The following is a 72,089-nucleotide window of genomic DNA, read 5'->3' as shown; positions in this document are numbered from 1 at the left end:
CTGGTTATACCAGATCGCTCCATTTGACATGCTTACCTTGTTGAAATCATTAATATTCTCCTATCTGCTTTCTCATCTTATTCCTGCAATCTATAAAGTTACCAACTAATGATTTAAAGTCCTTATCATTACTCAGTTTTATCCATCTTATTTTAATTTTGCTTTCTCATTTGCTACATTCATATTGTCTCTAGCAGATGTGCTATTGTTTATCATTCCTAAATCCACATTCTTTGTAGATCTAACCTTGTTTTGCCCTGAAACCTATGGGAGTTTGGTCTACTGAAGGAGGTGCAGCAAGTGTAACCATGTAACTATGCAGCACCATATGTAATCTTTATTCCAAACTGTGGGAATGTACTCATTGTATGGCCAGTGTGCATCAGCTGGCCAATGTTAAAGTGGCATCCAACCATGCAGACGTTGGAGCTCTAGCCTTCACTTCTAAGCTTTTGTATCCTTTCATCTCCAACTCTTGACTGTTATGTTCTTCTCTTCGATGTAAACCTACCAATCAAATGACAAAGATTAGTGAAACAATAATGTGGGTTTTTCATACGAAGATGAGACTATATACAGATAATGTTAAGTAGGAGGCTAACTATAATACATTTGGCTCCTACTCCTGTTATAGTAGAGTGAATACAAACCATGGTACTAACATATCACATCCTGTGGAAGAGTTAGTGAGTGATAGCTGTTCAAGTTATTATTCCTTAAAGGTACATATACATCATACTACAACATCCCCCTTTTTTTTTAAACCAAAGGTTTACATTTTAAAAATAAAATCTTTGACATGACAGCAAAAGAAAATAACATTGGGCAGGATTTTTGTGTCGTCAGGCTAGTGGGCCTGGGAGTGGCTGGGAAACGGCCCGCCACCCGCAATAAGCCCCAACCGTGATTTCAGGCTGGCTGGCCAATTAACGGCCAGCCAGCATGAAAGGCATGCTGAGAAGCTCGGCACTGCTGGGGTTGGGGTGGGAGGAGAGTGAGTGCTGAAGTCAGCGTCAGTGTTGGGGAGCACACAATGAAAGCTCCCTGAAGGCAGAGAGCTGCCTTAGGCAGCTGAAGTATTTCAAACCAATGAATAAAGTTTTTAAAATTCTGGAAAAAAATATCCACAATCTGGATTCACTCACCTTAACTTGTAGATGAGAAAAATTCTGCCCCCAATTTTTAAAAAATTTAATTATGGAAACCTCAATCTGCCCGTGGATGACGTTTCCTGAAAAATCCGAAGGCTGCCTGGCTGATTCGCCCGCCCACCAACCGTAACGTTGGACAGGCAGCAAAAAATACGAGTTAATTAATTGATTAGTGGCCTCAATAGGCCTCTTAATTGTCAGCGGGCGTGCTGCCGACTCTCACACTTACCTGCCAACCGAAATATCGTGCAAGCGTGCAATGACGTTGAGTTGCTTGTCTGACATCATCATGCACTATTTCACACTTGGGTGTGTTGGGCGCATGCCTGCATGCCAAGCAGAAAATCCTGCCCATTGTATATGAATAAACCATTATACCAAGCAATAAATGTACAAATCCCTGAAACATGTCAGCAGTTTGCTTATGCATTCAAACTGGGTTACAGTGATCTTTGTTGGAAGCTGCTGCACATTTTCAGAATGCTGGCTAGAGTGCTTTGTTCGTGTTGAGTCTTAGACCATGTTGTTTTCACAATAGGAGAACTTGGTGTTTCTGGTTGTGGTATTGTTCTGATTTGGTATCTATTTCATAGCCCTGCTATGCCATTTGGTTTTCCTGCTTGATACAATCTAGATTCTGGGCATATGCTGATGACTTCTGCTGGATTCCAGGTGTCATCAGTTGGGTGTTGTACTCAAAATTTCCGTCTGATGTTCAGGTTGGGTAACTTGTTACCTGCTTACCAGTCGCGGGCATTATTCATCTTCCCCTGTTTTTTAAGCAATGTATCTTGTACTCTTGAGACTATCGATGGGTACTGACTGGGGAGGGTTGCCTGAACTTATCTGCTGAATAGTAATGTGCACTGGTTCCTTAGTACAATGAAATGTGTACATTTGGAATAGGTATACATATTCAGCTCCTACTGTGTCGTGCAGACTGTCAGATGATGACCTGTGTTGCAGATTTAGATTATCTTCTCCCAGTGTAAACATGGGGTTTACAGTGGTGCTTTTTGCTGTCTCTGGTCTTCATCACTGTCTTAATGATACTAAGCACAGGTTCCTGCATGCCAGTAGGCCTGTGATCACTGGGCCCATGGTGTCCTGGTGTGCCCAGGGTGAATTTTTGCAGTGGCACCTGGGATTGTATCCCAGGGGTGGAATCTCTGAGTCATTGCATGTGGTGGGTTTGACAGTGGTTGCTTGAATCATCGCTTGCCAATTTTATAGGTATATGCATTTCAGTGTATGTAACGGATGGATGTTTTCGCCTGCACCTATATCCAGTTTTGCATATTGGTTATGTTGGCCCTGCATATAATCTGGATGGTGACAAAGGCTTCTGTTGGTACCACTGTGTCAATACATTCTTTGATGTTCATCATTCTGAATGTCAGCTGATTTTGTATATCGATGATCTGCTCATCCTCATCATCAGACCATATTTTGGCTACACATTTTGTGGATCTTGTCCTGACGCTGTTTGGTACATGCTGTTGGTTGATTGGAATCTGTACTTGTCTGGCTTTTGTTGTGGCTTCTTATGATGTCAAACCACTTGTTTTGACCTTTGCTTTCTACATTGGCACTTCCAGTGCCCTCTGGTGCTTTATGCCTTGCATACAGCATTAAAATCTGGGCATTTTCTGAGTGTGCATATGAGGCAACACCACCCGAATCACTTACAAGGCTTTCCTGCATTGCCTATTGTGCCAATGGCAGATGAATTACTCATAACCTGTAAACTCTGTCTACCCATTCATACTCATGACTGCTTTGTAGTGGTGCTTCCAAGGTGTAAGCTTTGAGTTGGTCCAAGAGATCCTTTTGGAACACTTCTGCCAGGATAGATGCTATCACAAGCTTGATTATTCTGTCAGCTAGCTTTGCTGTTGTGCAATCATGCCCCTTGCTCCTGCATCGACTTATGAATTGGTCAATGGTCTCTGTTGGTTGTTGCCTAAAAGATATTGGGCAGAATTTTGCTCTTGATGGGCGGGTGGGCCCGACCGACTCGGTGGCGGGCGGGCAGCCGATCGCCGCCGCTGAAACGGGCCCCGCCGCCATTTTAAGTGGGTGGGCCAATTAAGGCCTGCCCAGCACGTCGCCCGACGGGAAGCGCTAAGCGGGGGTGGGGTGGGGTGGGGTGCGGCGGGGATTCCCCAGCTGCCAGAGTGCGCTCTTTCAGGCCGGACATGTTCAATCTGTGAAGGCCTTCACTGTCTATTGCAGTTTTAATTTTATGGCTTGTTTCTCTGGTTTGAAAATATTGAGATCCAGAAAACATAGCTGTTTGTGTTGTCGGAACAAGATAAACTCAGATAGAGGTCCACTGCCTTCCACTTGAGTGTTGGAAATCTTTTTGCAGGATTCTTAATGTTAAATGGTACTGTTGACAGCTATTCATGCTGTTTTGATAGCTCTTCTAAAGTTAGTTTTGCTCTGAGATGCAGTACCTTAGTGGCCACTGCTTTAGCTGGTCACAGGTTACTGCTTGACTGCATCAGGGCATTGTTGAGCTCTTTCTGGTTCTTATTGGCTTAACACTAAGCTTCTCCCACAAAATAGTGATTTGGGCAGGAGCTTGTACTGTTGACTGCAAAAATAAAATAAAACAGTGAATAAAGCTTTTTTTTTTTACACACTTCTTTTAGCCTTTAGGAGCTGTTACTGGATGGACTTTTTCTTCCCAGCTCAGCCTGCACTGTTTACAGTCCCCAGACTTCTTGTAGGAACAGTCAGCAGTAGTAATAGAGTCTTTCCTGTCTCAAAGTCCTGCTTAAAGTTATATTTTCCAGAGTTAGCTAGTTAATTTCTGTTCCTGCTTAAACGTCACATCAGGTAAACTTGTACTGATTAAGCTCAACTAAATTTGAACACTGGGACCCAGTGCCTGCTGGCTGGAGTGAGGTGTGATCCAGGAATGAAGAGACAGTATGTAGGATTCACACAGAGCTGAGGAATCACTTACACACATTGGACAGAATTATACGACAGCGGGATTTTACGCTCCTGCTGAAGTCAACAGCGTTTATAATGGCTCGCCGTATTTTACAGCCCAGTCCCCACCAAAACTGGGCCACAAAATTCTGCCCATTGAGTATTGATAGCTGTTTCACTTTCACACCAGTTATTTTCTTCTGCTGCATGTGAGCGGTTGAGGCTTGTATAGTTCTCGGTCAAATCTTCAAAAACCATGCTGCCACCTTGTTACACACTTCTCTTTGATGTAAATGTGCTAATCACATGACAATGATTGGTGAAACAATAACGTGGGTTCCTTATTTGAAGATAAGACTATATATAATGTTAACAGAAGGCTACATCTGACTCCTATTCCTGCTGCTGTAGACAGAATAAAATTAATGGGATTAATACAACACAGCATGTCAAGGTGATAGTGAGTGACAACACTTCAAGATATGCTCCCTGAAAGTTACACATACATCATATGACAACAACTGGCCATTTTCTGCAGTCAGCAGGTTTTCAGCTAATTTAAAGAATCAAAGATAAAGGCTCAAAGGACAGAATTTTAACTGCCAAATGGGGGTGGGTTTGGATGCAGGAAGGAGAGTTAAAGCCCTGAAAACAGGCATTGGGTCAGAAACAGACATGATCCTGCCACTTCCAGATTTAACCAAGGTGCATTTAGAGGCAAGTGGAAAACCCTAGGGGAGCTGTCATGTAAGAAATTTTAACAGTATTCGCCAACAACATCAGCAGCTGCACCATCTCACTGTTCCTCAGCCACATAGCGCTGTATAGGGCAGAGGGACAAGTACAGAGATTCAGATCCATGAAGGGGAACCCTCAACACAGGGTCTACAGGCAAAGGATCAGCCCTCTCAACTTTTGTGAGCACCAGTGCCTCAGGAAGATCAGAATTTGATCTGCAGCTTCCAGGAGTAAAGCTTTATTCACTGTGCACCTGGTATGCATGCATTGTTAGTGGATGTAAACATAGCTGTCCCTGGAAGGCCATCCTTGGTTCAATGCCTCTCCCTAAAATTATGTTCTCTCTTCTGCATGAGTGTGAGAAATGAGTAATGTGGAGAGGAGGAAACGCCAACTGTGGAGGGTAACTGTGAAGCATGAGAGTGACATGTCAATAAGATGAGGGTGAGTGTGAGTGTTGGCTGTTCAGATGGGGATGTGAGGAGATACCTGGACAGAGAGTGGAATACGTGAAGCTGCAAGATGTGCTATCTGAGGAATGCTGTGCAGGAAAATGCTGGGGAAGACAAAATCTGGTGGTTCAGAATCTAAATGTGTTATGTCACTCACCTTTCTTGCTCTCCTGAGATGCTTTAACCTCTTGGTACACTGTCTCCAGGTTGGAACAACCAACTTCTGCTGCCCACTTCCTTGGCCACTTCCATGGCTGTTTGGTTTGAGCAACTGGCTTGTTCCGTGGGAAACAACACTTCACTTCAGTCACTCAGATCCCACAGCAAATCTTCCAGGGAAGAGGCCAAGGCCCAGGCAGCAGAGAAGCCTCCCCAGGTGTCCTGTATATTCCTTTGGTTTCTAAAGCCTCAGGAGGCAGTGTAGAGTTCAGCAACCCTGATTCCTGCCAGGATCCCTTTAGCTAGAAATCCTTTCTTTGACAGATACAGAATGTCATCATGCTTGCCCTCTGTGTTTGGTCAGGAACCCTCAAAGAAAGAGATAATGCTGTGGCCAAATCAAAGAGCTATGACAAAGCCTGTTTTTCTATAAACTGTTTCCTGACCCACTGTCTGTCGTCCCTGTGTGCTAACGGATATTATCCAGCAGATGTAGGTAGTGTACAATCCAGTCAATAAAAATGACTGTTTATTCCAGTCAGCAACAATAACTTGCATTGATGTATTGCCTTTACTGTGGTAAAACATCCACGTTCTCTCAATTCTTCTTGCTAAACTCTTGAAAGAGAGCACAATATATCAATTGATGATCCATGCGGTTAGCACAGATTCGCTGCATGCCTTCAAAAGAGAGTGGAACTAGTTCCTGACCTGGGCAGAGGCTATGGCATTCAAAAGGTAGATGGAATACAAACTAATGTCAATTATAGTCAAATTAGTCTCCTGGATTGCCTTTTGTCACCTAAAGGAGCTGGAGAGGAATTTTCCAGAACCTTTTCCACTTGGTACTTTAAAAAAAAATCTTAATTGCCTCTCCCAGGGGATTACAATAACAATAACAACTGGTATTTATTTAGCTCCTTTAACATAATCAAACATCCCATGGTGCTCCACAACAGCTTTATTAAACACACTTTACCATATGAGGAGATATCAGAGCTAATGAAGTAAAGCTTGCTCAAAGAAGAAGGTTGTACAGAGCATCTTAAAGGAGGAAAGAGCAGAGGGAAGGAATTCCTGAGTGCAGATTTTTGGCACCTGAAAGCATACCACCAATGGTTGAAGCAATTAAAATCAGGGATGCTCAGAAAAGCTTGGCTGCAGGTAGGTGAGGGGTGTGGGGAATTATGGCAGGGGGAGTTTTAACGTGGGTCATGTGGGTGTGTGCGGGGGACATATTAGGTCATGTGCGTGTGAAATTCACTTGGGGGAGGCTGGTTTTCAATTTCCACATGTTGTGTTAAGCTATTTAACATTGGATCCACAGGTATCCTGGGCCCCCTGGACTCTCCAGTGAGAACAAAGTGAGAAGACAATGGCATTGGGCTGAAGACATAACAGGGGAATCTGTCAATAAGTACTCTATACTCACAGCTGCTTTCTTACTAGTTTGTGTGAAAGGGTTTGTTCACAGTCCTTGTGCTGAGAGGCTTTACACATTTGGGAAACATCATTTGAAACATAGAAACATGCGTCATCTGCACTTTGGAGATTCAAAGATCTGACCCAGCAGATCAGCATGTGCACTGCTTATGCTGTATTAATTTGGACCTCAGAAGATGACTGAGATAAGCACCAGCAGCAGCACCAAGAGCAAGGCCTGCATCAGCGGAAGTACAGAAGCAGGACTGTACCAGCAAGAGGAACTGCACCAGGAGCAGGAACTGCAGCAGGAAGAGTGTACCAGCAACAGGAACTAATTGCAGCAGGAAGAGTGTACCAGCATCAGGAAATGCACTAGGAGCAGCAACTGCAGCACCTATTGCTGGTGGTGCTGGTCTTGGTCTTATCTAAGATCCAAACCAACACAGTGTCAGCAGCACGAGGAGCAGCAGGAAATGCAACAACAGCTTGCGGCTCACAGATCTGCAGTCCTGCAGGAGAGAGGGGAACAGCAGAAAGATTGGCTCACCGGAGATCATACCAGCACAAAGGGCCGACAGATAGAAGATAATCTTGCTTGACATGTCAGAGGAGGCTCAGATGAAATGTCAGCTGGTGGCAGATATTTGGAATCTGCTGGAACAGGACCTGCTGCCACTTGGCCTGATGGCCGTGCTTTACCAGTGGCTCTCAAAGTCAGTAATGCCCTCAATGTTTTTGTCTCTGGATCCTCTCTGGATCCCTCCAAGTCTCTGCTGGAGACATTTGCCGGATCTAACATGATTGTCTAAGTCAGGCGACTGATTGCTCCTTTGCCTATGATGACACCAGTCAGAATGAGTAGATGCTTGAATTTGTGGCTCTGCTGGCTTCCTACAGGTGCAGGGTGTAATTGACTACATGCATGTTGCAATTAAGGCACTTATAGTTCACCCAGGAGCATTTGTCAACCACAAAGGCTTCCACCCGAACAAGATGCAGCTGATTTGCACCCGCAAACAGATCTTTATGCAGGTGCACAGATGTTACTCGGGCAGCTGTACTGATGCTTTGGTCTTGAGGTAGTCCACCCTCCTGATTTATTTACACCTCAATGCAGAGTGAGCACGTGACTGCTCAGGGAGAAGGGATACTTACTGAAAACATGGGAGTCTACTGCATTCGTTGCTCCCAATGTGGTCTCCTCTACATTGGAGAGACCAAACGTAAACTGGGCGACCGCTTTGCAGAACACCTGGGGTCTGTCCGCAAGAATGGCCCAAACCTCCCTGTCGCTTGCCATTTTAACACTCCACCCTGCTCTCTTGCCCACATGTCTGTCCTTGGCTTGCTGCATTGTTCCAGTGAAGCCCAAAGCAAACTGGAGGAACAACACCTCATCTTCCGACTAGGCACTTTACAGCCTTCCGGACTGAATATTGAATTCAACAACTTTAGGTCTTGAGCTCCCTCCCCCATCCCCACCCCCTTTCTGTTTCCCCCTTCCTTTTGTTTTTTTCCAATAAATTATATAGATTTTTCTTTTCCCACCCATTTCCATTATTTTTAAATATTTTAAAATCTTTTATGCTCTCCCCACTCCCACTAGAGCTATACCTTGAGTGCCCTACCATCCATTCTTAATTAGCACATTCGTTTAGATAATATCACCAACTTTAACACCTATGTGTTCTTTTGTTCTATTGTTGTTGACATCTTTTGATGATCTGCTTCTATCACTGCTTGTTTGTCCCTACAACCACACCAACCCCCTCCACTTCTCTCTCTCTCTCTCTCTCTCTCTCTCTCCGCGCCCCCCCCGCCCCCCACACACCTTAAACCAGCTTATATTTCAACTCTTTCTTGGACTCGAACTCAAGTTCTGTTGAAGGGTCATGAGGACTCGAAACGTCAACTCTTTTCTTCTCTGCCGATGCTGCCAGACCTTCTGAGTTTTTCCAGGTAATTCTGTTCTTGTTTTGGATCTCCAGCATCCGCAGTTTTTTTGTTTTTATCATTGTATAGCAGCAAGCTTTGGATCTGTGGGAGGAACAAGGCAAGGAGAACAAAGGTTTTCAGATGATTCCAAAGAGGAAGAGGAAGATGAGGAGAAGGGGAAAGGAGAGTAGGGAATAGGAGGAAGAGGAAGAGGTGAAAGCTGCTCAGGGCAATGCACTACCACTGACACCCATTGCTGCCTGGATGCCCAGGATACTTTCAGTCTAGTAAGTTTCACTTAGATTCCACATGTGCACAAATCCAATAACCAAATGCAAAAGCTATTTTTGCTCCGCTCACGACCCAATGCCTGTAACACAAGCAGTCCTGTAAACAAAAAGCATCCCTTTCACAAGCCCAACATTGCTAGGCCTCAACTTATGGGTGAAATATAATGCCCTCCCTGTGGAGAGTTTGGAGGTGGTGGGTGGTGGGGGCATTCAATCAGGCGGGAGAGTGCTGGGTGGGGTCCCAGCTGTCTTTCACCCCAATTAAATCTGTGGCAGGAAGGTCCAATGATGGACTTCCCATCCTGCTGGCAATCAATGCCCTCATGTTGTTAAGTAATGCCCACTTAAGGACCTTAACCGTTGTACGAGCAAACCCGTGCATGGTTGCCTGTGGGCTCCCGAGAGGAGGTGGTGGGGTGAGACCTCATTCAAAGATACTCAGAGCATGATCAAGGGACCTGGCATTAGGAAGGGGGTGTCCATTAAGAGCCAGCCCTGCCCTTGCTGCAGACCCCTGCTCCCTACTTCCTGGTGACCCCTATCCCACAAAACCCCTCCCACCATCACTCACCTGTGGCCTGGGATCCAGCAACCATCCTGGACCCCGACAGCAGACACTGCCTCCCTAGTGGCTCTGCTGTTCAACTTAGCTAACAGCCACTGATTGGCCAGCAGCTCTTGGCAGGCGAGATTTCCATCCCCAGTGTCCTTAATCCCAGGGAAGGCCTGCCACTGTCCAGTTGTGAGCCTAAATGACACTTATAATTTGGCGGGCCTTCCCTAAAAAAGGCAACATGGGCTTCCCGGCGGCTCTCAGCCAGTGGACGAGATCCCCGTAGCCTCCATTAAATCCAGCCTCATGTCTTTGGATCCATCATCTTCCAACTGCAAAGGACACTTGCCAGCCAGAAACTATGAATAGGCAAGGCAGGAAATAGGAGCAAAATAATATATTTATATGGGTCACACAGACCAAAAACTTAACATTCTAAAGATATATTTATATCCCAAAGGGACAAGAGTTCTATTTGGCAAAAAGAAAAGCAGTCAAGAGGAATAAAAAAAACTAAGAGATTACATAAAAAATAAAAGCTTATAAAACGCAAAAAAAATGCACAGACCCTGGTGAATGAGAGAAGTACAACAAATAGCAAACGGTGATAAAATTAACAGGATGAGCTGCACAAAAGGAATATGAAAATAAACTTGCAATGAATATTCAAAATGAACACAAACAGCTTTTACAATTATATTAAGAAAAGGAGGGTGGCCTGAAGTAACATGGGCCTCTTGAAATTTGGTGACAGTGATACTGTCAATGAAAACAAGCAATTGCAGACATATTGAATAATTACTTCATGCCCATATTTACAGTAGAAGAGGAGGATAGCATGCCTGACATCCCAAGGAAACTAAAATTGAATCAGGGATTGAGTCTCATCAAATTTAACAAAAGCAAAATAACAGTATTGAAGAAAATAATGACACTAAAGACTGACAAATCTCCAGGACCAATAGTTTCCATCCCAGGTTTTCAAACAAGTAGGTGAGAAAATTGTTTACTTCCTGACCAGGATTTCCTGGTCGGCGAGCTGGGGGCGAGGCCCGCTCGCCGACCTGTAAGACGATGCGGGATGATGTCCGGCAGAACTCCCGACATCACCCCGTCTCATTTCAATTTTCAGGTGGGCGGGGGCTCAGCCGAATCAGCTGTGTGCCTGCCGACCTGTCAATGGCCTACTCAGGCCATTGACAAAGTAATTAATGTGATTAGTGGACCTGCCCATCCAACCTTAAGATTGGTGGGCAGGCCAGGAGCCCTGCTGGGCTTCAGGGAGAGTATGAAACTTCATCCACGGGTGGGATGAGGTTTCATGTACGTTTTTAAAATTTTCATAAAAGTGTATTTAAAAGTGATGGACATGTCCCAACTCATGTGATAGTATCACATGAGGGGTCATGTCAGGGAAATTTTTTTTTCTCTGTTTTTAAGATTTTTTATTGTGGAGCCGAACTTCCTGAGGCAGCACTTAGCCTCAGGGAGATAAGTACGCTCTTTTGTGCGCATGCGTGAAAGAGAGCACTCTCAGCTCAGGGAATCCCCCCTCGCCCGCACAGGGAGCGCAAAGCCTTAATTGGCCCACCCACGTAAAATGGCGGTGCACCCCCGATCGGAGGCGTGCCTCCACGCACCCGGTCCTGAACTTCCCCCTAATGGTGGGAAAATTCTGCCCCTAAGTATAATGTTCCAAAGTTCTATTGTTTTATCTAGTAGACTTCACAACATTTTATTTTTAAAACATTCTCCTCTTGTTTAAGCTAAAATGGAATAGTTTGGAGAGGCAGATGGGGCCTCCTAGGGGATCTGCCTGGAGACAAACCCCATGTGACCTGATTATTATGGAGGCAGAAACTTCAGTTGAAATTTGTTCCAAGTAAAGCACAAGCTTTAAGAGCTGCACACAAAGGAAGAAGCAGTGGGCCTTGCTGTTATCAAACACTTAGAGGCAGGCAGACTGAGATTTTTGGGGGAGAAGACCCAGAAGAGGTGATGCTATGCCAGGCAGAAGAAAAGGACTGCTTTTGGGTTGATCACCAATTGGAGGGCTGGTGAGGACGGAATCTATGTTCAAGAAAACAATAAATGTGAAGAGTTAAGACCACAAAATCATCGGAGGGTGCCTTGAAATCGGGAATCCATTTGTTTGTGCTCAAAGAGTTGAGTGAAGAATGCTTGGTTTAAAAGAACAATTGAAGATTCACCCGGCTGAAGCAAAGATCCTGATGGAGCTTTGGACTTTAAACTCAGGACCACGTGTCTATGGAGAGTGCAGTATAATGTTTAAACACAATGTGGGGCTTTTGGTTATTTTAAGAAGTTACTAGGGAGTGCCTTTTCTGCGGTTTTGTGTGTTAGTTGCCTAATAAATAGTGTTTTGTCTATGTTGAATTTAGTGTGTTTGTTACAATTAAAGTCTTAAAACATGAAATCTTGTGAAGTAACCCTTTGAGTTGGTTGTTGGGAAATTCATATATAATTTTTAAATTATCTGTCTCTACGGGGATCATTATAATATCAACATGGGAACCATTCCTTTAGATTGGAAAATTGCACATGTCAATAAGCTAGTTAAGAAAGATGCAAGAGGGAAGCCAGAGAACTATAGACCAGTTAGAAAATTACTGGAATCTATAATTCAGGATAAGATAAATGAACACTTTGAAAATATTCAGCTGATCAGAGAGAGCCAGAATGGATTTGTAGAGGGCAGGTCATTCCTAATGGATCTGACTGAAGTTTTTGTAGAGGTGACAAAAGTAATGGATAGAGGAATGCCTGTGGACATTATTCCTATGGATTTCCAGAAGGCATTTGATAAGATTCCTCAGAAGAGACTGTTAGCTGAAGTTGAAGCCCTTTGAACTGAAAGCAAATTGCTGAACTGGTTAGGCCACTGACTAAGTGTCAGATGACAGAAAGTAGGGATAATGGGCAGGTATTCTAATTGGCAGGATGTGATAAAAGATGCAAAAAAAGCAAAAGTGCCATGAGAAAAACTTTTTCATGCAGCAAGTGGTTAAGATCTAGAAGGCACTGCCTGTGAGTATGGTATGGGCAGGTTCAATCAAATCATTGAAAAAAGTAGACTATTATCTGAAAAGGAAGAATGTGCAGGGTTACGGGGAGAAGGCAGAAGAATGGCACAAAGGGAATTGCTCATTCGGAGAGCTGGTGCAGATGATGGGCCAAATGGCCTGCTTCTGCACCGTAACGATTCTGTGATTGCTCTGATTAAAAACTTAATTGCAATCTGGCCTTACGACTGAGAGTATAATCAAAATTGTGCCAATGTTATTTGGAAAGAGTTCCCATTATGTGACACAGAGAATGCTTGACGGAATTGGTTTAATTGAAAAATTTATGGAACACTTGCAGTAATAGGTTGCTTTGTTACTGTCTTATATGCAATGTGACTCAAAAGTGTTTATTTTTTTCAACTTTTATGGGGAGGTGCCTGGCCACCACCCTGCACTTTTTCTATTTGTAAGGCAGCAATCTGGGTCAGTTTGTAGGGCATTGCATCCCAAGACTCCAGTCTTGCTACTTTGTTAGATAGATTATCAGATAACCATTAGTCTCTGCCTTCATAATTTTCAAGTGTTCTTAATTAGGTCTAGAAATTTGTTATTGTTCAGAAATTTGGCATTATTAGGTGTTGGGTATCTTTTATCCATAAATCTGAAAACATCCAAAAACCACACTTTTTTTGAACCTCATTGACTTTTAGCACAGGAAGTGTAGTTCTGAGTTCTGGAGTCCGAGCTCCGGACGCTGCGGCACATCCGGGAGGGGGAGAGTTACCTGGACGTTTTGTTTCAGGAGGCGCTCACACCTGGTAGATTAAGTACCTCAAATTCGGTCAAAGGTCAGGGTCAGCTGGGTGTGACTGCAAGTGAGGCAAGTAGAGGGATCCTGTGTTCAGAAACAGAGGCGCCTCAGCTCTTGATCTTGTCCAACAGTACTTGCTCCCTGTGTGGATGAGGAACAGGGCTGTAGGGAGGATGAGCCAGCTGACCATGGCACCGTGGCACAGGAGGCCATTCAAGAGGGGGGAGCAAAAAGAAAAGTGGTAGTTGTAGGAAATTCTATAATTAGGGGAATTGATAGCATCCTTTGTAAGCAGGATCGAGAGTCCTGCATGGTATGTTGCCTGCCCGGTGCCAGGGTGAGGGACATCTCTGACCGGCTTGAAAGGATATTGAAGAGGAAGGGGGAGGATCCAGTTGTAGTTGTCCATGTTGGGACAAATAACATAGGTAAGACTAGGAAAGAGGACCTGTGTGGGGATTATCAGGAACTAGGAAATAAATTAAAGAACAGGTCCTCAACGATTAAAATCTCCAGATTACTACCCGAGCCACGTGCAAATTGGCATAGGGATGCGAAAATAAGGGAAGTAAACACGTGGCTAAAGGAGTGGTGCGGGACAGAGAGGGGTTCCATTTCTTGGGGCACTGGCATCAGTATTGGTACAGAAGGGATCTGTACCGTTGGGACAGTCTCCACCTGAACCGATCTGAGACCAAAGTTCTAGCGAAAAGGGTGGTCAACAGGACTTTAAACTAGAAAGTGGGGGGGAAAGGAAGGGTAAAACTCCAAGAAGTAGGACTAATGGGAAACAAAGCAGCAGGTTAGCATGTAGGGGGTGGATTCAACTTCATGGAAAATTATGAAAAAACTGAAAAGAAAGGAGAGCCCAGGAGAGGCTATTAAAGTCTCTAGAACACAAAATAGGACAGAGAGTTTGGAAAGGGCTAGGAATCTAACTTCAAGCACATCAGATAAAAGAACGACAATGAGAAAGGGGACAGGAAACACAGAACTGAAGGTGTTGTATCTGAATGCATGCAGTATACGAAATAAGGTAAATGAGCTTGTGGCGCAGATTGAAATTGGCAGATATTATATGGTGGGCATCACGGAGAGATAGCTGCAAGGGGATCAGGACTGTGAGCCAAATATCCAAGGATATACATCCTATTGAAAAGATAGGCAAGTTGGCAGAGGGGATGGGATTGCTTTGTTAGTAAGAAATGAAATTAAATCGATAGCAAGAATCGACATGGGGTCAGATGATGTTGAATCTGTGTGGGTAGAGTTGAGGAATCGCAAAGGTAAAAAAAACCATAATGGGAGTTATGTACAGGCCTCCAAACAGTAGTCAGGATGTGGGGCACAAGATACACCAGGAGATAGAAAAGGCGTGTAAGAAAGGCAAGGTTACAGTGTTCATCAGGGATTTCAATATGCAGGTAAACTGGGAAAATCAGGTTGGTAGTGGATCCCAAGAAAAGGAATTTGTGGAACGTCTACGAGATGGTTTTTTGGAGCAGCTTGTGGTGGAGCCCACTAGGGAACAGGTAATTCTAGATTTAGTGATGTGTAATGAGGCAGATTTGATAAGGGAGCTTAAGGTGAAGGAACCCTTAGGAGGAAGTGACCATAATATGATAGAATTTACCCTGCAATTTGAGAGGAAAAAGCTGGAATCAGATGTAATGATATTACAGTTGAATAAAGGCAACTACAGAGGCATGAGGGAGGAGCTGGCCAGAATTGACTGGGAGATGAGCCTAACAGGAAAGACAGTGGAACAGCAATGGCAGGAGTTTCTGGGAGTAATTTGGGAGACACAGCAAAAATTCATCCCTAGGAAGAAGAAGCATACTAAAAGGAAGATGAGGCAACCATGGCTGACAAGTGAAGTCAGGGACATCATAAAAGCTAAAGAGAAAGCATACAATGCGGCAAAGAGCAGTGGGAAACCAGGGGTTTGGGAAGACTACAAAGACCAACAGAGGACAACTAAAAAAGAAATAAGGGGGGAGAAGATTAAATATGAAGGTAAACTAGCCAGTAATACAAAAGAAGATTGCAAGAGTTTTTTTTAGATATATAAAGGGTAAGAGAGAGGCAAAAGTGGACATTGGGCTGCTGGAAAATGATGCTGGAGAAGTAATAGTGGGGAACAAAGAAACGGCGGAGGAACTGAATAGGTACTTTGCATCAGTCTTCACAGTGGAAGACACGAGTAACATCCCCAAAGTTTAAGAGAGTCATTTGTCATACCTGACAAATCTGTTAGAATTCTTTGAGGAGGTAATGAGCAGGTTAGACAAAGGAGAGCCAATGGATGTTATCTATTTGGACTTCCTGAAGGCCTTTGACAAGGTGCCGCACAGGAGGCTGCTCAGTAAGATAAGAGCCCATATTATTAGAGGCAAGGTACTAGCATGAACAGAAGATTGGCTGTCTGGCAGGAGGCAGAGAGTGGGGATAAGGAGGTCCTTCTCAGGAAGGCGGCCGGTGACTAGTGGAGTTCTGCAGGGGTCAGTGTTGGACAACAAGTTTTCACTTTATACGTTATTGATCTAGTTGAAGGAGCTGAGAACATTCTGGCTAAGTATGCAGATGATACAAAGGTAGGTGATGGGACAGGTAGTATTGAGGAGATGGGGAAGCTGCAGAAGGATTTGGACAGGTTAGGAGAATGGGCTAAGAAGTGGCAGATGGAATAAAACGTGGGGAAATGTGAGGTCATGTACATTGGTAGGAAGAATAGAGGCATAGATTGTTTTCTAAATGGGGAGAGAATTCAGAAATCTGGAGTGCAAAGAGACCTGGGAGTCCTAGTACAGGATTCTCTTAAGGTTAACTTGCAGGTTGAGTCAGTAATCAGGAAGGCAAATGCAATGTTGGCATTTATTTCGAGAGGACTAGAATATAAAAGCAGGGATGTGCTGCTGAGGCTTTATAAGGCTCTGGTAAGACCTCATTTAGAATATTGCGAATAATTTTGGGTCCCGTATCTCAGGAAAGATGTGCTGGCCCTGGGGAGGATCCAAAGGAGGTTCACGAGAATGATCCCTGGAATTAAAGGCTTAACATGTGAGGAACGTTTGAGGACTCTGGGTCTATACTCGATGGAGTTCAGAAGGATGAGGGGTGATCTGATTGAAACTTACAGAATACTGAAAGACCTGGATAGAATGGACGTGGGGAAGATGTTTCCATTAGTAGGAGATTCTAGGACCCGAGGACACAGCCTCAGAGTAAAGGGAAGACCTTTTCGAACAGAGATTTGGAGAAACTTCTTTAGCCAGAGAGTGGTGAATCTATGGAATTCATTGCCACAGAAGACTGTGGAGGCCAGGTCATTGAGTGTATTTAAGACTGAAATAGATAGGTTCTTGATTGGTAAGAGGATCAAAGGTTACGGGGAGAAAGCGGGAGAATGGGGTTGAGAAACTTATCAGCCATGATTGAATGGTGGAGCAGACTCGATGGGCCGAATGGCCTAATTTCTGCTCCTGTGTCTTATGGTCTTATGGTCTTATGGTCTTATGTGCCACAAGGGTCTGTTCACGATACTTATTAACAAAGTTGATCATGAAATCAAAAGCTACATATCCAAGTTTTCCAATGACACAAAGAAAGGTGACATTGTAAGTACTGTAAATGGAAGCATCAAATTACAAAGAGATATTAATAGATAAGTAAAACTGGCAAATTGATTTCAGTGTAGGAAAATGTGAGGTTATCCACATTGAACCTAAAAAGGATAGAAAAAGGTACTGTCTAAATGGTGAAAAGCTAAGAATCTTAGAGACTTAGGGGCCCATAAACATAGATCATTAAAATGTCATGAACAGTTGCAGAAAACTCTATATGTAGAGGACTAGGATAAAAGGAGAGCTATACAAACCCCAGGTTAGACCACACCTGGAGTACTGTGAGCAATTCTGGGTACCACACCTTAATATGGATATATTGGCCTTGGAAAGAGTACAACACAGGTTTACCAGAATGAATACCTGAATTACAAGGGTTAATTTATGAGGTGAAACTATACAAACTAGGGTTGTATTCTTTGTAGTTTAGAGGGTTAATGGATAATTTGATCGGAGTTGTCAAGATATTAAGAGGAACACATTGGTCAGATAAAGAAAAATTACTTCTGGTGGTTGGAAAATCTAGGATTATGGGCATAGTCTAAAAAAAAAGGGCAAGACCTTTCAGGAATGAAATTAGAAAACATTTCTAAACACACTGGATGTTAAAGTTTGGAAAACACTTCCATAAATGGCAAGTAATGCTAGATCAATTATTAATTTTAAAGCAGAAATTTATAGGTTTTTGTTATCTACAAGTATCAAGGAATAAAGGGCCAAGGTGGGTATATAGAGTTAAGTCACTGATCAGTGTCATGAATATGGATCATAACCCCAAATTACCTATGGACATATTGAACTCTTAAGTAAGAAGAGTTTTGTTTAAAGAAAAGGACATACAAGCAAAAGCTGGCTGAGACTATAAAGTAACAATTTGCTGGAAAATTCCTATGTGGATTATACTTGACCAGAGAATAGAATCCCACACCTAAAAGGTGTCAAGGCCTACTTCAGACAGAGACACTTCAAAGGAAGAAATGCAATGCAAAAACTGAACTGTAATCTCCTGTGTTTACTAAGATAATGGATGCTGATTAGCCTCTCAGCAGAAACAATCCCCTGTTGAGTTATATCCCAGACTGTGGACATGATCTAAGTTGAAAGAAAACAGTTTCTGGGCAAAAATACATGTTTGTATTTTTCTCTTCTAGAATTACACAAGAAAAAAGGTTAAAAAGCCAACTGAACTCTGGTCTCTGTGTGTTAATTTTGGTATTCCAGGCCTAGGTGTGCTAGTATGTGTTGTGAAGGTCATAGCTAAAAATCCTCAACTAGACATCCCTGCGCTTGCATTAAAAAAAGTCTCTCTCTCTGATTGCTGGAAGCAAGCCACAAGTCAGCAAAGCTACTGTCAGAAAGAAAACAGGACAACCCCTTTCAGCTAACCTGCAGAACCAAGAGTCTCCAAACCAACTGCTCAACTGCCCAAAGTCAGCTCTACTGAAATCATCCAACTTAACAACCATGACATTTCATCATCTACTTCTCACAGGCATGCCAAAGACTGATTCGTATATCTTTTATAACTTCTATTTCTGGACTCACTTCCCACTTCCAATGTTTGTGTATGTGTGCTGTGTTTTTATTATTTTTTTCTTGTATTTTAGAAACTAGTAAACTCACTCTTTCTTTGAGTTAAGAAATCTTGGTTAAATTTGCGCCTATTAAAACATAGGTACATTTGGACTGGGAAAATGTATCCACAAGGGAAGAAATCCTTTTTAAATTAACCTTATTGTGACCAGCCAAGGGGGTTGAATAAAGAAGGGGAGTCAATTCATCCCTCCTTACCTGGAAGCATAACAATTTGGGGTACCTCATCTAGGGTTATAGCAAACTGGGGGACCTCACCCAGGGACCAGTCATAACATCAGCCTTGATCACACTGAATGGCACAACTGGCTAATGGCCAACTCCTGCATTGATGTACCACATTCATGTGTAACTACAAATCTCTTCCTGGCACTTCAATGGAATGCAATCATTGTCACTTCAGCAGAGATAGAGGAGGACTGTTCAGATTCCTGCTCTGACTCTGAGATGCTTTTAACCTATGTTCTTTCGGTTTTGGAGTCCATGAGGACCTCACCAAAGATTGTTCCACCTGTACTTATGAAGCAGCAAGCTTGACCATTGGGAGGCAGCCTGTGCTGTAATGACTGAGGTGGGTGGAAGAGGTGAGAAGTTGAAGCACTTTGAGCTGATTCCCACTTCCATGTCCTCTTTCACTATCGTCCCTCTCATGGCTCGACTGCACTTTCCCTGAGCAATATACTGGTGAACAGTTTACAATAGTTCAGTGGGGAAATGAATTGCCAAGCCAGGGTATCGTTTGTTTTGGTTAATATGCCATTTATAGTATACAAGTCATTGGTAAAGGCCTGTGTGCATTCAATGAATTACTACGTAAAATGCTCCCTGCAGGTGGTCACTCATTCCTTGGGCCTAGGGGGGCCTGTAAAGGAGGAACCTCACTCCCTTGCCCACCACCAGCCTGAGCAGTGAAAGCTGCCGGGCATCACATTTGGCACTTCCGCAAGTTAAATCCTTAATTGGCCCATGGGTGGGTAAGCCTCCTACCACCTCCCCCGCTGCAGGTAAAATTTGTGGTGGAGGTGGGCTGGTAGGTGCCTGGAATAATGCCCATGACATGGAGCCCAATTTTATACTCCCATGCCACCTATCAACCTGCCTCTGGTGGGGGGCATAAGATTGAGCCCGTGATGTGTGGATCAACAGGAGGAAGTTAAATTAGGCCTGAATTTTCACTCCCAATTTCTTCCAGAGACTGGAAGGAGGTGAGTGTGGTGGCATTTGGGGTGGGGGGGAGTTTGAAGACTGGAGGGAGGTGGTGGGGGGAGAGTTTGAAAACTGGGAGCGGTGGGGTGAAGAGTTTGAAGACTGGAGTGGGGAGGGAGTTTGGTGGCTGGAGGGAGGGGGAGAGTTTGGAGGCTGGAGGGAGGGGGAAAGTTTGGAAACTGGAGGGAGGGAAGGGGGTGTTTGGAGACTGGGGAATGGGGATAGAGAGACTTTAGACTTTGAGACTGGAAGATGGGGGTTGGGGAGGTGGGAGAGAGAACTTTTCGACTCTGAAACTTGGGGGGGGGGGGGCGCGGTTGGAGGTTGGAAAGTATACACCTTGAGACAAAAATGAATTAAGGACTGACGGGGACCTAGTGGTGCTCTCAAGCATGTGTTGTACAGTGGAACGATTTCTTGGACTAAATGAAGAAAACAGAAGAAATTCAGATTGCATTTAAGTAATTAATTTCTTTATATTATTCAATGCGGGCTACTGAGTACATTTGCTGCCTTTGAGTGCATTTGATAGCTTTGAGCATATTTGATAGCTTTGATTGTTTTTACGTGGCAGATGATGTATGCCAGGCAGACCAAATCCACAAGGGAAACTTGGCCATGCTATCACATCAGCTTTGCAATTTGTATTTAATATGAGGTGTGTGCGCTGAATTCAGAAGCAATTAGTCCAATAAGACCTTTAGAGATTTTAAAAATTAAATTAAAATATTTAACAAAATAAAAGATTTTAAGCACATACTTAAAACAATTACTTAATACTATAACAAATCCTAAAATTCCTAATTAACCTGACTCCCAGTTACACACCCTCTTTAAGGCAGCAGTCCAAAATAGATTTTAGATTTTTAAAAAACCAGCAAGTTAACACAGTACCCACTTGACAGTGGAATTCCAAATGGCTTTCTCCAACTTTAGTTACTAGACACAACAGACTTATGCACAAATGGCTGGAGGCTTCTTGAAGGCTGTTTCACATACTCTTGTTAGATCTTACTTGGCCCTCACCACATAGCCATTCATTCTCCTTTAGATATGTTTCTCTCTCTTTAACGTGTAAATTCCATTGTTCTATATGTATTTGAAACTACCTTTCTCATAATATAAAAACTGTCATGTTACCAATATTGTCAGTAGTGGTAACTAACAATGGGAAAAATAAACATGCTCCTTAGCCTTGCTTATTTGGTTAGTTGTAAACAATCTAACAACCCTTTGAAATCCAAACAATCCCTTCACTTATATAAAAATGCAAATTCCCTTCACCCCTTACATGCTAAGAGAGCATCCATGTTTACTTGTTAGCGTTTCAAGTATATTTCTACACCTAGCTTATTTTGATAATTTGAAGCTTGCAGTCTACCTGACTCCAAATGTAATTAAATCACACAGACAGAACCATCTACACTCACATACCCAACATTACAACAAACCAGAAAAATATTATGAAAATTATTATACTTTCATAACATGATGCACTTGATGCCTTTTGTCATTTGGTTGCATTTGATGCCAAAGATGGCAAAACACTGCTGACTGCATAAAAAAACTCCTTCCAAATTAGAAGATTTGATGTCAAATGATCACTGATCATTTTTGAATGCATCTGAATACAAAAATGATGTAAAAAATTTTAGTAGGGAGTACACTGCTATGATTAACCCAGGAGAAAAATCAATGAGACTTCAAAGAGTTCTGTGGTTTATTTCAATAGTTATAAAATGTTGGTGGTGTGGAGGGGTTGGGGGTTGTGGGGAGGGGAGGGAAGTGGAAGGAAGCTTTTCTGTGTAGGGCAGCTGAAGTTGGAAGGCCATGTGATGAAATCTCCAGGAATACATCCATCCGGAGTTGGTAAACCTAGCAATGCGTCCAGGTCCAGGGTCATGGTACCATGTTCCTGGTACTGACCATGTATGCCATCTTAAACCATTCCTTCTTGGTTTTCCCAGCCAGGGTTTTCCTCCTCTTCCAAGGTAACACTAGGTTCTTTTGGTTCCTTACAGCTGCCAGCAGCACAACCTGGAACGCATCACTGAAGTTGTGCATAACTTCTGTCCTTCTAACTTCCATTGCAATACTGCTTTCCCCTTCCTCCTTCCAAGTGCTTCAAGTTGCATGTTGCTTTTGATAATAAAGCACTAAAGATATAGATGTTCAAATGATTTATGCTCAATAGGTCACAAATACAGCTGCAGAGATATTTGTTAACTGCCAACTTTGACAAATTTACAGATCATGTACAATTAACAATGTTTTAGTCAATGACTTGACACATGAATGCAACAATTTCAGAAAATCATAGCACAATGAACATGTTTTAGGAGGCCAGACCGACATGTGACATCAGTTGTAAAATACATCCTCTCCAACGAGCCATTAGTGGAAGTGCACATTATAATGCTAATTACTTCCCATTAAAGAAAACGTTTATCGTAACTAATTTTTAATCATGTATCCTGGGACACTAAGGGAGACAGAATGCTGCCATGCAGCCATATTCATTTTCAACAAAAGGCCTGCTGGATTTCAGGATAACCATGTCTACATGCGGCCTAATCAATAGTCTTTAAAGGGACTATCACAGAATGGTATGTTTTTAAACAAAATTACCTGAAGATGGAGCTGGGAATGAATAGCTTTCTCTGCTCCATGCCGAGTGCCCATCTACCCCTTCCTCCTGATTGACTCCTTCTTCTAATCACCCCACTCCTGATTTCCCCCGTCCTCCCTCCTTCATCATCAATTGATGGCTGCAGCTCACTGGCAACATGCGATGAGGCCTGTCGCCTAATTTAGGATGTGTCTTGGGTCTCCAACTTCTCCTAGCATGTCAAGCCTGAAAATGGGCCCTGGTAAATTTCCATCCCCTCAACTCCAACTTGATCCATAGGCTATACTGCTTTTGAACACGTTTAAGTATGTATCCTATGGGATGTTTGTTTTAGGGGAACAACTTCAAAATGTTATTAAAACAAGGATAACAACAGAATATTAGGGACACATTTATTGAAGGTGAAGGGGGTCTCGCCCACTAGCTGGAGAGACGCGAAAGCCCCCCATTGCCTCTTTTAGAGAAGGCCCACCAAATTAAGTGCCCCTCAGGCACTTGACAGGCCAGTGGCAGGCCTTCCCTGGGATCAAAGACCCCAGGGGTAGAAGTACTGCCCGCTAAGAGCTGCTGGCCAATCAAAGGCCAGCAGCTCTATTGAATGGCAGCACCAACAGGGAGGCAATGGCTGCTGCTGGTTCAGCACCCATCTGAAGCCTAGAATTGTGGATGGACCCAGGCACACAGGTGATGGTGGGAGTGGGCTCATCGGTTTGCAGGGGGGGTTGCTGAGAAGTGAAATGAGAGAATGGGGAAGGGAGGTATTGGGGGGCTCAGCAGCAAGGGCAGGGTGTGGATCTCAGCGTGCACCCCCACCACTTCCTGATGCCAGATCCCTCCCTAAGGCACTGAGCGCCTTTGAACAAGGGACTCCCCCAATGACCCTGCACCCCACCACCAAACCACCGCCCCTCCCCCCCCCCCCAACCCCAAGCAATCCTGGAATGGTTTGCCTTCCCTCCACAGACTTAATCGAGGTGGAGGCAGGAAGGCAGTAGGGACCCCACCCTCTAGGGACGCTCCAGCCTGATTAAACTCATCACAGGGGAGGGCATTAAGTTCTGTGCAATATTTCTAACTATTATAACAATGTATTACGAGTATTAATAAAGATGGAGGCTGACTGAAAATTTGTGTTTGTATGAGAGTGTTCTGGTGAGATGTAACATAAAATGTGAGGTTTATGGCATAAAATAGATTCATTTAAAAAATACAATCATGTTTGGAAAAGTTTCACTTATAGCCTTGAAGTATCGCAAACTGGGGCTTACAATGAAGAAAATAAATCTTGAAGATACAAAGTTCTATAGCAAAAGCAAAGATGAAGCTGAAGCTGTGTTCATCATGGGATTTATTACATCAGTGTCTATTTTAGCACTCAGCTCAGTCTTCCACTGACACAATGTCACATGAACCACAGGCTTCTTGCTCATTATTGCTTCGATATGGCTCATTAACTATATTTTTTCAAGTAAGAAATAGCCTCATGTCCCAATAGTTTCTTCCCCTGAAGTTTCTGCTTGACATTAAATTCTCTCAACTTTCCTCTACCCTTTTTTGCCTGTGGTCCTCTCCCCAGATCAAATACCAACTCTCTCAATGGTCCGCTAGACTCATCACCCGAAAATATGGCAAATGTCACCTCTGGATGATTGTCCTTTTGTTTGTCCTTCCTTACTTCAGGGGAACTGCCTGTGTCCTCACATGGGACTACAACTCAAATTAGGAACTTAGATTTGGGGAGAGAAAACTGAGCTTGAGTCCCAATTGCAGTACAAAATAACAGAGCCCCAGCTCACCATATGGCTAGATTTGGGAGATTTCTAGCATAAAAGAGATGTCTCTATTTTGTCAATAAAATTAAGTCTGGCTAAAACATGTTACTAACTGACGCTCAATCAACAGGCTAATCATTACATTGCCTAGGGGGATGATTTCTTGTGTTCATTCTTGTGGTAAAAATTGTACATGTGGGTATAATGATCACGTTTCTGATTTCCCTACACATACTTTCCCTCCCCCTTCACGGTCAAACCTTATCTGGCTCAAGTTTATAATTTAACGTTTAACATAATACTAATGAACATCTGGGCGGCCTGAATTATCACTTAACTACATATCAAATAACCTTGTAATTGCACCAATGCAAATGTATGCAGACCAGGTTCACAGCAATTCTGCAGCAGTGCTTACCAAATACCGAAATTATACAAGAACAGTCCAATTGAATATGCATATCAGTCATTGAAATTCTAGTCAAAGCAGTGACATACAAAGTTATTTCAGATTAATTACAGACAGCACCTGCGTCCTATATCCTGGCTAATTTCATACTGTGCTACATGCATAGCACAGTTTTTGTAAGTTTAATTAGGAACAGGGCAGCTCACTGACAACATTAATTCTGTGTTAGCCAAAGATACAATTTGTTTTACATTTGTAAATTTTTATTTACTGTCTGTTCCCCTTTATCATTCCACCTTCATTCATCCCTTATGTCACAAATAAATAATGTTTAATCCACAGTAATTGGTTCAATTAGTGATAACGACTGGTCTTCATGTATGTGAATTTGCTCCATTCAGTATAGAACATCTCTACTATGAAGGTTAGGTATGCATTCAGCAGACGGCAGATAATCCTTCTTGGTCTCACATTTCGGATGTGTATTCCACAGCATTGGAATTTTGTTTTTCATTCCAATTTTTTCTGCCAACCTTTCTCTCCTCCTTTCCAGCCTTGAAAGGACTGAGTGCCCTGAAATAATGTGACTTTATGGATCAGAGTTGTTCTCTGGTATCTCGTCGAATCATCATAATAGTACTGGAAAGTTATTAAGGGCAGTTAGAGAGCAATCCCAGTTGGGAACTAGGGCTAACCTTTCCCCTTGTTAACCCAAGGGATATTGAGGCAAATTTATTTTACTGCCCTATAGTGAGATCACCTAACACACTGCTATAAATTAGAAATTGAAACTGGAAATTTCCTAATCTGTATTCTCAGCTGCTGATGAATAAAGTTGCTTAGGCAACACTGGAGCCTTAGCTTCAGAGTTCAAAGCTAAGCCTAGCTCTAGAATATATGAAAAGAACTAAGCTTAAGGGGTTTTGTCAAAATGCTAATTAAAAACTTTCTTTTCCAAGGTGGGACGTTAAGTGTCCTTTAAGCTCTGCTGAGATCTTTTTTTTTATAATGAGAACTACTCTCAGCCAGAAGGTATTAAATTACCTGTCGATGGATGCTTAGAGTTTTCATTCAAAGTTGAAGCATAGAAGGCACTTTCATTCGGCATTTGTACTAGATGCAAATATGCTATATTGTATCACAATATGAATCTAAAAGGAAGAAATGGGATTGTTACAACATTCAGTTGGAACGAATAGCTCTTTGTCAGTTATATTGAGCCATTTGCTATGATTAGATTGCAAATTTACAATTGGAAACCTGCAGAATAAGTGCAAAGAATAAGTGGAAAACAGCTTTTTTGCTAAGTGTGGACAGGCATCCAGAGATTTGCCAACAACCTAAACTATTTATGTTATCAGTCAGATGCCATTTTTTGTATTCAATGTTTCCCATCATATTTTCTGTTAAAGTGCTTTTGTTCATCCACAATTTGACAGAGGTATAAAACATTTTCAGCATTGATCTTGTCTGTCCTAAATGTATTGTAAAACAAAAATAAAAATACCTGGAAAAACTCAGCAGGTCTGGCAGCATCTGCGGAGAGGAGCACAGTTAACGTTTCGAGTCTGTATGACTCTTCAACAGAACTAATTAAAAATAGAAAAGAGGTGAAATATTATATATTATATTATATTATATATATATAATATTATATATAATATTTCACCTCTTTTCTATTTTTACTTAGTTCTGTTGAAGATTCATACGGACTCGAAACGTTAACTGTGATTTTCTCCACAGATGCTGCCAGATCTGCTGAGTTTTTCCTGGTATTTTTATTTTTGTTTTGGATTTCCAGCATCCACAGTGTTTTGCTTTTATCTAAAAGTATTGTAATTGTTTTTGTTCCATTTTGCTTCTAGTTGAAATGGACTAACAAAGTGCACTAGACATCTGTGGAAACAGGGCTGTTTCTTTGTAACTGATCAGTTCAGACAGACTATAATAAAGGTCTCTCAACCTTTTCGTATCTTGAGTATATATTTTTATGTATTCCATCTGTTCTCTCAGGTGGATGTATAAGATCCCATGGTACATATTTCAGATTGTAGCAGGGGAGTTTTCCCTGGCGTTCTAGTGAATATTTATCCCTCAATTAGCAACAGTAAAAACAGATTACTTGGTTATTATTGCATTTTGTTTTAGTGCACAAATTGGCTGCTGTGTTTCCTACATTACTGCAGTGACTGCAATTCCAAAGTACCGTAAATTTTGGTATGGGAGTCAACCTTTTAAGCTTCAAAAAATCCCCGCAAGAAGGGGGGTTGACTTCTATGTGAATTATAAAATGTGAACTGCTGGTGTTGGTTCAGGAGGGCCCATTTCTGTTTGTCAGTCGGCATGTGTGATCTGATTTGTGTGGGCCTGTCTTAAACATCCACACATCTTCTTAGTAACATGGCCTGTATTGTCCCAACTCATAAGACAAGTGCAGTGCTTGTTGGGTCCCACATGACATGAAAATAAAGCCAGAACTTTATTATTTTGCCATTTTGAAAAAGTTAATTTTCTGCTGAACCAAGAAGATGGCTGCTACAAGTCAAATGACCACAGGGTTGGCTCTTTGTTCTGAGAGCTACCACCAAAGACTGCAAGGACAAAATAATTCCTTACAAAAACAGAAACAGAAATACCTGGAAAAGCTCAGCAGGTCTGGCAGCATCGGCGGAGAAGAGCACAGTTGATGTTTCTAGTCCTCATGACCCTTCAACAGAACTAAGTAAAAATAGGCGAGGGGTGAAATATAAGCTGATTTAAGGGGGGGGGGAGTGGGGGAGGGGTGGTTGTGGGACTAGCAAGCAGTGATAGGAGGAGATAGTCAAAAGATGTCACAGACAAAAGAACAAAGAGGTGTTGAAGGTGGTGATATTATCTAAAAGAATGTGCTAATTAAGAGTGGATAGCAGGACAAGCAAGGTACAGATAGCGCTAGTGGGGGTGGGGTGAAATAAGACTAAAAGGGCATAAAAGCTATAGATAAATGATGGGTGGAATACATTTAAAACTAATGGAAATAGGTGTGAAAGGAAAAATCTATATAAATTATTGGAAAAAACAAAAAGGAGGGGGAAGAAACAGAAAGGGGCTGGGGATGGAGGAGGGAGATCAAGATCTAAAATTGTTGAACTCAATATTCCGTCTGGAAGGCTGTAAAGTGCCTAGTCGAAAGATGAGGTGCTGTTCCTCCAGTTTGCGTTGAACTTCACTGGAACAATGCAGCAAGCCAAGGACAGACATGTGGGCAAGAGAGCAGGGCGGCGTGTTAAAATGGCAAGCGACACAGAGGTCTGGGTGATGCTTGCAGACAGACTGAAGGTGTTCTGCAAAGCGGTCACACAGTCTGCGTTTGGTCTCTCCAATGTAGAGGAAACCGCATTGGGAGCAACAAATGCAGTAGACTAAGTTGAGGGAAGTGCAAGTGAAATGCTGCTTCACTTGAAAGGAGTGTTTGGGCCCTTGGATAGTGAGGAGAGAGGAAGTGAAGGGGCAGGTGTTGCATATCTTGCGTTCGCATGGGGAAGTGCTGTAGGAGGGGGTTGAGGAGTAGGGGGTGATGGAGGAGTGGACCAGGGTGTCACGGAAGGAATGATCTCTATGGAATGCCGTCAGAGGGGGTGAAGGGAAGACGTGTTTGGTGGTGGCATCATGCTGCAGTTGGCAGAAATGGCGGAGGATGATCCTTTGAATGCGGAGGCTGGTGGGGTGATAAGTGAGGACAAGGGGGACCCTATCATGTTTCTGGGAGGGAGGAGAAGGCGTGAGGGCGGATGTGTGGGAGATCGGCCGGATACGGTTGAGGACCCTGTCAACGACCGTGGGTGGAAATCCTCGGTTCAGGAAGAAGGAGGACATGTCATGTTTTTGAAGGTAGCATCATCACAACAGATGCAATGGAGGCGAAGAAACTGAGAGAATGGGATGGAGTCCTTACAGGAAGTGGGGTGTGAGGAGCTGTAGTCGAGGTAGCTGTGGGAGTCGGTAGGCTTGTAATGGATATTGGTGGACAGTCTATCACCAGAAATTGAGACAGAGAGGTCAAGGAAGGGAAGGGAAGTGTCAGAGATGGACCATGTGAAAATGATGGAGGGGTGGAGATTGGAAGCAAAATTAATAAATTTTTCCAGGTCCTGACGAGAGCATGAAGCAGCACCGAAGTAATCATCGATGTACCAGAGAAAGAGTTGTAGGAGTGGGCTGGAGTAGGACTGGAACAAGGAATGTTCCACGCAGCCCATAAAGAGACAGGCATAGCTGGGGCCCATGTGGGTAAACATAGCCACACCTTTCATTTGGAGGAAGTGAGAGGAGTTAAAGGAGAAATTGTTCAGTTTGAGAACAAGTTCAGCCAGACGGAGGAGAGTAGTGGTGGATGGGGATTGTTCGGGCCTCTGTTCGAGGAAGATGCAGAGAGCCTTCAGACCATCCCGGTGGGGGGTGGAGGTGTAGAGGGATTGGAAGTGCATGGCGGTTGGGGCCAGGGAACTGGTAATTGTTGATGTGACGTAAGGTGTCAGAGGAATCATGGATGTAGGTGGGAAGGGACTGGACAAGGGGAGAGAGAAGGGAGTCAAGATAATGAGAAATGAGTTCCATGGGGCAGGAAGAGGCTGATATGATCAGTCTGCCGGGACAGTTCTGTTTGTGGATTTTGGGTAGGAGGTAGAAGTGGGCCGTCCGAGGTCGGGCGACTATCAGGTTGGAAGCTGTGGGAGGAAGATCCCCAGAGGAGATGGGGTCAGTGACAGTCCTGGAAACAATGGCTTGATGTTCAGTGGTGGGGTCATGGTCCAGGGAGAGGTAGGAGCAAGTGTCTGCGAGTTGACTCTCAGCCTCCGCGAGGTAGAGGTCAGAGTGCCAGACATCAACAGCACCACCCTTGTCAGCAGGTTTGATGACAATGTCAGGGTTGGACCTGAGAGAACGGAATGCAGTAAGTTCAGAGAGAGACAGGTTAGAATGGGTGAGAGGAGCAGAGAAATTGAGACGACTAATGTCACGCCAACAGTTCTCAATGAAAAGATCAAAAGAAGGTAAGAATCCAGAGGGAGAGGTCCAGGTGGAGGGAGAATATTGGAGGGGGGTAAAAGGATCCGTTGAAAGGGGAGAGGACTCCTGCCCAAAGAAGTGTGCACGGAGACGAAGGTGGCAGAAGACGAGTTCAACATTGTGCCGAGCCCGAAATTCATTGAGATGAAGGCGTAAGGGTATGAAATTAAGTCCTTTGCTGAGCACTGAACGTTCAGCGTCGGAGAGGGGAAGGTCAGGGGGTATAGTGAATACACGGCTGGGGTTGGGATTGGAAGCTGGGGTAGGGACAGAGGGACAGGCAGGTGTGGAGAGTCCTGGATGGGTGTTGGTGTCGATGAGTTGTTGGAGCTTGCATTCCTTAGCACTTGAGAGAAAGAGAAAAAGTTTCTTGTTGAGGTGTCAGATGAGACGAAGAATAAAATGAAACTGGGGGCACGCACAGCTGGAGGGAGAGGTCGAGTGTGTTCATATGGCGGTGCATGGCACTGAGTGTGCATCTCAGAATGTGATGGGAACAGCAATCCGAGGAACGTTGTATGTTCCGGAGATACCTGTAATCTTGGGTGTGTTCGAAACATGAGGGATGGAATTTCAATTGAAATCCACGTGGGGTAAGTCAGAGACGGAGACAGTCACTGAGAAAGGAGATATGGCTGTGAAAGCGGGTTTTAGTAAACACCTTTTCAAACACCAGGAGAGAAATGGAAAGCAATGAAGGTGAATAAGGCAAAAGAGAGATTAGAAAATCCTGATGGAGAGCAGGACAGAACTTCTTTAAGGTAGCATTTCTTGAAGAGAAGTGGCAGTCAATTAAACACAGAGATAAAAACAAAAAACTGTGGATGCTGGAAATCCAAACCAACAACAGAAATAGAAATACCTGGAAAAACTCAGCAGATTATATTTCTTATTCAATCTGTGGAATCTCACACCTCATTGTACAGACCCCTTGTAATCAATGAAAGCAGAGGAAGTGCAGACAAACTGGCTTCCCAATCTGAACTATCACAAAAGAGAGAGATCAAAACTCAATATATCAGAAGAGATGCTAATAACCACCTCACCTCTATCTTAAGGAGGAACAATGGAATTTTGGACGGAAGCAGAAAAATTGATTGTTAAGCTGCGATGAATCATGAATAGACCATGTCACATGACACAAGCCTCTGGCCTTTTTTGGCCTTTTTGACATTACATCTTTAGCCTCACAAACAGTCTGCCATTTAACATCCAACTGGTGAACCACCAAGAAGCAGACCTCCAGACACGATAACAGCCTGCTCCTCGAAGTCTGTCTCTGCTGAAAGATTTCCTACCATCACCTGCAGAACTGATCCTGTCTTTGTGTACCTATTTCACCTTGTGGGTGTCAGCAACAACTGTAAAGCAAACTCTACAGTGCTAGTCTTCAGCCAGCTGAACTCCTACATGAAAGAATTCCTCATTGGACTCTGACTCTGGACTTTGGAAATCATGTGAACTAATATTCATTTCTGTGGTTCTTGTATTGTTACTGTCCATAGTTGTAAAACTCATTTTTCTATGTTCCCCTCCCCACACTTTACTCTGTGTGTATGTGTGTGTGTGTGTGTGTGTGTGAATGGGAAGTTGCAGACGCTCCTCCCCGGGTTTTGAATATGAAATAAAGTAATCTTCTGAGTTGATCATAACAGAAGTTTGCTGCAGGTTATTAGTAAATTGGATCACACAAACCGAAGGTTTGGGAAAACATGCCCCTGAAAATTTAAAGGTAATTCAAAATACCTTCTTCTTATGGACATGTGGTGAGAGGAAATAAGTACAGCTTGCCAATCTCTCTCCTGTCCGTAACACCCTAAGCATGTATCCCTGTGCTGAAAAATTGAGGCCAACTCTTAATGTGAGTACAGCCTTAAACATAACTTATTAGCTGAAAAATGGTATGTTGTGGGTGGCGGGGGTTGACTGTATCAGCGTAAGTGTGCATCATGGTGACGTGAAAATGGGGTTGTCTCATATGCCATGACCTATGGCATTTCGCTGCTTGTGTAATGTCCTGAGGTCGTGAAGCACTATATAATTGCAAGCCTTTATTTTAGGAAGCCATTTGGATCATACCAATGAAAGAACTGTTTGCTCAACAATTGGAATTTGGAATAGCTTACAGTCCTGCTAACAGAGGAATCCTGATATAAGTACCATTCAACTGGTAGTATAGGCCATTGGATATATTTTTGATTCTCATGAGAAGGATTTAATCAAGTGTGTTGGCTGGAATCCATTTTCTTATTCTCATCCAGTTCCCATGGCTAACAGAACTAACGCTCCAAAATCAGTAAATTTAAATACTTCTTCATAGCACTCATCTGAATTTCAAACCACAAAGCTCACTGATGCTATAAAAGTAAACGGTTTGTAGCCTATAGTTCTGGAAAGAATTGAAGGGAGGATTTATCTTCCCTTACTGGAAATTAATACTGCTTGTGTAAAGAAAAAAATAAAACTTCAGTAACATTTCAGCTGCTATGGACACAAGAAATACAAAGAATTTCCAAGATTATACTTCAAAATAAAGAAAATCAATTTTTTTGGTACTTTGGCAGTGCCAGTAATAAAAGGGAAAAGAATGGTAGATAAAGAGCTTGAAAATCTACATACACCTGTCACAACTCACATATGTACATTGATTAAGAGACATGCTTTCTCCAAAATTTTCCCCTCCAGGTCTGAGCCAGTGTTCTCACTGTCTTCCACCATTTCTCATCTGTTCATGGATGTTGTGTATAGACCCTCCCATTGCACTCTTAAAGCTTCTGATCATAAAGAAGAGTTGTTTGCCCATGGGCGGAAATGTTCCAGATTTGCACTAAGCATGGTAGCGGGTAGGTAAAATAACGTTTTACCCACCAGCAGTGATGGTGCATTATTTATGTACTCCAGGGAATACATACAGTCCCCATGGCGGGCGGGCTCTCATTCATCCGCCTGTCATCACCCCACTGTTGCATCACGCTGGCCACCATGTTTAAAGTGCAGCTGCAAGCACACATCTCAGTGATTCTGGATCACCACTGCTGCACGGAAGACATGGCCCTGAAACTGAAGAAGACTGCAGCACCCAGATTCAGCGATGCAGCATTTGAGTGACTTTTGGATGGCGTAGAGTCCCACTGGGATATCCTCTATCCCTGCTCTGGCCGCTGGATGGGCAGCAACAGCAGTAACCTGGCTTGGGAGGCAGTGGCAGTGGTGATAAGCGCCAATGCCCTTCAAAAGAGGACAACTACCCAAGAGGATGAATGATCTCCTCGCTCTGCAAGGCTAAATCACTCTTCTCATCACTCTCAACTCACACTCACAAACCCATCATACATCCACAGCACCCTCACTCACTGCCGGTTCAAGGGACATTACCATTCAATCTCTCACACTCACCGTCATTGTCCTCATCCCATCCATAGGCCCCTCAACACCCACACATGCCAGCCATACTTATCATCTATCCATACAGGACAAGCTGGCACACAGCAAGAGGGAGAGGCCGCAGACCGGTTGTGGAATGCCTGAAATCAAGGCCCTCACAGACTTTGAAAACAGAGCCATCCAGCTGGTCAATGACTATCTGGACTAGTCCTGTGCTAACGATGAAATTGGTGGTGCTCTCCAAGTGAGGGTCCAGCAGTGCAACATCTACCAGTCTACAAAAACAGAAAATGCTGAAAAAACTCAACTGGTCTAATAACATTTGTGGAGATGGAAAAAAGAGTTAATGTTTTGAGTCTGTATGACTCATCTTCAGAGCTTTCCACTGATGTTGTTAGACCAGATGCTGAGTTTTTCCAGCATTTTCTGTTTTTGTTTTAGATTTCCAGCATCTGCAGTATTTTGCTTTTATCCATCAGACCACCATGCTGTGAGTGATGTGCCCTGCTTCACAGGCCACTGCCATGCACTAATGATCTCTCCTTGCTTTTGCTGGCATATCTGCCAACCAGCCGATGGAGTCCATGAACCAGGGCCTCCAGTCAAGCTCCCAAGAAACACCTGAAGAGGAATCTGGGGGAACCCCACCCCGCCCCCCCCACCCCACTGAAGTCCCATCACAGCGCTCAGCTACACCCTCCACCAGCGCAGAGACACACACCTCGATGGGACCTAGCTTTAGAATAGCCTCAGGATCACAATCAAGTGAGCACATTGCACCATCCAATCCACAGCAGGTAGAGGAAGGGACTTCCCAAGTTTCTGGCACTCGGAGGACTGCTGAAGGCCAGAACTTTGCTGAGTCTGAGTCAGATGATGAGCCTCTGGATTTGGACATGTCACTGTTGCTGGAGCTGCAAAAGCAAGCGAGGGAACATCAGGAAGGGATGTTCACTGCACTCCTCAGGCTGCAAAGCACAATGGAGGAGTCCGTCTGCCTTTACTCTGAAGTGATGACAGCAGCATGCCAATGCACCGAGGTCAACACTGGTAGGATGGTGCCCGCCACGGAGACCTTGGTCCAGGATGTCACTCCTGCACTGCTGCATGGGCTCAACTCCATCGCCGATGCTATAGTTGGCCTCCAATAGCGTGTATGCGAAAGGGGTTTGGGCAGCTCGATCTCACACCAGCTATCGATTCTCCTCAAGAAGTCAGCTTGAGGCCCCCTGGCATCCATAGGATCAGCAGGGTGTACACTCTGGGCCCATCCATCAGGTGACTCAGAGAGTGTCCGGCCCATCCTACTCACCTCTTCCTGTGATCTCAGCAGATCCAGCTCCACAGGCTGAGGAGGATGCCACTGCCACACAGCAGGACCCCCAAAGCATGCTGGGGCCCTCCAGGTTTTGGCCTTCCAGAGGACACCTGCCAAAGTCACCACAAACAGGACATTGCAGTCAGCAGTCTGCTTCCATCTCCGCTGTGGATGTTCAGGGAGCAACAAGACATAGTGGCAGGATTAGGGCAGTGAATGAGAATTAATTGCACAGCCTGGCACGGGTGTTAATCACTTGAACATACTGTTCACTATTGTCAATAAACTACCAAAAGTGTCTCCCTGCTTATGGCTCCTTGTTCTGATGAACGGTGTTCTTGTCATTCAGATGTGAAACCTTTCTGTGCAAAATAAAAGGCAGGTGTATTAGCCCAGGGCCTCTCCCCTGTGCTCTGTGCAGCCTTCAGACCACAGTGATGGTCCAGCCTCACACTCCCTGGAAACATTATTGATGCTTGCACCTCAGCAGTGCTTTTTATTACTGCCAGGATGTATTGGCAGGCACCACAGAGCTCTTTCATACTCTGTGTGCTCTCAGCACCTTTAAGGTGGGGCTGGCCCCCATCTCTTCAGCATCTGTGACCACTGATGCTGTGCACTGGCTCCTGAAAGGGTCAAGTGCTGAAGGTGGACAAAGGATGAGATGCTTTTAAAGCTTCTTAACTGCATCTCTATCAAATGACCTGGATCACAGAGTGCAAGTGATCTGCCCTTGGCCAGAGAGGAGTCAGACATTCACAGAGGCTATGTGAAGATTTATGGAATGCCCTCTCTGCATGTCATCATCATCATCCTCCTGGAATCGAGCGACTATTAGGACTTCCACTGTGCCTCCATGACAGGAGCATTCTCAAACAGTGTATTTGCGCTACCATAAGCCAGACTGGAGTCAAACGTTCACAGTTGCGATGTAAGGAACTATGGGGTCACCTCACTGCATGTCGTCATCATCCTCCCCAAATCTGGCAGCTATGAGGGCCTCCCGAGTGTGCCTGCCTCGTCTAGCCAGTGCAAGAGTGCGAGAGCCTCATCCCCATCGTCATCACCACCAATGATCGCCTCACCCTCATCCCTGTCAGCATCCTCCTCATCGGAGGGGACATGCAGCTCCTCCATCTCCTCCTCAGCCAGTTCCTCATCACGTTGCAGTGCCAGGTTGTAAAGTGTTCAGCAGACGATGCAGATGTGTAACATTCTCTGTGGATTGTATTGTACGGCTCCACCAGACCGGTCCAAGCACGGGAACTGCATCTTCACCATCCCCATGGTCTGCTCCACCAAGTTGCGAGCTGCAGCATGAGCCTCATTATAGCTAAAAGTAAAAAAACTGTGGATGCTGGAAATCCTAAACAAAAACAAAAATACCTGGAAAAACTCAGCAGGTTTGGTAGCATCTGCGGAGAGGAGCACAGTTAACGTTTCGAGTCCGACTGACCCTTCAAAAGAACTATGTAAGAATAGAAGAGAGGTGAAATATGAGCTGGTTTAAGTTGGGGGGGGGTGTGGGACTAGAAGAGCTCGATAGAGGGCCAGTGATAGGTGGTGATATTATCTAAAGGAATATGCTAAATAAGGGTAGAAAGCAGGACGAGCAAGGAAAAGATAACACAAGTGCGGGTGGGGTGGGGGGAAGGGATTGAAATAGGCTAAAAGGTAGAGATAAAACAATGGATGGAAATACACTTAAAAATAATGGAAGTAGGTAGGAAAAAAACATGTATAAATTATTGAAAAAAAAACAAAATGGAGGGGGAAAATTGAAAAGAGGGTGGGAAAGGAGGAGAGAGTTCATGATCTAAAATTTTTGAACTCAATATTTAGTCCGGAAGGCTGTAAAGTACCTAGTTGGAAGATGAGGTGCTGTTCACCAAGTTTGCGTTGAGCTTCACTGGAACAATGCAGCAGGCCAAGGACGGACATGTGGGCATGAGAGCAGGGTGGAGTGTTGAAATGGCAAGCGACAGGGAGGTCTGGGTAATGCTTGAGGAGATGTTCTGCAAAGCGGTCACCCAGTCGGCGTTTGGTCTCTCCAGTGTAGAGGAAACCACATTGGGAGCAACGAATGCAGTAGACTAAGTTGAGGGAAGTGCAAGTGAAATGCTGCTTCACTTAAAAGGAGTGTTTGGGCCCTTGGATGGTGAGGAGAGGGGAAGTAAAGGGGCAGGTGTTGCACCTTCTGTGGTTGCATGGGAAGGTGCCGTGGGAGGGGTTTGAGGTGTAGGGGGTGATGGAGGAGTGGACCAGGGTGTCCCGGAGGGAACAATCCTCATTATAGTGTTGCTCTGCTGTAGTCTGAGGCCCCACACGGGTGTCATCAGCCACCGCCTCTGCGGGTAGCCCTTGCCCCCAAGGAGACAACCCTGCAGCCTCTGTGGACCCTGGAAGATTCCAGGGATCTGTGACTGACTGAGGATGTAGGAGTTGTGCACACTCCCTGGAAACCGTGCACACACCTGCAGGATGCATTTCTTATGGTCACACACCAGCTACACATTCAGCAAATGGAACCCCTTGTGGTTGATGTAGTCCACCTTGTGTTGCAACAGAGATCTGAGCACCACATAATTGTAGTTAATCACACCCTGCACCTGTGGGAAATACGAGATCTGGGCGAATCCAATCATTCTTGCATCCTGGCTGACCTGGTCGCAGGCGAAATGCACAAAGTTGTGTTTCCTTGTGAAGATGGGATCCATGACCTCATGGATGCCTTTGTGGGTGGAGGCTAGAGAGATCCCACAGAGGTCACCTGTGGAACCCTGGAAGGAGCCACTGGCATAGAAATTGAGCACTGCTGTCACTTGCATGGTCACCGGCAGTGGATGCCCTCCTTGTCCCCATGGCGCCAAATCCTGCAGCAGGTGGCAGATGTGACTGACCAGTTCCCTAGACATGCACAGTCTTCATCGACACTGGCTCTTGGTCATCTGCAGGAATGACGGGCAGCATCTATAGACCCTGGGTGTCGCTAGGCACCGTCCTGTGATGGCTCGCTGTGGACTTTGAGCTCTATGTGTGGGAGCCCCAACCGCCCTTCTTCCTGTGGTTGCTGCTCCTGCCTCTGTGCAGCCAGGAGTCTCAGTCGCTCTCTCCTCCATCACCTTCACACTCTGTAGGCCATCAGGCATACAGCTAGTACAACAGGCTCCATGATCCTGATGTACTCCTCCTGCAGGATGAAAGAGAGAGACACATGGTTAGCATGGGTGCACTAAGAACCTGTCCTGGTTAAGTGCGACGGCTCCTTAACACTTCCCGGAAAGTGCTGGCCACCACTTGAATGGCCAGAGATTAGTGTGCTGCATGGCTGCCCTGTTAGTTTGAACCATGAGGGAGACTGGCCCAAACTGGGATGCTGACATTGCAAGGGGCTGTGAGCACCTGCAGCAGTGACTGCTACATGGCCAGCTTTAGTGGAGAGATTGTACAACATACTCAGTCATCCAACTGTTTTGCCGTCCACTAAAGTGCTCATGAATTTGCATTCTGTGCCAGGGAGGGAGGGGGTCAGGGGAGGGGTGTGCGGCATGGTGGGGAAACTCTGGAGCACTTGGTGAGACTTTGTCGCTTCTGCATTGCTTGAGTGGGCAGATAAGCTAGAAGCCCAACTCCAATCATATCAATGTGGCTGTACCTGAACTGTCTCAGCTGCAGAGGAATGATCACTTTATATAAGTTTCCCCGAATGCATGGTCACTTCCCTACCCCCCACTCCGAATGCTTATGCGCTATATTCAACGACAGGGCTACCCTTAACCAACACACCCACCACCCTCCCCGCTACGAGTCTCCTCAATGCCAGGGCTGCCCTTAAACCTGAACTTGATGCCCCTGAAGCTTGAAGTCCAACAGGCAACCCTGGCAAGCGCTGCACATCGTTGCTGTGTACTCACTTCTGAGTTCCCCTGAAAGTGCAGCCTGCCAAGTGCACGCTTTTTAAGTGCTATTCTGAAACATGTCGGCATGCTTTCCCGCTAACGCGAACTGATGATCCAGCAATGGGGGAATGGTTCCTGCAGGCTGTCCTGACAATGATATGCTGATGTGTTACAATGAGGTTCCTGACATCCGATCAATGGAAACGCAGCCACCATTGGTGAGCTGAGTAGATGATCGTGAACTGTTTCCTCACCGTCGTAAAACTAATCGCGCCATATCGTTCGCGCATGCCAGCAATCATGCCACACGCCAGTGGGCCGCTCATGCCAGCAATCACGCCTAATGCCAGTGGGCCGCTCATGCTAGCAATCACGCCCAGTGCCAGTGGGCATGGAAAATTCTGGCCCATGTATCCTTCACACTAGTGGCTTAAGCTGCATTAGAACTTTCCTGTAATGGAAGATGGGGAAGATTACATGCTCTTTGCCACTTCTCACAGTGGACCTAAAAGATTAGCCTCACTTGACATCTGTCAGGTCTAACAAATACAAACACAACTTAACAATTGGCACAGATCTCGATGTGGAAAAAGAATGAGAGTATTAATGATCAAGAAACATCTACAAAAATTGAATACACAATCACTCTACTAGCAGTTCTATTCTCTGCATGCAAAGTGGGTTTAACAGCTAACTTTTAGGAAGGTATAACAATCATTAACAAGTCATTACCCGATGTATAAGAAGGGAATAATTCACCTTCCTTGTCCAATTACGCTCTGAAGAAGACAAAAGTATTTGTGATGCATCAGAGTGATTTTTGAGCTATTTTGCACAGTTATGAAAAGTCATTCATGTTTGTTTCACATTCCAATTTGTTCCCTCGCTAAAAGACAAGAAATAATATCTAAGAAATAGCATGATTATGAGAAGTGGCAGATTTGGTGACACATCACACACCTACTTACATGCTCACAAATTTAATGGTATGGATTCAAATGGGAATGAGAAAAGGCCATCCAGTTTACTGAAAGCGTCAGGTTTATTTTGGGACCTACACTGATTGCATTTCTTACCTTAATACTGTATCCTTCTAACACTAGTAATCTGTCCCAATGTCTTTTGAATACTTCAACCGATCTGGCATTTGCTGTGCTCCTCTATCATATAACTAGCAACAGTGATAGTATACGTTGTGATATCACTTAGTAATAGAACTACTTCTATCTTCCATAGAATTACTGCAAATGCTTAAAATTTACTGTTATCTAGTCAGTTAATTAACGAATCTATGATGAACATCTTTATGCGGCAAGCTTTCATTTTATCCTTTTGCCAGTCATTTTATTAAATTGTTACTGAAAATAAAGGTAACTTCAAGCATTTATTTGCTACTCATTAACCTATTACTGGCTTAAATTATTGAGCGTGAATTTCCACATGGTTCTCCTGCTTGTCTGCTGTAAGTTCAGTCGGTGAGTGGGTGAGTCCACTTGGACATTCATCCATTCGGTTCCACTGAAGCCATTGGATTTGTTTCTCCTACAACAGAATCCAATCATTCCTCTCACAGTAAACTTAACATGTCTCTAAGTCACAGGATTATGATTCTAATTTTTTTTTTAAATTGCAGTAACGTTGGCAATTTTGCAACCTTCTGCTGCCATTTCTGTGCCCAAAGAGTTGCCAAGGCCCTTTTTACCTTCCAAATTTCTCCTTTCCTCAAACTAATGATTCATGCAATTGTGCAATCATAGAAATACAGGATGATGCAACACAGAAGGAGACTATTCAGCCTATTGTGCCAACCTTCAGAAAATGGTGACTTTCCACTAACTAGTGATCATTCATCATATGTCAACCTAAATGGACGGCTATGGCACAAACAGTAGATTTGTCTTAGTATAGCCAGCATCCTCAGTAATGGCTGCCATGAGGGGTCTAAATCAGCCCCAGACCCACTTTCGCTTAAGCTCCCATTGGCTCTAATTAGACAAGAAATCTGTCTCCATATCAATTAAAAGCTGACCCTGAGAAAATTGGGACTTCACTCTGATTCCCACCTGAGGCAGGTTTCTGACCTGAAAACAACCCTTGATGGAAATTCAGTCCAACGAGTTGATTTACCAGTGGTGTTTTGTACACATGTACACACATAGAGATATATGTATATCCGTGTCAGCGATCTTCAACAATAAATAGGACAGGAAACTCATTTAGTCATATGTCTAAGGACAACCATGGATGTTTTTTTTTACTTTGGGTTTCCTGTTCATTAGTAATCTCATTTAAATGAGAACAAACATTCTTCCCCATATTAATGGCAAAAATCCTGATTTAATGGTGATGAACCGACATTTCTCAGATTGCATTACTGACCATAGTGCCAGGATGAGAATATTACAAATACTGTAGTCCACACGTAATATTAAATCATTAACTGGCTCATATACTGAACGTAGAATGCAGAGCTACGTTTGGAATAGGGTCCAGATATACTACAACATAGCACTTTCCAATGTCCATTTGGGGTATCTCCTCCACAAAAATATTACTCATGACTACAAAGTCAATTTAATTCACCACATAATTTAATGATAAAACTAACTATTTACCCATAAATTGGAATGGTTTGTGACACTATTGACTCATGACTTTCTACTCGATTGTGTTTTGATTTTTCCTTCCATTGATGTGATGATCTATCAAGTGCAGCTAAAACTGATGAAGATTTTAGCCACATGGTAAAATGGTATTTGGATTAAAATAATAAAGGATTGCAACCTGGAACTGTGCTTTGCAGCAGCAGCGCTGATAGAAGGGGTTAAACAGGGCAGTAGAGTGAAATAATAGGCAGAACAACATCAGCTAGGGCAGAAGAGTCACATTACTGGTTTTCTTCCTTACGGGTATTGACTTTAATAGCAGTAACATTTTGCCATTAGTTTATCACCCTGTTCTAATTAATTCCAATTAAAGGTTTTTACAACACCACCATTGCCAAGTGAGTGAAAGAAATTTCCCAATGGTCTCCCTTGTCTTATAGCTGATTTAATATTATTTCATCTCCAGCAAAGTTAAAGCTATTCTGTTGTTTGAATGCTGAGTTTGCTGCTCCCTCTATCTTTACAGTAAGGAGCAAATATCCTAAAAAGCATACGCAGCCTGATATTTCAATTAGCAGTAGCAGTATCTTTTGTGTATTAATATCTTACTGTACAGGACCCTGATGCTTCCATGCCTTGGGAATAGCTGATTTAAAAGGTATAATAAGATTTTTATGGGTAATTATATAAACAACGGCAATCTGGCGAAAGGACAAAAGTAATTCATCAGATTTTTGTTAGGTCAAGATGTCAAGGGATATGGAACAATGGTGGGTATGTCCACTTGAAGTACAGATCAATCATGATCTAATTAAAAAGTGGATCAAGATCGAGGGGTTGACTGGACTGATCTTACTTCATTGTTCCTATGAAATGGACATATCATATATATGAGTCAGTACATTCTTTTCAAAGTGTTTGCTAAGAAATATTTCATCCGGCATGTTAGAAGAGACTTCTAAGCAGCTAGTCTACTGCTCAGTATTTCTGGTGATCTTGAAAGAATCCAGCCATGACAACTTCTCAGCAATAGTTTTCTTCAAGTGAACCTTTTTTCTACATTTCTAACCTACAAAGTGGGAGATGTGTTGGTGACATGCGGGAAGTAGAAAGCTCATTATGCTCATCTTCTTGCTCTCAATCTCTTTATCAAGCTCCTACACCCACCATAAATCAGGAGAGCACATGGGAAGATGTGAGTATTAAAGAGTACTTTACTCTTAATGTGCTGTCATGGTAATATATGATGCAACAGTGTCACATAAAATCATCAAGGGGTACAGGGATCATGCAGGAAAATGGCGCTGAGGTAGAAGACCAGTCATGATCTAGTTGAATGGTAGAGTTGGACTGAAGAGCCAAATAGCCTACTCCTGCTCCTATTTCTTATGATACCAATGAATGTCTGTTTTAATGGCTACATGCTATGACACATGCCATGGACAAATTATGCACTGCCACATGCATTTAAATTCTTGGGGTTACCAGCCAACCACCTTTGGCAGATTCTTCACCAAAGACTAGGTCTGGGCAATGGATACTGTTGCCACTAACTGGAATATCAGGCTGCATATGCTTTTTAGGATATTTGCTCCTTACTATAAAGATAGAGTGAGCAGCAAACTCAGCATTCAAACAACAGAGCCGCTTTAACCTTGCTGGAGATTAAATAATATTAAATCAGCTATAGCACAAGGGAGACCATTGGGAAATTTATTTCACTCAGTGGAAGACAGCCCTTTTGACAATGGTGGTGTTGTAAAACCCTTTAATTGGAATTAATTAGAACAAGGTGATAAACCAATGGCAAAATGTTAGTGCTATTAAAGTCAATCTTCATAAGGAAGAAAACCAGTAATGTTACTCTTCTGCCCTAACTGATATTGCTCTCCCTATTATCTCACTCTTCTGCCCTGTTTAACCCCTTCTATTGGTACTACCGATGCAAAATACAACTCCAGGTTGCAATCCTTTAGTTTTTTAATCTAAATGCCATTTTACCATATGACTGAAATCTTTCTCAGTTTTAGTTGCACTTGATAGATGACGAGTCACGTCAATGGAAGGAAAAAGAAAAACACAATTGAGTGGAAAGTCATGAGTTAATAGTGTCACAAACCATTCCAATTTACGATTAAATGGTTATTTTTAATTAAATTACGTTGCAAATTAAATTGACTTTGTAGTCATGAGTAATATTTTTGAGGAAGGGATATCCCAAATGGACACTGAAATGTGCTATGATGTAGTATATTTGGACCCTATTCCAAAAAGACATTTGTTCAAGTTCTGCAAGAAAAGGTATTAGATACAAATTAGAAGCTAGGATAATCTTAACTTGATGAGTAAACAATTGAGCAAATGCTGGATGTAACAGGTACAAACAAAGGGAGCGATGTTGGGCTTGGGAGCTGCAGAATGGAGGTCTTGGTGCTGGGATCCTTGCTATTTTGAATCTATACAAATTGCCTGGGATTGAAAATCCCATGCGTGTGTTAATCAAACTTGTGTGTGATACTTGATTTTTGGAGTGCTGAAAGTGTGTGATAAAACAAGCTGATATTTACAGAAGGAATCTACAAGTGAGCATAACTATGGTAAATGAAATTTGATGCAGTTAAATGGAAGACTGCATGCTACAGGAAACAATGATGTTCATATTTATATAACAAATTGCATCATGCTAGTTAGGGGAGAACCTGAAAGAGAGTAACAACAGTAGCAACAAACAGTATTGTAAAGAGAGGTCATGAAGAGGCATTACATAAATGCTGGTGTTTCTATTTTCTTCAAATCCTGGAACCAGTACAGAGAAAAGGTGCATGTGTCATAGTACTCAGTTCTCTGGGTGGACTTTTATAGTCCCGCCGTGGTGGGGGTGAGGCCGTAAAATGCGGCAAGCCATTCAAAAGTCCATTGACCATAAAATCCTGCCAGCGTAAAATTCCACCCTATTTCTTACACCCAAATTTCTATTCCAAAAGTGTACATTTTTGTTGGGATGCAGTTCCAACTGGGAAATTTGACTACCCAGGAAATCGGGATGAACCATTTCCAAACAGCAATAGCCTGGTCAGCAACCAGGGTCGGCTGTTTTCAAATGGTCCAAAAACACGGTTGGTGGCTATTTCAATGGTGCCAGGTAGACTTTTCTTTCCCTTCAGAGGAAGAAGCATTGGAAAAAGTCATTTTTCAGCCTTCAAAAGAAATTAATCTAAGGTCATTGTGTACAGGCATATGTGGTATTAAGTCAAAAAGAAAAGGTTAATCCAGATCCTTATTTCAAGCTAAACTGTCATGTTAGAATCTGAGAAGGTAGTTATAAACTGGTAGAAAGCAAGTTCAAGACTAGTCAGGAAAAAAAAACTTCTTCAAACTGAGTAATTAGCAAATGGAGTAAACGTTTAGATAGAAGAGTCAGCAACTCTGGACTCATTCAAGAGCCAGTGAGATGCTGAACTAAGATGGCCAGGATTCTTTGCACACTGAATGCTGACCCCCACCTGTATTTATCTTTGTGAAGTTAGGAAAACACAACTGGGGGTCATCAAATTTATTCAGGCCTAAATGTCCCTGTTACCTCCAAGTTTTCTGTCTGAGGTTCACTATTAAATATTAAATAACATGATAACTTCTGCCTAGTTGTTCTTTTAAAATGTCTTAAGAAGCAGTTCTGTATTACTTCTACAAAATTCTCTTCTACCTGGAAAGCCTGCAATCCTCATTTTATTGTTATTCATGATAATTGCAATTACCAGAGCCATTTCTCTCTTTTTTTCCTGACGCACTCCTTCCTTGTTTAAATAATTCATAATGATGTCCTTCTTTGCCCTGTGCAGGCTATAGGAATTGCTAATTAAATTCCTTTTCCTTGGAATGACAGATTTCTGTCCAGATCAATTTGAAATGTGTCTTATTGACAACTGAATCAGTCTCTTCAACAACGTCCACCTTTTTTAAAAATAGCAATTTTGTCTTCCATACCAATTTCTGTTCAAATCCCTTTTTTAACATTTTAAACATCTATTAGATTTCACTTACATCAATCCCTCTGCTGTACTTGTCTGTTAAGCAAAATTACATCAATATTCTCCTTCAATGCATTCCTTATGAGGCTCAGTACCTTGTTCACTATGCTTCTTCATATTAGCGTAAATCCTTCAGGTTATCAGGTATATAATGATCCCTATCATCAGTTTCTTAATTTTACTTCTTTTTTGTGGTTTCTCAGCTTAATTAAAGGGCCATCCACACCACAAAGTTGGTATTAACATCGAATGGTTACAGCGCAAATGGAGACAATACAGCCCATCATGTCTGTGCCAGCTCTCTACAAGAGCAATCACCAATTGCCACTCCCCTGCCTTTTCCCTGTAGCCCTGAGATTTTTTTTCTCTTCATTTAATGACTCAGTTTCCTTTTGAAAGCCACAATTAAGTCTGTCTCTACCACTGCCTCTTAGGCAGTACATCCCAAATCTTAAGCGCTCTCTGTGTAAAAAGTTTTTCCTCATGTCGTCATTTGAGCGCGAGGATTTGCTATGCTAAAGTTGTGGAGTCTAAAACTGGATGTCAAGGCCTAAACTGTTTGAAGTGAAAAGAAGTAAAACTACCAGTTATTTGGAAACTGGGCGGAAGATCCTTTGTCCCCTTCACTGCCCGGTCGGACTACTGGTGCCGGGGATATGTTTTGATGGGGCCAGTTGGCATGTGCTAAAAACTGGAAGAAAAAGCTGGGCACTCTCCATTGCAGGTAAGAACATGGTTATCAGGTGTGAGGTGCTCTCAGTGTTGCTGTACATGGCATAGGTCTGGCCCAAATCGCAGTCCTGCGCCGCCTTCATTGAGAACTCAATAACACAAGAAATAGGAGCAGAAGTAGACCATATAACCTGTCGAGCCTGCTCCACCATTCAGTATCATGGTGGCTGATTTGGGCTTCAGATTCACTAACCCAACATATCCCTTGATTCTCTGAGAGACCAAAAACTTTCTATCTCAGCCTTAAATATATTCAATGATGGAGCATCTGTACCCCTCTGAGGTAGAAAATTCTAAAGGTTCCCAACCTTTTGAATGAAGTAATTTCTCCTCATCACAGTCCTAAATGATCCATCCCTTGGAATGTGCATGTGCGAGATTGTTTCCAACTAGAAGAAACAATCTCTCAGCATCTACCCTGTCAAGCCGCTTCAGAATCTTGTATGTTTCGATGAGATCACCTCTAATTCTTCTAAACTCCGAAGAACATAGGCCAATTTACTCAACCTTTCATCACAGGACAACACCCTCATCCCAGGGAACAATTGCTATACCGCCTCCAATGCAAGTACCCCCTCCTTTAAATATGGAGGCCAAAACTACACATAGTAGATGTAGTTTCACCAAAACCCTGTAAAATTATAGTAAGGCTTCTTCATTCCTGTACTCCAGTCCCCTTGCAATAAAGGCCAACATGCTATTTGCCTTCCTGTTTGCTTGCTGCATCTGCATGCTAACTTTCTGCATTCCTTGAAAGAACGCACCTAAGTCCCTCTGAATATCAACAGTTACAAGTTTCGCACCTTTTAAAAAATATTCTGCTTTACTATTCTTATGATCAAAGTGAATAACTTCACACTTCCCCACATTATATCCCATCTGCCATCTTGTTGCCCACTTACTTAACCTATCTAGATCTCTTTGCAACCTTTCTGTTTCCACCCCACAACTTACCTTCCCACTGAGGTTTTTATCACTAGGAAACATAGATACATTACTCTCTGTCACTTTATCTAACTCATGAATATAGATTGTAAGTAGCTGAGGTCCCAGCGCTGATCCTTGTGGCACTCCACTGCCAACTTGAAAATGTCCCACTTATGCCCATACTTTGCCTCTTGCCTGTTAATCAATCCTCTATCCATGCTAATATATTACCCCTCACTCCATGAGCCTTTAAGTTGCCAATTAACATTTTGGGCAGGATTATCTAAAATTCAATTGCTCTCCAAATTTTCCCATTCTGCCCGCAATGATGCCCACAATTGTCAGGTTGGGAAAATCCCTCCCTTTGTGTGGCACCTCATTGAATGCCTTTTGGAAATCCAGGTTTACTACATCTAATGGTTCCCCTTTATCTACCCTACTCCTTATATCCTGAAAAAACTGTTGAACAGAATTTTCCTTTAGTTAAACCATGTCAATACGTTCTAATCATACTATGCTTTTATAAATGCATGGTTAAGACTTCCTTAATAATAGATTCTAGCATTTCCCCACAAGCTGATGTTAGGCTAACTAGCCTACATTCCTTGTTTTCGTTCTTCCTCCTTTCTTGAAAAGTAGTTTTACATTTGCCAACTTCCAATCTGTTGGGACCATTCCTGAATCTAAGGAATTTTGAAAAATCAATGCTAGTGCATCTATTATCTCTGCAGCTATCTCTTTTAGAACTGTAGGGTATAGGCCATCAGGTCCTGGGGATTTATTAGATTTTAGTCGCTTAAGTCTCTTCAATACTTCTCTGCTCTGTCTGGAAATCAAAATTGGTCATGTCTGCAGGGACAAAATGTACAAATCTCAAATGAAAGGGGAAGAATCATACCCAACATCGCTTTCATCCAGAAGTCCACCTTTGTTTACTTAGGCCCTCATAATGCAAACACCAAATGACACTACATGCCGAGGTTCTACCTGTCCTCTGTGTTGTGAGGGATGGGTCAGGCCACATTGCGCAGAACGCTCCATTCAGTTGGACATGCCATACCACCTGTCCCTCATGGAGAGGTTTATGTATAAAAACACCCTTTGACCACAAGACCATCGGGCAGTGATCAGCATGTAATGTCATTGAGGTACATGCAGTAAAAGGGTCCTGTCAGATGGGTCCCTGGTCAGATTGTCAAAGTCATTTGGAAAAATACCTCATCACCAGAACTTTCAAGCAAGCACCAAGACTTGGCTGGTGATGAAAGGCCCTTCCCATCAGATCCTTCCTGCAAAACTGGAGTCTCACCCACTCCTTACATTGCCCTTGAGTGCCTGCAGAGTGGAAGAGACTGTTGTCCACCTCCTTCAGGGACACACACCGAGATAAACATCAACAGTGGCTGGAGGACTATCAACTCAGTGAAAAATGCACTTTGACCTGCCTGAATCTTGTTGCCTTCCAGTACAAAGAATTGTCCATGACTGAGTGTTGCAGAGTAGCACATTCGAAGGTCCAGGGCTTTGTGCTGAGGCATGAACTAAATCTTGGGGAACCTGCTGCAAAGGTGCAATCAGGAGAGGACACTATCTAGGGTCCTTCAGCCATAATACACTGAAGGGCTGGAAACTGGATAAAACTTCTTGGGCTGTATGTTTGACGTGTAAGGAGTATTGTAAATATTAAACTGTAATATTAAATGTAGTGAGTAACATATACAGAATGGAAAGAATCTAATTTGTTTTGTACTTTATGTAATGTCAACTTTGAACCATCATGCAACGTACTTTCATACATTTTATGAGTAAAGCATATTTTTGGGAAAAAAACAGCAGCTCAATTCCAATTCTGATTCAGACAGACTTCATAAACAGCTACTGTTTGACATCCAGCACTCAGGATAGTAGAGAGCCGAAGGTGGACTGGAGAGTTATTCTGCCAATCTCCAGAATCAGGTGCCACTTCCAAGTTTTGCTTCTAGTAGCGCTGGTTGACATTGAATACACCCATCTATTTTTAGGCAGCAAGTTCAAATAAAGGAGATAAAGGAGAATCCCTCATCTAATGTAGTTCCCTTCTGGAAAGCATGAACAATGTTGAGCATCAGGAACACGGTGATTACACCAGAAAAAACATGTACTTACCAAAGAAAAACATTTCCACCGCTGGTCTAGTGAATTGTCCAGCTATGTAATGATTTGGTGAATAACACATTGGTTTCTCTGCCCTGTGCCTAGGCCAGTCAGCTTGGCAACAACAACATACTTAAAAATTAAATAAACCCGAGCTCAAAAGAATCTACGGGCTTGGTCGCTATGGGGAATGGGTGAACTTTATAACTGTGGCATCAGGGCAAAGCTAAACCTTCTCACATCACTGCTATAGTTATAGGGCTATAGCCATAGGGTTATGCTTATAGTTATAAAATGTACCATTCACCCTATAATGGAATCCTGTCCATTCTTAAATCTATTCATCATTATTATCAATCAATAACTTCCATTCCCTTCTGCCTCTACTTGCAGCTTAAATTTTACGTTTTTTTTATTGAAAAGAACCTGTCCACATGCAAAACACTAGTTGTGATGCAAGTGAAGGAATCTCATTAAGGTTTAATGCATTAATGGATATGCGAGCAAAGTTGCAACTCGGGAATCACCAGTCGATGTCATTCACTAAACTTAACATTGAAGACTTAGGGCTGGATTTTCCTTCCAAAGGTGGGAAACAGAATTTGGGATTGTTTCTGGGCCCTGAGCCATCACCCAGCCTTCTATAGAAACAGTCACTAATTGGGATTTTCATGGAGACGTTCTCTTAATTGACATGGACACAAGTTCCTTGTCCAAATAAGGGCGGTGGATAGGCTCCCAAAGATGGAGGGCAAATCAGAGTCTTCCAGCTTGAGAAGCACAGCAGACTGTGATGGCAGATAAATAACAGAGAGTGTGCTTCAACATGGAGATGGCCTCTCATTATTCTTTCTTAAAGCTTAATTAAAAAATGGTTCTTTCAACCAGGCCACCCCTTGCGAGGGAGGATTCCCTCTACAGGATGACATGTGGCTGCTCTCATGCCCAAGCAGGCAGTGAGGTCCTTGAAGTCTGCCTGGAGCATGGCCCCTGGCCTGAAACCGGGGGCCCACTTCCAGCTTCCTAAATAGCCCCCCATCAGCGCAGAAAATTGGAAACTTGAAAATTACACTCAGTCCCTTTAATTGCAGTTACAAGGCTCTTAATGAACCTTATAGACTACTTGCTGCATGAGGGTGGATAGCATTGCGGGTCCTGGTCCCACTTCCTTTAAGATGGAGAGCACTGGGAACGAACCCAGCAAATAAGCAAACCAGCCATGGCCAAGTATTACTGGGCCATGTCTATCTCCTTTCGTGCCCCTGATGGGGCCTGACAATCCTTGATCCTGAAAATAGAGCATAAAGTAGTGGTATGAAACTAGTTATTGAGTAAATTAGATTGAAATATTACCAAGTTACGAGCCCAATTAACTGGAAATGAAGATAGCTATTTTGAGCATTGTCAGAGTAGTCGTTATTAGGCCTATGACACAAGCATCGACATTGTGAATCACCACATCTCTCTTTCTTCATTAGTTTACAATACATTTGTATTAAATTAAGCAGCATGGCATTTCTGCTACCTTTGATAATAGGAATCCAGTCTATATTACCTCTGTGGGATATACAGCAGAGAATTAGCGATTGGCATTCAATCATCTAAAATTAAAATCTTATTTTTATGAAAGGTCTTGAATATAAAGATTTGGCTCCTCTACTGCATATCACATTTTTGAAATAGCCATTATTTCAGCAACACAAATTCTATTCAGGTGTTCAGATCTTTTTTTTGTTATTGAACATATATCACCTAAGGTTTTAAAATTATATTGAATTCCAACTATTTCATTAATACTTAATTTTAAAAAATGCTGTTGAGCTATTACCTTTCCAAGTTAGACACTATTAAAGTAAACAATTGCAAAACAGTTTATCACGCATCTACATCTTGGACTTTACCTTTGTAGCTGAAACCAGACTGCACAACAGCAGAAAATAAAGAGTGCCAAAGAGCTTTGTTGACATTAATTTCCATTATGGTCCTCAGTCTCAGCTGGAAAGTATGGCAACACAGAGGCTGCAAGGACATTTTAAAAGTCATTAACATAATACTGTTTTAAATATGATCAAATTATCATTAATATATGTAAGAGATATCTTGGTGATGAAAGGTTACAACTTCCCAAGGGTAGTGCAGGCTCGGGAATTTTTCAAGGTGTCCTTTAGTCAGTAAAAGCCCAAGATAAATAAAAATTGAACTGGTTGAATGGATGTTTTGCAAATCTGTTGGGAACTCTAGCCTTAAGTAAACCCTTAGTCTATGACTGGTGGCACGTATTTAAAACATTGATGCTGAACTTTATTCTATATAAAAATGTTCAGGCACATTTTTTCATTATGTGCTTCTGCTCCTCAAATTTGATGTGTGCTATGTTCCATACTGGGTACCGTTAAACTGTGTTGTGGATCAATCCCTTTTTACACATATATAAATGAGATATTTCAGCATGTTCTGTTCAGGTCTTTTTGTCATTGTGAATCTGCTCCTTTAAGTATAATGTGCAGTATCAATGAATGGCAAATCTCCAGAGACTAGGGGTAACATGCTTATGTTAAAGAAGAGGCACCCCTCCTCATCTCAAGGCATAACTTAACTTCAGTAATTGGCTTGGCATACTCTTCCCTTCATTATGTTGCCATTTCTTTCAACTTGAGACAGACCGTTTTCTCTGGAGGTGGTATTTTAATGAGCCTTGACGTCTTACACTTAGGATAAACCTCAATACAATAACTAATTCAGGTTAGACTAGATGTATAGCTGGATATTGTGGAGCATTTTAGCCATTTTGGCTATTATCATATTTATAGTTTTCTCCCTTATTTTCTACATAACTCTCGTCATAATCTCATTCAACCTGTCAGTTTTCTTACAACCTTCATTAACGTATCTGACTTCTACTGACTCATTTCTTTCTTTTCAGTCTAACTGTTTAATCTTCATGCTATTTTCAGCTTCAATAAATGTACATGCTAACCACTTTGTGTGCTAGATTCAGGAAAATTGTAAACTGGTTCTTCATACCTTATTTTACTATTTCTGTATGCTGAGTGCAAGAAGACATTTACCCTGACGTGCTCTTAACAGTATACTTCACATTATGTTTCCTTCCAAAATATTTTACTTATTTAATTTCACGACAATTATCTCACTTGTATATTTAATTGACTTCCTCATTGTAAAGCAGAATAATGAATATTTTGTTGGGATTTTAAAAGAATTATGACCCATAGCATTCTGTATTTTAAATGTATGGCATTAAAACAATAGGACCTTATTAACTTCTGAGAAAAATTTGTGCAAGCTTGATGCTTTAGAACTGAGAGTATGTCAGGGTACATAGACCATTCTTATCTTTTCATTTTTTATGAACTTTAAATTCTAGCCTTTGCTAACTTTCCTTGGTTGACTTTCAATACTGAAGGCCTTAAATCCTTGTTGTACAGTGGATCTAATGGCACCATATCACCCAGCACCCTCAGAACATCACTAATCTAATTATTCATGTGCAAGCCTTGTTGGTGAGGCTATATAGCTGCAGTGACCACAAAATTGAGCTTGATCCTGTTCTCATTCAAGGTCCACACATTTTTCAGTAAGAGTCACTGGGTATCAATTTTGGAAGCCTTAGCTGATTTTTCATTTCCTAACCCAAAAGACAATTGTGGTGCCCTAAGTAGTTCATCACATGGGATCAGTTAACATGGAGTGAGCTGAGTATTGAATGAGGATCCTTTCTAGTCAAACTGCCTTAACTACTCATTGGTTTGACACACTAGATCATAAGGAGAGCTTTGCAGTAACTTCTTAAAAAAAAACAGAATAAAGTGTGGAATTTTGTCCAACATTTTGCAGTTTATGACTCAGACTGTGCAACAGTTACCCTAATCTTCAGTTTTCTGATCTTTTGCAACCATACAAGTGCAGCGCTGAAATCCTCTATCAGATACTTAGTAATAAGGCAAGGCAAATTACAAATTCTGAATCCTGTCTGGGAGGTATTTTATTTAAACTTAACAGCAGCTTGATCTAATTAAGGGGTTTAAAGCCAAAAGATTCTTTTTAAATTGGGTGTATAAGCCTTAATTTTTGGATTGGTAACATCATTGTAACTTTTCCACCAGTCAGAATCAATTATTTCTTTCACTTTAATATTCAGCACATCATAGCAAAAGACTAGAGTTAGGCTTTTGACAATATATTACCTAAATTATGACACAAGGATGATTTCCCAGCCCCCTCACCCCACTCATTATTACAGTAGAGCTTGGAGCTTTTATACATGTGCTTGTTCATAATAATTGTCAAAATAAATAACCTTTTGCTGCTTTTACCACTGTGGAGTTGTGAAGTATAATTTGGATGTGACAATTTATTTAGCTTATAAATGCAAGAAGAAAGCACAAGAGCCATTCAAAGATTCAGCAGGTCCTAACTATGCAGCTCAGTGTTTACACAATATATGTTGTTTAAATTGAAATATCACAGTGACATTTTTCTTTGGGATTTTAAATGCTTGTTTGGATGAAGTATCAAGTAAACCATCACTTATACGTTTTTCTATTTTGTCAACAATTAGTTTCCTGAAAACCAAAAATATGGAGGCTCACAGTCATGTATTGATTGTACTTCCATGTGTACACAGCATGAGACACCATAGATGCATGCAAACTAGAGTCTAAGAAGGTACATCCTGAGGGATGTTGCTTGTACTTTCACTGTAAATGAGCCAGCTCCATCTTTTCAATTAGTCCTCAAGTTGTGAGAATCACTGCCAAGGCCATCCTTTATTGTCCACCCATTGAGTGGAGCTTAATTATGCCCCCCGTTCACCGAGTTTGAAAGTGACAGGGCATTTATACAGGCGGGAGGTTGCTGGGTAGGGACCCTGCCACCTTCCTGTCCCCACACGATTAACTCTGGGACCGGAAGGCTTGTGGACAGCCTTCCCTCCTGGATGCTAATTGAGGCCCTCAAGTAGCCAATTAATGCCAGTAAAGGGCCTCATCCTGCTATCACTGATATTCAATCAGTGGTAGGTGGGGCAGCCATCACACGAGAAGCCCAAAAAGCAAACCTTTTTTGGGTTTGCTTGAGGCAACCCCGGGGTGGGGGTGGGGGTGGGGGTGGGGGTGGGGATGGGGATGGGGGTGGGGGTGAGGCTAGGCGTAGGTGAGAGTTGGGAATGAATGCCTTGTTTAAAGGACTCAGGTCCTGACTGAGGAACCTGGTATCGGAGAAGGGGAGCTGGCTGAAAGCCAACCTCTACCATTGCTTCTGACACCCTCTCCCCAATCCTGTGACACCCCCGCCCAACCTGCAACCTCCATGCCAAACTCACTTTCTGCATTAGGTCCCTTTCTGATCCTGGGTGCATTGCTGGCAGCTGTCACCACTCTGAGTGGCAGTGCTGCAAGCTGCCAGCCTCTGATTAGCCAGTTCTCAGGGGGCAGCATTTCTGTTCCCTGTTGTCTTTAATCCCAGGAAGGTTCAATGATGACCACATAATAGGCATTTAATACTGGCGGGCCTTTCCCAACAGAGGTGACATGAGGCTCTTACTGGCTCTCCAATCGGCAGGCATGGTCCTTATCACCTGGATTAAATTCCACCCATTGTTTTCCCTCAGAATGTGGTTGGACTTCTTCTAAACCAAGTGACTTGCTGTCACTTCAGAGTTAACAGGTATGTTGAATTGGGAATGGAGCCACTGATAGGCCAGACTGGGTGAGGATGGAAGCTGCCTCCCCTTAAATGGTATTAGCAAACCACAATTTGACAGTTTCATGGTCACTTTTACTGATACCAACTTTTTCTTCCCCAGCACTGTAGTTCTGTACCTAAGTCCGAGGATTTTGCAAGGCTTGTCAACATGCCCAAAACATATAAAATTGATCGACTCAAAATTCTAATGCTGAGGTGATTGATCGCAAGCCTAAACTGAGAATGGCTCCAAATCAAAATCTCACCATTTGGACAGCTGCTTCTCACTAGCATTATGGAAATGATAGGTGAAACTATCCCATGTTCAACTATTAGTGAGCGGGAGAATGTTTCTTTTTCACATGTGCTAATTCCATTTTTGGCTGCAATTGCTGTTAGGTAGCATTTGGACTATGAATAAATCCCAAACGATGCTGCATTCATAGAAAATCAACAACAAAACCAATAACTACAGAGCAAAAGCAAGGGTAATAAGCCAATAACTAATCTACATCTGGTGTACCAGCTTTATTCACAGGTGCAATTCTGGCTTCATTGAAATTAGGTTAAACAATGCTTATGTGTATTGCAAGCTCCAGTAAACTTGTATCCTGGCAATACATATTGGTGGCAAAAATCTTCATTTGGTAGCAGCTGTCTTATAACAGCAGGATTACAGGAGTACAAGAACATGTGCTCTGGAGCTATGAAAATACACCAGCAGAGTACACATTATTTAGCCTTCCCAGAGCAGCAATATCTCACTCGATTTCTGCTCAACATTCAAGTTCTCATAGATCTGTATTATTAATTGCACTGATTAGAATCATACACAGTATTCAATCCACTTTGCTCATATATGAAGAGGCCATGGCTGTCATGAATTTCTATTGGGAGGATTTTCCCCGCATTGGGGAGTTGTGCGGGGGCAGGTGCAGACTTGATCGGTGCCCCTGATTGGGTTCGCGCCGCCATTTTACGTGGGTGAGCCAATTAAGGCCTGCCCAGAGAGATGTGCGCCTGGAAGCGCTAAGCATTCCCTGTGCAGGCGGTGGAGGGTGTTCTCTGAGTTGGGGCCTGTGCCTGAGCATAGAGTTGCCTCAGGGAAATGAATTTAAGTTCCCAAAATTTTTATAAAGAAAAGAAAAAATGTTACGACATGTCCCTTCATGTGACAGTGTCTCATGAGCTAGGACATGTTAATGACCATTAATAAAAAAAGTATTTAATTTATAACTCCTTCATGAAACCTCATCCTGCCCGTGGATGAGGTTCCATGAAAAATGCAAAGACCACCTGGGTTTTTCGCCTGCCCGCCAACCTTAAGGTTGGACGGGCAGTTCAGTTTATTAGTTTAATTGATATATCCGAACTGAGAATCTAAATGACGTGCGGTGATGTCGAGACACCCGCCCGACGTCATCGTGCATCATTATACGCTTCAGCGAGTGGACCCTGACCCCGCCTGCCGAGCCAAAGATCCAGGCCTATTTATCTGGCTCTCTTCAGGCTTGAATCCTGAAGAGGGTCTGAGTGCCGAGGTGGGGGGGAGTTGGGGGTGGGTGATTGGGGGTGGGTGATGGGGGGGTGGTGCTGGGGGTGGTCGTGATATGTCAGTTAATTATTTGGAATTGTATTATGATCACTCTAGAGACTGACAACCTTTTAAAAATATTTAAATTTCCATTGATTCAATGAAAGGATCACAGGACAAGATTTCAAATTTTAAGACTTTTACTGTAATAAAAAATTTAAAAGCAACAATCGCTAACCACTCATTAGTAATGTCCATAAAACATTAAAAAGATCATAAACTGTCAATCAAACCTTTCTGCATATATAAAATGGAGTTTCCTTCAAATAGTAATTACAGGACAAAGCTCAACCCTCATCCTAGTAGAATCTCATTCCTATCATTGTGTGGACTCATCACAATCCATGAAACAAGGGAATAGCAGATGGCCTGTTTCCCCAGCCTATACCTATAACAAAGAGAGAGCCATTGAAACTCATTACACCTGCAGAGGTGCTAACATCCACCATCTATCTCCTAAGATGAACAAGGGATTTTGACCAGAGACATAGGGCAGAATTTTCCAGTCCTGCCAGTGACAGATTTCTTGATGGGCAGGAGTAGAATATTCAGAGAGAGGCTAAAGGTCAGATTTCCAACAACAGGAAAACAAGTTGAAATTTTCCTCTTACCACTTTCATGACGGGATGATGGCGGGTTAGCTTTTCTGTTGACCCATGCCAGGAACACCATTTGCATGTATTAGCATGTCATGAATACTCATTAAAAACATAACTCAGCAGAATCATGTTCCGGTTCCCAATTACGTGTCATGCCAACAGGAAATTAGATCAGCATACATCACGACCGAATAGAAGCGGCACACAGCAGTCCACTATCACTTCACTTATGGCTTCGAGGTGAGTGCATCATTCAACGCCTACCTTCAATAGCACTGCTCCAGTTCCTCAGCAATGCCAGTGTTAGCCCGCACTAGTGGGGGTGTATGCTGGGGCTTCTCAACTTGGCTGCCTCAGGTATTGAGCTGGCCTGCTCACTATAGTTCTGTAGTTGCCCGCATTACTCTGGCAGGAACACATTGTGTGCTGCGAGTCTCAGGCAGGGCTGCACTCTAAAACAGAGATCAGCATGGTAACTGAGTCAGGTGGAGGGGGGACAGAAATATGAAGGCAATGGGTGTTTGGGAGGGTTGGGGTGAGATGGCAGAGACATGAGGGTGAAGGGAGTTTGGAAGAGTTGTGTGGCGGGCGGGGGGGGGGTGCGGGTCAAAGCTGGTCTCAAAGTAGAAATGCAGTACCACCATCTTGAGACCCCACAGTTTAAAATTGAAACTGGAAAATAGTTTGCATAGGATGGCGATAAGGCAGTGTGGGAGGAGCCTATGGCTAGACTCAGGGGCCCTAACAGGGCCTATCACTGCTTAGTGTAACAACATGGAAATGAATTTGGAGTTAATAGAACTCAGGAAGAGTTTATTGAGTAGGTGCAACTGAAGCCATTGACATTTGGAATGCTTTAACGTGAGACTGCAGGAGTCATTGGGTTCACAATGAAGTTGATCAATTTGAGCATTAACAGAGAGGAATCTGAGAAAAGGAGAGGCAGCCAACCATGCAGGGAGCACAGTTGCTGGATATCTGCAAAATGATCAATGAAAGCCTCCAAGATGCTTTCTCCATTTAGCATGGCTAATGGGCCAAAGGGCATCCAGTCATTCCAAAAGTACAGGTTAGGCATAATCAGTGTACCAGAGCAGACATAGGAGTGCATTGGGTAAGGTTGAACATATTCTGGATGCACTCAGGCCTCTTCCAATCTCTCTGGAATTAAGATGTAAAGTAGCTGGGGTGGCATATTGGTCACCTAGACCTTCTGAGGTTCTCCCTCAGCTGGAATGCTGGATCAGAGAAAGGTGAGTAGTGCTGGTGCAGCTTTAGGCCATGACAGTGGCTTTCTGGTAATGATTGAGAGATCTACTATAGTTACCGATTACTCTTTAAATTGTTAGGTCTATCTGTCCACAGGGCAAAGGAAGATTGAATAATGGAGCCTGTGGTCAGTTCTGCCTTCTTGATGGCAGTGATCTGATTGAGGAGAAAAAAGGCCCAGTTTCGTCTAGCACAGCTTTGAGAAGAGGCCCAGCCTGAGCACAATAATCCAGGGCAGCCCCAGCACGACCAGGAGAATGAGGAGGTCAGACCCATCCCATGGAGGCGACATGCATAACCAAGTGTCTACTGAAGACACCTTTTCTATCTGGAGATGAGCGAGAGATAATGCCACACATGTCTACTCTAGTCAAGAGATGTGATGTCTCATAACTGCCTTGTTCTGCAAGAGGAGCTAATGCTGCATGGACTGGGAGAACATCCCCTGCCAGTGCCCCTGAAGGTCACCGCTGCACTTAGTTTGATTGACAGCGGGTCATTCCAGGGATCCACAGGGCCCATATGTGGCATCTCTTGGTCCTCAAGGCATAAATGTATCAAGGAGGTAATGGGTGCCCTCTACAGTAAGGCTCATCATTATGTAAAGTTCACACTGGATGAAGTTGGCCTGACTGCTAGATTCCTGGGTTCACGGCAATCTCTGGCTTCCCTAGAGTACAGGGTGCGATGGGTTGCACATATCTCGCTTTAAGAGCTCCACTCCATGGCAGCAGCCGCTGATGTTCAATAACAGGAAAGGGTTCCATTCCCTGAACATTCAGCTGGTGTGTGACCATCAGAAGCACATCATGCACATTTCTGCCAAGTACTCTGTGAGCTCCCAAGACTCCACAACATCCTGAGTCACTTCTAGGTGCCTCGGATATTTGAAGGTCCGCTGCGATTACAGGGCTGGCTGCTTGGGGCTAAGGGGTACCCACTGAAATGATGGCTCATGACACCCTCTTGTCGTCCTCAAAGTGCCTCTGAGGAGAAGTACAATGTGGTGCAAAGTTTAACAAGATCCAACATCGAGCAGACCATTGGATCTTGAAGATGCAATTCCAATGCTTGGACTGTTCAGGGGGGGCTCTGCAGTACTCTCCTACAGAGGGTATCCCACATAATCATCGTGTGTTGCACCCTGCACAACCAGGCACTTCAAAGGGGAGATCACTTGCCAGAGGGAGACATGGAAGAGGCTGTACACTCCTTGGATGATGAAGAACCGGAAGGGCAGGAACCTGAAGAGGGCCTTGATGGGGGAGCTTCCACGTGAGGATGTGATCGAAGCCACAAGATGTGGGAAATGTGCCCATGACAAACTCATAGTCATAATGTTCCAGGTGAAGTAAAGTGCAAGAAATCTAATTTCTCCCGTCCCTTAGTGACGTGCCAGTGATCTGAAAGGCCTTTACAACCACTAACGTCGAGAGCAAGGTCAGCATTGGGCCTTAAACCTCCAACCCTCAGGTTTTACCAAGCCCTAATTTTTGGAAAGGTCAGCAGCCAAAGCTGTAGGTAGCTGCAGTGGGAAGTTCTTGACAAAATGACTTCCCTTGCAAACACCTCCCAGGCAGGTGAAGTGAGCTTGGTGGACATCCTAGAACCATCCCTTGGGCTGAGGACATCCCAGTGTTGGTGCACACCACAAATAAAGGCCTCAATTGATTCATTGTGGAACTTTGGCACTGCCTTCTTTTTCCTTGGAGCTACCTTAGCCTTGGTCATCAAACACAGCATCAGAGGGCAATGTATGTGTTCAGCTGGCATTTATAAATGGCACTAGGACCTTTGGCACCTTTAGGTTACAGTGGGGCAGATGAATCATTGATTGCCCTATGATGTGATTCAGAGAGCTACTTGCCAATGTATAATTAATGAGCTTCCAAGCGTGAGAGCAGGCACAATTTCCCAACCCTCAGATCAGTGGGAAACTCGCTGCCAATCCTGCCCACCGCCACACTTAGTGTCTCGAGTGGAAAATTCCACGCATAGTTATTGATTGTTAATTTGAAACTGACTTATCAATGGGCATCACCTCATGACCTGAGCTACATTGGCCTTTGGAAAATTTTAATGTTACATTCCTGGACTTCCAGAGCAGTCTGCTGTTAACACCCAACCTGTCAATAGCAAAGCAAGACTCCAGGTGAACAACATCGGCTGCTTCAAGTCAAAACCTCCACAAAGCCTGGTTCTCTGGGAGATTCCTGCCACCAGCAATAGAGCAGATCAAGTCTCTGTGCACCAATTTCATCTTGTTGCATCATTGCCAACTTTGAAGAAATTCAAGAACACCTGCTTTCAGTTAGCTGAACCCACCTGAATTTTAACAAAGGAACCCTCGCTGGACCATGATATATTTTGGACTCTGACAAATCATGTGAATTAATATCCATTTCTTTGTTTTTTGTTTTAAGTTTTATAGTTGTAAAACCCTTTTCTTTCCTATCTACTTTTTGTGTGCTTGTGTGCTTGTAGTTGCAACAATCATCCTCCTGGTTTGAATGTATGAATAAACAATATTTCTGATTTAACCCTCAAAGAAAAGTTGCTGTAAATTATTTAAAAATTGAGTTCCCAGAGGGTTTGGGGAAACAAGCCACAGACAATTTCAAAAATTAAAACACCTTTTACGGGCAGGCAGCAAGAATGATAAAGGAGTTCCATTTGCCTCTCTGACCATAACAGTAGACAACTTACATTTTAGACGACAAAAAAAGATCCCCTAGATTACTTTTAACATGACTGACAATCCCATGCCATGGTTATCCTTTACGCCATCCCTCAAGTCGACATTTCATTCCCCAGGAACCAGTCCAAAACTATTCCTGATGACTTGCTTCCTTTTACTTGCTCCAGGTGAGTAATTCCTAATCCCCAGACTGATTTCCAATGTGAGGGCTATATTGGAATTTTCTCCCCTCTAGCTGAAACTAGGCAAATCTTCCATTCTCCTTTAAATCTTCATGAACTTGGTCTCTTCAATATGAATGCGAGCTCCCACACACATTCTGTCTGGTGAACAATAGAGTCAGCATTTCCTCTGCTTTATTTGCAGGATTGGTTGTCTCTATCTTCTGTTCTCTGCCTCTCAGGTGACTGCAGACTGACTTGTGTTTGAGAGTTGCAGAGGTATCTTAGGTCAGAATTTTCTGCCTGTCGGGTGGGCCGTGCGGGAGCGAGCGTGGGAGGGCGTGGACCTGATCACCACCCGCGATCAGGTCCGCACTGCCATTTTACACAGGCGGGCCTATTAATGCCCGCCCAGCGTGAAATGTGGCTCCCGAGGACAGCGGGACTGGGCGGGTGGCGGCGGGACAACCATGACCGCCAGGTCCAATGGCGAACTGGCAGCCTGTTTAAAAGTGCTCCTGCAGCCTTGCAAAGGCTGTCAAACATGGCCAGCAGAAAGGCTTCCCAGAGCACTGCTGGTGAGCAGGCCAGGCAGGAGGGTAGGGCAGGGGAGCCGCTGTGTCCCTCGTTTCTCAGACGATTGCCTTGCTGCCCTCCTCGAGGAGGTGGCAACATGGTGGGAGATCCTCATTCTGAGGGACAGGAGGAGGAGGAGGCGCCCCCCACATGAACAAACATGCACGGGAGGAGGTGGTGGAGATATTGAGCTCATGCAACGTGGTGTGGCTCACCTGGATCCAGTGCTGCAAGTGCTAGAATGACATTTTCTGATCTGGAAGGGTGAGTACCATGTTATCATTGGTCAGTGAACCCAGCAGATCGACATTCCCCCCTGGCCAGTCCCTTCCCCCACCAACTCTGAGTGCAGTTACTGCATTGAATCATTGACGGCATGTGTCATTCCCTGGGTGGGACAGCAAATATTGGCCATGCCGAGGTCACCCTGAGAGGGTGGTGATGAGATGGGTTCTGCACCTGCAGCATGTGGTACAGTGAGACCCACATTACTGTTTTTGGGGCAACCTGGAGGATCTGCACCTCGGCGTAGGGCTGGACCTGCACAACATGTCAAAGTCAGGGAGCTGACATGCTGGGAGGGGAGCTTCCAGGTAGCGGGGCACCAATCCACCTGCTGCCTTTTGCGTTCCACGTGCTTGCGCCTCCTTACTTTGCAAGTTTAGATTGTGTGGTGCCAAATGTGATATAGGCTGCATTTGTCCAAGAAGGGGCCGGGCCTGGCATCTTTGTGTGAGTGTGCGGCAGCTGCGGGGTGAGGTGTCACCAGAGCTCTGCAATGTCCCACTCTGGTTGGGGTGGGACGGCAGCGAAGAGATTCCTGGTACAATTTGCACTAATCAATGCTCTTTTCAACCTTTTCAAGAGAAGAATGCTCATTATGCCACATAGCAGTTGAGGACCGCCAGAGGGCCAGCCCAGTTGGCCATCATTACCAGGTTCAAGCAGGAGGCCCTCAATCTGGAGAGGCGCCATACGCCCAGGTCCATCGGTGTCGGTGAGGCTGGAGTGCCACGGGCAGCTATGTTAGCCCAGCACTGAGGTTACCATTAGTGTCCCAGCAGCCATGGCAGTGCTGAATGTTCAGAGATTGAAGTTTGCAACATGGCTTTTCCATTACTTATGGAAGGATGAACGCATAATGATCTTGGGGACAGGGATGCATTGTCTCCACGTTAACTAATCTAATGTCCTTGTTCTTCCTTTCAGCATCAGTGGATCAGGGCCAGGAGGAGGAGGCACAGGGGCTGCCTTTCACACCTGAGGGCCCTGAATTTTCTGACACATCAGCTTCACACCATCTCTACCAGGCAGGCACCAGCACAGGTACGAGCACCTCATTGGGAATGAAGTCATCAGTTAGTGTCCTGGGGCACAGCGGTGAGGACACTTCACAGTCACTAGAGGAGGTGGCAGAGACAGAGAGTGCCCATAGCGCCAGCAGTTGGAAGACTGCAGGGGACCAGGCATATGCTCAGTTGGTGGCTGATGATGTGCCTCTGGGGTCATCCATGAGGCAGCAAACACTGAAAGTCCAGCAGGGTGTGTGGGAGGATCTAGCAGAGAAACATGAGGCTATGCTTGGCGTGGTCTCCATGGTGGAGGAATCCACAAGGACCACCACCAATGCAATGAGCCTCATGGCCGAGTGCCATGCTTCTTCCATGGAGAGAACGGCAACTTTCGTGGAGAGGATCCTCCAGGAGACCAGTCAGGGCTTCCTGGGGATGCGTTCTGACCAGCAAGCCCTCACATTGGCATTGACCTCAACTGGTCAATGCCAGTGTGGGAGATGGTCTGGGCACCAAGTTTCCCAGCTCGATTCCCATCCATCTACAGTGTGCAGAGAGGTCCGAAGCGACCTCATGTCAACGCAGCAACTGCATGTTGTCTCTGCGGGCTCCTCTCAGGTTGCTCTGGATGAGGGCAGCAGCTCCTCCGCCCCTTTGCCAGTGACCTTTGCATCCAATGAGGCTATGACGACTCGGGAGATGCCAGCTGTAGAACTGGCCACTCCCTCCCAGGCGGGGCCCGCACAGGCTCCATGGGCCAGAGGACGACCGCCAAGGTCATTGAGGCCAACAGGACAGCAAAGTGAGCAGGCTGTCTCAGATGCCAGTGCCAGTGAGGGGACAGCACCTAGACGTAGCACCTGAACGCGTAAATTTAATGCACCTTAGGCACACCACTAGTTTCTCACCGGTGATTTTGTGTTGCACTGCAATGAGGTCATGACTAGTTGGAGTTCTGTTTAACACCTTTGTCATTTTGTTTCATTGAGATCATTTTATTAGATCATTTTAGCCATGTGACTATGGCTGAGAGTGACGCTTTTTCTCTGCAGGTGGATGGTTGCCCATGATGTCATGAGTGGGTTGTGTCACATTGAGCTTCATTGACAAGGCCCTAAGTTAATGTTCCTATCCTGGCAGATGTAGCACTCAGGTATTAAGTATGAAGCCTGGAGCACAGGCTTTTGTTGGAGGTCCATCTGTGGTTCTCTAGCTGAAGATTTGTTGGATTAAAGCCTCCCGGGTGTCCCTGCCTCCCTAGAGTATGCCTGCGTCAGCATCCACCCTGTCAGCATTTCCTTGTGCGTGCTCATCCTCGGACCTGCTGCTGTCCTCATCGTGTTCAGCCGCAGCCACTGCATCTACATCTTCATCGTCCACTGCGTCCCCTCTTTCCAGTGCAAGATTGTGGAGAGCACAGCATGCAACCACTATCAGTGACATGCAATCTGGGGAGTACTGGAGTGCGCCCCCTGAGCGGTCCAGGCACCGGAAGCGCATCTTGAGAAGAGTGTTAGTTCTTTTCCACCACAGCCCTTGTGGAGCCCTGGCTCCTATTGTACCGCTGCTCAGCTTCTGTTTTTGGATGGCAAAGAGGCGTCATGAGCCACCTTCTGAGGGAACAGCCTTTGTCACCCAGCAGCCACCCATCCAGCCAGGCTTGTGCACTCAAAAGCCCTAGCACGTGGGAGTATCTGAGGATGTAGGTGTCGTGGGAGCTGCCTGGGTACCTTGCACAGACTTGTGGAATCAGCATCCTGTGATCACACACTATCTGCACGTTCATGGAGTGAAATCCCTTCCTGTTGACAGGTTGCAGCTGCCAGTCAGAATTAAAAAGAAATCCCTCTGCTAATTGACAAGAGAAGGTTAGGGGGAAAATGTAGCATCAATTTGTGCAGTTCAATAGAACTCTTTGTTAAGATTTCCCCCAAGGGCTATTGTTATGTCACTATGAATGCTAGGCTGAGTTTCAAATTGTACAATTATCTTAGCAGGAGGTTTTGAGCTCAAAGTTTTATTGACAGCCTTAAAAGACCATTAACAGATTAGTTGTGGAGTCTAGGTAGCAGTTTGCTTGCTTGTATAAGTGACTAACTATGTGAGATTTAAAAGCTTTGAATGTACTTTGTGGATGAGAGTTTCTTTTTTCACTATAAAGTGTGAAGGAATGAGACCTGTATTAGACTGCTAAAAGTTTATTTTTTTCAATTTCACATAGCTCTTGAAGTCCGTCCATGTTGGATACTGGGTGAATGGCTGTGGCGGTGGCATGGAAGGTATGAGGGGCCATGAAGGGGTGGTATGGTCGGTGGTTGGAGGTGTGAGGGATGAGAGATAGAGGGCCTAAACAACTGGCTTGGAGTCCCAGAGAACCAAGGTAGAACTTCTAACCAGCCTGCCTTAGCATTCACCTACTGTCATTGCTACCTAGGATCTGCTTCCGGAGTAGACAGGCCCAACTCTAACCTGCAACATCACCACCACCTTACCCCCACCACCTCACCTGCACAGAGTGAAAATTGTGCATTTCTCCAGCAAGTCAGAAAATTTCCCTACTCGAGCTATCTACCTTGGTAGCAAAAATTTGGCCCTTGGAGACTGACAGTCTATGCACTGTCAGCACAACTCCTCTTACCATTGCCTAATGGTATAAACATCTTGCACCTTCTTCCCAACTAGTTAAGCCGGGCCCCACTGTACCCTTAGCAACCAAGCCACCCAGGCTTGTTGTCACGAAGAATTCAGAGCTGGTCCCATGACATCTTTCATTCGTCCATTTTAATTTAAATTAAAGAGACAGTCCCAAAGCTTAACAATCTTATATACTTTGTATTTGTCACATTATGTGCAGTGGAAATAATGCACTTGGCTTTCATTTGACTTTTTATCCCTTCCGATTTTTCTTATTAGCAGATGCATCACTCAGTTACATAACTATATCCTTCTCAACCTTAACTTCCTATGAATCACAATAATTGCAACAATATTAATATGTAGGCTTCTACCACCATTTTTTCAAGTGACTTCTTCCTTTGCCAGACTGCCCCCTTTCTGCACCTTCCTCCCGCAGCTTCCATAATGAAGACTGAACTCATCTAAACAGCTTTTCTGCCAAGGCCTGTCCCTATTTCAATTGATAGTGGAGAAGGTCAAGAAAAATGTCTTGCGGCTACCAGAAATCAAGGAGTAAAAGCAAACTTGATGCTTGTTGTAAAAGTAAAGGCAGGTTTATTCAATTTTATCTTGCCCAAAATAGCAGAACAAAAGACCTAACAAAAACTTCGGGAAGACATGATTTGCATTGTTTGGTTTACTCTTTTGAACAATTGTCTTAAGGGAATGGGAAGACATTAGACGGGTAAAGAAATTGCCAGGGTGTTGATTTCTAAATTCAAAGAAATTCGTTAGGTTTCTACAGTTTTGGGAGAAAATTATTCATTTTCCTCATGAGCATTTGCCTAACACCCTCCACCAAGTGAATGGGTAGGCAACTCAACTCTTCCTATTCCATTGTCAATTCCAAAACATGTAAAGTTTTAGGTCAGCCTTCGATATGTTCTGGGGTACAGCCCTGTTAGTTGCTGTTGTAAGTGGCCTGAGCTTCTGAAGTTTAAGGATGTGTTATGCTGTCCAATAATTAATGGTAAGATTGAGTAACCCAAAAGATATAACAAAAGGACCTCTTTGTGATCCAAACTGAATATCATTGGTGTCCTCACAGGTGCTTCTACAAGCTTTTCAAAGGTAGACTGAGAGAACATGATGAATCATTATATTCACAGACAGGAAATGAATATAGAAAGTAAATTCTACTTACTAAGCCCAATCTCCTTTCTCTCCTTGATAGCATGGAAAAAAATAAAGTACTGATTTTTATGAACTCAGTTATCTACTTTTGGCATTATCTTCCTTTCAGCTTACTTCAACAGGCCTTTCATATTTTTTTTGCCTTCCAACTCTAGGCCTGTATAGAGTACCTTGTTCAAACCTTGCCTTCCCATGCTATCTGTTTTGCATTGAAATGCAATCATGTATGATTGCATAGTCATGTGACCTCCGCCATGAAGCTTAGGCTGGGGCAGCCATGTTACATTCAGTTCTAATAAAGACCATTGTACTAGAAACAATGTACTATTTGAGCTCGTAACACTATCCTTTGCCCCTTACTGACCACAGGCCACATAAAAAGCTGACTTCCTCCTTGCAGTGAATTACAGTGAGCCTGTAAATAAAATCAACAATCACTCTTCCCCCCTTGGCATGAGATCTTAAAAAGGGTATCTGATGTTCTTCTGAAAGCGGATGGGGAATATCTTGGTTACTGGGCATTTGCTGAGAAAATTGACTCTCACTCTGTCAGTCATGCATTCCACAAACTAGCCCATTGGCTTCAATACACAGATTAAATTCCTGTGGCTTTCCTTCATGTTAATTTATTTGAGAACACAACCATTTCAACCAATTTAATTTCAAAATTTATCCCATGAAGAAGGAACATGAACAAAAAATACAAAATATTATGGCAACTTCCTAAATAGAAGATTCATGAGGGCAGCGCTAGTTGAACCCATTTTATTTTCACATGGGGTAGCACTTTACCTTTACCTAGGTGTATTCCTAATAGTCCATATTAATAGGCCATACTGTGGAAGTATATTTAAAAACCCACTTAAGTTACTTCTTTGCATTGTTTAGTCATGATTTTCTTTTTTCTGTAACTTTTTTGTGGAAAATGTTGATCTAGTTACAAGGCTAAGGTGCATAGTCAATGACATGGCATTGTAATTGGTTATAATGAACAAAAGTTTACTTTTTACAATGCAACCTTATCTAGAAATGGAATCGGATTTAATTTGAACATGCTAAGTGTCAAAGAGGTCAAATGGACATGATCCAATCCTCTCTGGGAGAGGCAAGAAACCTTACACCACTGCCTAGACCTGACTGCAGTTATGCTGTCATTTGTGTCTTTCACAGTGGAAAATAGTGATGGCATCACTACACATTAAAATTTAGAATCATGGACTGGAATTTTCTGCTCCCGTTGGCAGCGGGTGTGTTTGGTGGCATGAGATAACAACGTGGCGAAAAGGTGCACCATCATGAAACCAGTTTGCAATCGTCCGCTCCACCCGTCAATGGCGGGCCGCATTTCTCAGTAGCACATATCGGGAACCTAATTTCAGTACTTTAGCCTCTCATTATAAGCCCTGATTCTCCAGAATCATCCTTCCCCCCCACCCCCGCACCCCCCCCCCCCCCCCCCCCCCCCCCCCCCCCCCCCAACGCTGGATCATCCAGTCACATCACTGTGCAATCATACCGAAAATTTTCATAACTGTACATAAGTGATGTGCATCTGGCGAGCTGCACTTCGCTCGGGACTTCGAGGTCTGTTTGCCTACCTTGCTTCGGCCAGCACTCGTGGTCATCAGCGCCAGGCTTCGCAGGAAGCTCCACATCACTCTTAGGAGGGCTCATGGGCAGTTCTCTTCCTACCAGCCCCGCTGTAAAGCAGGGGTGGCTTTTCAATGGCTGCAGGTCTAGGACTTGCTTGGAGAATGGTGAAGTGACCTCAAACAAGGGAAGAGGCTGCAGGGCAAAGGCAGTACTGTGGAAGGGGGATATCCCAGGGTGTGTGTGGGGGCACATATTGATCTGTGAAATATGGTGAGGCCTGAGGAGGCAGTCTCCAGAGGAGTTGAAGCCAGATGGAGATGTGAGGCTGTGTGTGAGACAGTGAGTGTTGATGTCCCTTGAGTTGGCAGTTAGTGAGATGCCAGTGAATCTCTGATGGGCTTGCGAGTGTCTGTTTAGAGTGTCAAGGTACTTGCCTTATCCTGGCAGCACAGATGTGATCATTCATCCTCTTTCTGCACTGGATGGCCGACCTCATCTGTGCAGCATTGGCACTGACCACCACTGCCACTACCTCCCAAACCAGAGTGATAAGATTGTTGGACCTCCTGCGGCCAAAGCCAGGGTGGAGGGCATCATGGTGGGCCTCCAAAAGGCATTCCGGTGATGGGTTACAACTTTTTTTGGCTTGCAGGGCAATGTCTTCACTGGAACAGTCCTGGGCTGCAGGCATTGAGAACTATGTGCGCAGCTGCAGTTTAGATATGGCAACCGGAGTGAGGAAATGGTGAGGTAATGGTGTGGCGGGCAATTGAGAGGCTGTGATTTCTGTGGCTGCATATTTAATTAGATGGGAAGCGGACGATACAGGGTGAAAACTCGCCACTTGCAGCTGGTGGGTAAAACATCGTTTTTCACGCCTGTTTCCACACTTAGTGCAAATCTGCACTGATTCTGCTCATAGAGTCATAGAATAATTACAGCACAGATGGAAACTATTGAGCTTGATGTGTCCATGCCAGCTGTCTGCAAGAGCAACTTAGCTAGTCTCACACACCCATCATTTCACCATAGTCCTGCAATTTTTTTCTCTTTAGATAATTACCCAAAACCCTTTTGAAAGCCAGATTTGTTGTCCTTAAAGGTACAACCTGAGTTGTAAAATACGGGGGTATTTTTTAATAAACATTATCACTGCATTATAAATAATGTACAATTTTGGATTATGAGATGAACTGTCAGTTTTAATTTGCTTCTAACAGAACTTTAACTTCTAAGTTAATCTCAGTATTTCAATTTGTATGGTAAATGTAGGTCCAGATTTTCATTATAATGCAGAAGCTCTCTCTCTGTCATGGCGAAAATCCCCAAAATGACAGAAAATTCTAAGTCCAGCCCCCAAAACCAGTATTTCCCATCTTTGTGGGGGGCCAAGGCAGGAGTTGGCATATACAATTCACAGAGACAGCTGGCCATTTAAATCACTAGCTGTTTCCAATCAAGTGGGATATTGAAAGAACAGGAGTGTGGTATCCAGATTATGCAGATTAGAATAGGTAAGAGGAGGTTTGAACTTGGTGGATTCATTTCGATAGCTGGGGTATCCTTTTGGAGAGGGAAGGTATTCCTTAGGATAGGGTTCCAGGACACCTTTGGGAGAGGCAATGCACTCTTTGGGAGAGGTAAACTACCCTTTGGAATTGTTAAAAGTGAACATGATTTTGTACTTTTTGTGTATAAATGCAGAGGAACTCTCAGGCTGTCAAAGAGCTGACCAGCTCTCACGGAACTGTTAAAGGGCTCTCCAGCTGTCAAGTAACTGTCCAGCTGTCTAGGGACTGTAAAAGAGCTGTCAAAGTTGGCACAACTGTCAAACTAGTCCAGGAACTGTTAAAGCTGTCAAGGAACTGTCAAAAGATACCTGGTGAGTTGGCATGGAGGGAGTAAGGGCAGAGGTGATGGGTGGGGGGCATGGGTTGGCATGGAGCATGGGGGCCATGGCGTGTGGATGAGGGGGCATAGGTTAGCATGGATGGAGATTCGGTTGTGTGTGTGTGGGCGTGAAGTGCATGAGGGGTGAGAGCTAGAGTGATTTTTTTTTGTTTTATTATTTTTTATTTATTTAAACACTGTGCTGGAGCACAGAAGCAGGCTTTGTGTTTAACCTGCCTCCACAGCCAGCAGCCTGTGCATTCATTCTGGGGTTGCCTGCTCTGATCATTTTTCAGCCCACTGCTGTCACTTCTCTCTCACTCACACTATAGCTGATCAGTCCAGTTAGTCAAGTATACATGGTTTATCTGGTCCAAAACACCACACACTTCCTCCACCAATCTCCAGTCTTGCTACCCTCAGCAGTTCTCAAAACTTTTGTGTTTCTTATTGGAATAGGTGCTGGACATAACAACTTCGCTTCTCAGCAGTTTCATGCTGCAGACAAATGCACTGTGCTGATCACCAGGCTAACAGATTTCTTGTCACAATGTCTTCACCTCTGATGTCAGGCCTCCTTGCAAGATGTGCTGGGTCTTTCTGTCAAATCATGCCCTACTTTGATTGTCAGGTTGCGCTCATAATCCTTGACCAGCTGGACTTTGATTGTACCTGTATCTTTACATTCCTCAGCTGGTCCACAAAGCATGGTTCCAGCAGCATCCATGTTGGGATCCTCCATCCATCCATTCTTGGTGTAATCTTGTTTGTTGGCTGGAGGGGTATCTTACAGGGCAAAGCTATGCAATACACAACAGGCAACACAAACCTTGTCACTTTAACAGAAGAGTATAGTAAAGTTCCACCTGACCAGTTAAAGAACCCTTTGCATCAAGACTTCAAATAAATAAGACAAATGTTGATAAGCAAGATAAATGTTGTTTACATTTAAAGATCTTTTAAAAGTTGCTACAATCTTGTTAGAAGAGTTGAAAAAATAAATTCAATTTAAAAGCCTGATAAGCCATGCTAAAATGTTACATAAAGTAACAAATAAAATTAAATATTTAAAATGTCTGCATTTACATCTGAAAGTACCCATTTACTTCTTGCACAGAATTAATCCTACTGAGCAGCTTCTTAAGCCTGTTAATAGCAGCTTTAAACAAAACCATGTTCTAGTCATTTTGAACTATGAGCAATAGCGCAAATTGAAAAAGCATTGGTCCCTGCCGCTTTAAAAGATAGGCCAGAGGCACCATTAATAGAGCCTCCTCCCAGAGCATGTTCTCAAGTGCCTCAACTTCAGCTTTTGGTGCAAGTGCACACATTAATAAATGCTATAAGTTGTGGTATTGGCACAATCTTCAATAGCAGTAAATGTCTCAGCTTTGAGATGTGAGTAACCTGGTAGGATTCCTATTAGAATTCAGCTTGACTGGGAGAATAAATAGAGGTCACTCAAAGCTGGACAAGCTGCTTGAAGGGGAAGGAGGAGGAGGGAGAGAAGGGCTCATAGCAGGAGGTCATATATATGCACTTGAGTGTTTAGGAGGCATTTTTTTTACAACTGCAGCAAGGTTCAATGCTTGGGATGTCTTTGCTTCAGTAAAAACATGACTGATAACTGCCCACAGCTGCAGTCACAGTTGCAACCTCAAAGCAGGACGATGACAGCATTGTCTGTAAGTGGCAATGTGACTGTGGCACCTTACAAACTGCTGGTGGAGAGGGAAACAGCATCTCATGTTTGCAGTATGCTTCTACAATATACAGGAGATCACTGAGGCTCCCTATATACAGAAAGACAACTTTATCCCATGCCTTTTTGCCAGAGGCAAATAGGTGGAGTGAGCATAGATTGCAGGTTTCCCCAAGACGCAGGGTGTCATTGACTACATGCACATTGTGTACACATCATGTAGACTTGGTCACTTTTCTGAACCATAAGAGATTCCACTCCCTCAATACGCAACTACTGTGTAACCATAGGCAGTTCAGCATGCAAGAGGACACCTATTATCTTGGTAGTAACCATGAAGACCTTATTCTGTGGCAGTCCTCTGTGTCACCTACATTTTATCAAGGCAAGTCAAAGGGTAGCTGCTGAGCA

Source organism: Carcharodon carcharias, chromosome 14, assembly GCF_017639515.1.
Source record: "Carcharodon carcharias isolate sCarCar2 chromosome 14, sCarCar2.pri, whole genome shotgun sequence".
NCBI lineage: Eukaryota > Metazoa > Chordata > Chondrichthyes > Lamniformes > Lamnidae > Carcharodon > Carcharodon carcharias.
Note: the sequence above shows the minus strand (reverse complement) of the source record.